General features: G+C 41.8%; 1 protein-coding gene across 1 annotated transcript; it reads right to left on the reverse strand.

Moving 5' to 3' along the window:
• Positions 1 to 5,113: 5,113 nt before the first annotated feature.
• AMHR2 (anti-Mullerian hormone receptor type 2) lies at positions 5,114 to 43,062 on the reverse strand. Its single transcript, XM_060762850.2, has 10 exons — positions 42,816 to 43,062; positions 38,305 to 38,442; positions 32,962 to 33,045; positions 31,240 to 31,391; positions 29,349 to 29,576; positions 28,033 to 28,147; positions 23,812 to 23,972; positions 22,748 to 22,895; positions 10,048 to 10,184; positions 5,114 to 5,524 (listed from the first exon to the last, which is right to left on the reverse strand). Exons 1-10 carry the CDS (start codon positions 43,060 to 43,062, stop codon positions 5,399 to 5,401), a joined length of 1,536 nt encoding a protein of 511 aa, XP_060618833.2. The 3' UTR covers positions 5,114 to 5,398.
• Between the last annotated feature and the right edge of the window lie 8,437 nt (positions 43,063 to 51,499).

Here is a 51,499-nt window from a genome sequence, read left to right on the forward strand (position 1 = left end):
TTGCTATGTCCTCAGCGTGAAAGACAAAGATGAGTCAAAAATAAAGAAAAAATGTGCTTCTTTCATAGGATAAATGGGAAAATTATTAAAACTGATTGAGAATGTATGCTGTAAGAAGAGGTTTTAGAGGAAAAATAAACAGTTCCACTTTTGCAGTGTTAAATTTTAAATGGCTATGAAGTATCCATGCTGGAATAACAGAGCATCATACTGTAATACGATGCTCAATGTCAAAAGAAAATACTAGAGTCAGGAAATACAGCTTCGTATCATCAGCATAAAAATGACATTGAAACCCATATGAATGGATAAGATTACCTAAAGATAGTGCAGCAAGAGAATACAAACAAGGGTCCAGAACAGAGAGCTTTGTGGAACCCCGACCAAAAAGGGAAAAGAAGATACTTGCTCTCCAGTTACTACACTAAATGACCAGGCAGAGAGATAAGATGTGCATCATCCGAAAACTGAATCAGTAAAGTCGAGGCCATGAAGCAGGACCCACAAAAGAGCATGATAAACTGTGTGAAAGATTGCAGAGACATTAAAGAAAACAGGGACTGAACCTTTTCACTTGCCTGAAAGGAAACCATCTGGGGTTTTTGTAAGAGCTGCCTCTGTAAAGTATAAAATTCGGATTGAAAGGGATCCATTACAGAAATATAGAAAATGGGGGCTGTTGGAAATACAACAACTTAGCCCTGAAGAGTGAAGAATGCTTCGCAATGGACAAAAGTAATAGGGTTGGAGAGTTTGAGTGACCTGAAGCATCCTCCCTCTATGTCCTTCTATCTTGACCCCTCTGTCATCATCATAGGCGATCGTTCATGGCCAAGTATGATTGCATCCAAGTACAGGGTCTTGATGCTGGATCCGTAGGTGACTGTAGAGACCTATTCTTGATTTGCATGTTCTTTCGCGGTGAGGACGTTGATTTCCAAAGGGAAGGCAGTCCCAACAAGAGTCGGCTTGATGCACCTTCCTCTTGACATGTTTATCCCTTTCGCCCTCCATTCATGCCTCTTCAAATTTCACACCACTATTGGTCACAGCTGAACTCCAGTTAGAATGCTCGAGGGCCAGGACTCCCCAGCTCCCCAGTTCTCGGTGTCTATGCCACAGTTTTAAAGTTAGCTCTAAGTCCATCTTAAAATCTCTCTTCCAGTCCACCAACCTTCCATTTTCTGTTCTTGGGAGATGGTGATCGGGCATTGAAATAACGTGGCCAGTCCAGCGGTTGATGGCAGAGGATCATCGTGTCAGTGCTGGTGGTCTTTGCCAAGAAGCTACTTAACAATAAGAAGAAGAGGAGGAGGAGGAGGAGGAGGAGGAGGAAGAGGAAGAAGAAGAAAGAAGAAGAGTTGTATTCTGCCCTATCTCCCCTAGGGGTCTTATGCCATCTTCTTGCGATCTTCCAGATTACCCAGGACTGGTGTCTTCCATACCTTCCGTCTTAATTATTTTAGCACAACGCTGCTGATCACTTTTCCCAGTTGGCCATTCTTCTCAATTTTTGTTTGTTTTTTTAAAACTCCCCAACTCTTCTTTTTTTTTGGGGGGGGGGGGGGCTAGAACTGCTACTCCTGTAAGCAGCAACATGCATTAAGTTACTTTTAAAACAGGTTGCAAAGCTTACCTCTACTTTTTAACCTTAAAAAAATCAACATTTGGCCACTTTAGGGGCTACTTTATTTCTGACAAGTCCATGTGGCTTCCAGAGGGCTCTCAGGGCACAGAAGTAGCTTCTAGACCTGTCACACATGCTCATTCAATGCCACTGTAAATCATTGGAGTTAACTATCAGAAGACAAAAATACAGGGCAATCGTTCTGGGAATGTGTGGTTAAAGCAAAATCTACTTATAAAGAAAGGGGAGGAAATACTCTCTCCATAGCATGAGGAAGATCAATTAATCTCAGTGGAAAGGAACAGAGAATACAGGACATAGCTGGGAACCTTCTAATATTGGCTTGCACCTGACTCTTAGAGCTGCTGCAAGATACTAGTGTTAGAAACTGTCAGAATTGAACAGGTGGCTTAACTCTTCCTCTGCATCATCCCTCCAAATGGCACTCAAATCAGCATCAAACCTCATAATCTCATGTAAAGCTCTCCATCAAGTCAGAGTGACAGCACAAAGATACATATCTCTGTTAAGAAATATGTGTACCTCTGGGTTCAACGAGTACAGGATTACAAGCCAGAGGCTACAGTTTAAAAGGAAACTTCTGTCTCTCACTTTAGTGTATGAGTGTTCAACCTCATGGTCACAACTACAATCACAAAAGGCCCTATTCCTTCAGAGATAACTTGAAAGAATCGGCTTGTAGTGGTCGGACACAGAGTGACCCCACTTTCTCTTTTAAGGTCAGTAACCAAATCCTGGTGATATACATCACACAAAATGGCACAGAAAAATAAAACATGACCCTCACTATACACTGCTGCTAGGCAACCATATTTTTAGGTTGTTGTAAGTTTTTCAGGCTGTATGGCCATGTTCCAGAAGCATTCTCTCCTGATGTTTCACCTGCATCTATGGCAGGCATTCTCAGAGGTTGTGACCTCAGCCCAGAAAACTTACAACAATCCAGTGATTCTAGCCATGATAGCTGTCGAGAATAAATTGAACCATAATTTTGAAAAGTTCTCTGCTTGAGCACATTTGTTGATGCAGAGAGCTTCTAGACCTGGCAAAAAGGGTCCCTTCTGACATCTGTGGGCATTCTGCACATCTGTATGCACAGAGAGTGCATTCTGTCAAATGTTAGAGAGACCATTGTCAGGGGATCATTCATGACAATACTGACAACGGTTGTGGCAGGCCACTGTGAAAGCTACAAGTATTATCTAGATCAGGGGTCCTCAAACTTTTTAAACAGAGGGCCAGGTCACAGTCCTTCAAACTGTTGGAGGGTCAGATTTTAATTTGAAAAAAAAATTATGAATTCCTATGAACACTGCACATTTCTAATTTGTAGTGCATAAAACAGTTAAAAACAATACAATAATTAAAATGAAGAACAATTTTAACAAATATAAACTTATTAGTATTTCAATGGGAAGTGTGGGTCTGCTTTTGGCCGATGAGATAAGGTTGTTGTTGTTGTTGTTGTGTGCTTTCAAGTCATTTCAGACTTAGGTTGACCTTGAGGGAGGGCTGGGTAAATGATCTTGGAGGGCCATAACCAGCCCTTGGGCCTTAGTTTGAGGACCCCTGATCTAGATATATGGGGGAAAGTATTCTGCAGATTATTTTAGGTTTAAGATCCTCACTGCACCCCATACGCTCTACCTTACATACCCATCATCAACCCTTTCAAACAAATGGCAATGCAAGCCAAGACCTCACAACCTCTGAGGAAGCTTGCCATAGATGCAGGCGAAACGTCAGGAGAAATGCCTCTAGAACATGGCTCTATAGCCCGAAAAAACCCACAAGAACCTAGTGATTCCAGCCATGAAAGCCTTCGACAATACATCAAGCCAAGATATTTTGTAGCCACATACCCAGGTGCACAGTACACAAACACACACACATTTCTACAGCCTTCAAGGAATAGAAACTGCAAATTATTTTGACAAATAAGACAGTGATTTTAGTGGGCAGAATAATAGGGTCTATCATCATAAAGACATTGACACAATCCCTTCATCTCAATCCTCTCCTCTCTGTGCTTTCATTCTTTTCTCCCTCTTCCTTTCATTTTTCCTCTCTCATGCCACGTCTCCTTCTCCCTGCACACAACAAGACCACATGCTAAGGATTAGCTATCTTGGCTGGGCCTCCAGCCCTTCCTTTGATACGCATTACCCATGGACTTTCAAATCTATTTCTATAGCATTATTTACATAACTTTAAAGCGGTTTGTGAATACATTGAGATAGTTCAAGAGTTTCCATACTTTGGCTCAGACATTAACCAGAATGGAGACCGCAGTCAAATCAGAAGAAGTCTAGGACTTGGAAGGGCAGCTTTGAAGGAACTAGATAAGATACTGAAGTGTGAAGATTTATCATTTAATACTAAAGTTAGGATTATCCATGTCACCACGTTTCTCATGACTATACATGGTTGTGAAACCTGGGTAGTGAAGAAAGCTGATAAGAAGAAAACAAACTCATTTGAGATATGATGCTAAATAAGAATTCTATGGATACTGCAAGTAGCTTAAAAAGACAAACAAATGGACCCAAGAGCAAATCAATCCTACAAACCAAGATGACTACACTGAGGAGTTCTGACTTTGGCTATATTATGAGAAGACATAACTCACTAGAAAAGGCATAAATGTCTAGTAAGATAGAAGGCAGGAGGAAAAGATACCACACTGCAGATATACAGGCTCAATCAAGGAAGCTACAGCCCTTTAGATTCTGCAACCTGAGTAGAACTATTAAAGATAGAGAGGTCTCTCATTCATAGGGTTATCATAAGTCACAGTCAATTTGACAGAAATTAACAACAACAATTAATGTGAGAAATGTAAAGGAACATATCCACTTCACTGTGGTGACTCTAGATACAAGGGTTGAATGAAAAGTAATGCCTCCACCTACGTTACTTGGGTTTGGATGGGAATATTTTAATAAATCAAACACAGAAACAATCCTTAGAATGTGCTCTTTGACTACCACTATTCATTTTTCCACATAATCACCAGACAATTGGATACATTTCTGCCAATGATGAACAAGTTATTTGAAGCTGTCACGGAAGAAGTCAACACTCTGTTTCCGCAACCCATCGTGCACAGATCTTCCGATAGCCAAGCAAAGCAATAATGTGACCCACAAGTTCTTGTGAAATGCCGATTATGTTTGAAATTTCTCTCTGAGTGATACGACGATCGTTCTGAATCAATCTGTCAACCTTTTGCTTGTGAAACTCGGTGGTTGCTGTCAAAGGACATCCAACTCTTTGTTTGTTACACACGTCAGATGTTCCCACTTCAACATCTTTAAACTTACTTGCCCAACGACACACGGTACTTACATCAACACAATCACCATAAACAGCTTGCATTCTCCAATTAATCTCCTTTGGGGTGACATATTCTGCTGTCAAGAATTCAATGACTGCACAGTGCTTAAGTCGCATTGACTGACTGTCTGCACAGGGTTCCATAATTCACACTTTAACAACACAACCATTCAATGCTAAGGCTTCCCGCCAAAATGGAACTGTAGAGGAGAGTCTACTAAACAAGCCAGTACCTGCTGCATACCAGTACTGCCATCTGTTGAGGAGTTACGAAGGTAGAGGCATTACTTTTCATTCAACCCTCGTAGGATCCTATTGAGAAGCCATCCCTGGTAGGACTTTCCTTAAGGGCCTCTTGTTCTTGGCAAAAGGGCCCTCCTAACAGTATAGTGCAAAGCATAATGTGCTCCGATCTCAATCTTGTGCCAGATCCTCAGTGCCCAACCTCTGCAGTCTCTGCTGGGCACACTCAGCTTGCAGTCGAGCTTCTGGTTCAGGGTCCCAGCAGTCCTCTAGGAGCTCCTGTAGGCAAACAGCAACCTGGGGGGAAACAAGAGAAGGGGGACAGCTGGACCAGACAACTACAGGACTTCAGAGTATGGGACAACGGGCAACTGGATGCAGAAGAAGACAAGATTCCTGCTGCCCTGTATAGCAAAGTGGATTCCAAGTGGTGTTAGTTATCACGCCAGCGACTCCTGCTGAAATAACCCTCTTCTACTCAAGTATAAAAAGGGAAGCAAGATCCCTGCCCTTCTTTGCATCTGGAAAGTCCTGCAAGTGCAGTTAGAAAACGGACATGAGCTGTGAAATATATCAGCTTCCCTCTTTCCTTATATCCAGTATAGATAATGGCCTTCAGGAGCCCTCTTCAGCAATGCCCCACCTTATGCCTTCCGTCTTATCTTTGTCATCTATCCCTGCTTTCCTGATTTTCACTCTTACAGTTTTACTATCTTCAGTCACCCAGATCTCATATATAGCTCTTCCTATATTTGATGAACCAGGCTGGATCCAAAGATTTCTTCTACCCCTTTGCTAGATAAAACATACCAGCAGGTGCCCTCACCAACCTGTCTCCTCCCCTGTGAATACTTCTAGCAACACAGATGACTATAGATGCCTAAATTCCTGTTATCTTCACTTGGCAGCTTTGGCTTCTGGCTCCACCCTGAGCCTCCAGCTTCTCTACTATTGTTCGTTCCTGATACTATGAACTGGGCTTCTGTGGTGGCCAGGCAGGCTTGTGACTGTGGCAGAAGCAGTAGTGACTAAGGTTTGCCATGTAAATCCACTCTGGGGTTTAGTCTGCACTTTAAAAGAGCTATCCAATATGTCAGTCCTGCTCCCCAGTAAGCTCAGCATCTTGGATGCTAATGGTGATGATTTTATTTGCATCCCATTTTTTCCAGGTTGGGATACAAAGAGGTTAAAAACTTCGAAAGTGGCATAGTTAAAAACATACAAAAGGTAATAATTAAAAGATAATTTAACTAAATCAACTCTTAAAATGATTCAATAAAAAGAAAATTCTAAAATAAATTTAAAAGTTGTTAAAAATGGCTCTGCACCCCCTCGTGCAGGCATGGGCAAACTTTCTAACTTGGGGGCCACATGGCTGGGCCAGAGCAGGGTGGGCGGGCCAGGAGGGAAAGGGTTCTCCCCAAGCCCCCTCCCTGCCCCTTCCTCCCATTCCTCTTCTCTTTGGGAGGAAGAAAGTGAAGGATAGACAGGAAACGTTTGGATCCCAAAAGGGTTGGCTTTGGTCAGGATGAGATGGTGGATGGGAGAGAAGAGGTGTATCCATTAGGCCCTGTATTGCCTACTCCTGATATATAATCCTAGAGCTGGAAGAGACCGCCAAGGGCCATCCAGTCCAACCCCTTTCCATGCAAGAAGGCACAATCAAAGCACTCCTGATAGACAGCCTCTGCAGAAAAGCCCCGAGAAGGAGACTCCACCACATTCCCAGGCAGCCTATGCCACTCTCTAACAGCTCTTACTCTCAGGAAGTTCTTCCAAATCTTTTCAGTCAGATATCTTTCCCTGCCATTTGAACCCATTGCTCCCTTGTGCCCTGGTCTCTAGAGCAGCAGAAAGTCAGTTTTCCCTTTCCTCCTCAATGGGACACCCTTTGAAATTTTGAAACATGGTTCTCATGTTCCTTCTCAACTGTCTCTTCTCCCAGCTAAATATCCCCCAGGAGGAAAGGAGGAAGGAAAAGGAGAAGGGAAGGATGGAAGGGAAAGAGAGAAGGAAGGAAATACAAAAGGGAAGAAAGGAGAAAGAGGGAGAGAGCGAAGGAGGAAGGAAAGAAGGAAGGAAGGACAAAAAGGTGGAAGGGAAGGGAAGAGGGAAGCAGGAAAAGGGAGGCAAGGAAGGGAAGGATGGATGGATGGGAGGGAGGGAAAGGAAGGAGATAGGAAAGAGAGAAGGAAGGAAAGACAAAAGGGAAGGAAGGAGAAAGAGGGGGAGAGGGAAGGAAGGAGAAAGAGAATAAAGGAAGGACAAAAGGGTGGAAGGGAAGGGAAGGCGGAGGAAGAAAAAGGGAGGTAAGGAAGGAAGGGAAGAAGGGAAGGGAAGGGAAGGAAGGAAGGAAAAGGAAAGGATGGAGGGAAAGGAGGGAGGTAGAAAAGAGAGAAGGAGAAAGAGGGAGAGGGAGGAAGGAAAGAGGAAAGGAAGGAAGGACAAAAGGGTGGAAGGGAAGGAATGTGGGAGGTAAGAAAGGAAGGGATGAATGGAAGGAGGAAGGAAAGTGAAGGAAGGAAGTATAGGATGGTGTGAGAGAAGAGGGCCTGAGAAAAGAGCCCAAGTGGCCGCAGTTTTTTAATTCTGTTGAATAAAAAGGCTTTGGTCTGTCTGGGAAGGGAATTTCAGAGAAAAGGAACAACCACCTTCTCTTGCGTCATTACCAACTCTAGTGGGAATTCAAAGATAATAGGACTTTTAAAATTTGGATTACATCCCAAAGCAAATTCAATACAACCACCACCACTAGGAAGCACTGGGTCAGGCAGTAAGGAAATATTGATAGCTACAGAGCTGGGATGTTGGGCCTGAGAACTGTGGTGTGAGCCAAACACTAAGCAAACGATTATTTGCAATATTAAACTCAGTTTCCAATTTCTGGTAACCGCATTTCAAATCTGATACATTTTCTCACTACACCACCTGAAAGAAGTTGAAAACACACTGAAAATCCCGCTGTCCTATAAGCTGACTACTAGTTCATTTTCCAGAAACACTTAGTCAATAGGTTCCATCCTTTATTCACTGTGGTGACGATTTCAGTATGCGGCGGATGTAGCTTTCATGTTGGAAAAGAAAATGTAGGATATGCATAAATAATCTAATTAGAAGAAACTTTCATTTTCCATTAGGATCTACATAACAGTATTTTAACCAGCCCTTGGAAATATTTAAGTGGATTTGAGGGTCAAATTTTATTTTAGAAGCACATGACAGGAACAATCTCCTTACTTGAAAAACATGAAAAAATCGCCCCTAGAATTATTCTCTTCAAAGTTACAGACTTACATAACTTTTAAGTAAGTTTCTTTGATTTCCCCTTAGAGAGGCTGTTATATACATCTGGCTTTGGTTTTTAGCAAAATCTGACTTGTAATGTCTAGCTTGGTCCTGGATTTATTATGCTTCTTATCCCTGGACTTGTCTACACAAATTTAAAAAAACTCTCACTCACATTGAACTACAATCAGATGACACGACTTGTGGCCACTTCCACTTCTTTAGCTTGAAATCCATCTTCTAGAAATCTGGAAGACTACTCCAGAATATCCTGGAAGTGTGGACAGCCATATCGCATGGTGGCGGCAAGCGCTGATAGCTGGCAGCACTTACCATCCACTACCGAGGGTGCATCTGCACTGTAGAATGAATGGAGTTTGACACCCTTTTCACTGCCATGGCTCAATGCTATGGAATCATGCTAGTTGTAGTTTCGTGATGCACTAACACCCTTCAGCATAATAGGCTAAAGACCATGTGAAACTACAGCTACCATGATTCTATAGTAGTTAATGTATTGTCAAACTCCATTCATTCTACAGTGTAGATGCACCACTAGCCAAGCAGTCACTCATTCCAAAGGTTTACATCTCCTTGGGTTCTCTGCTGCTGCTGTGTTCAAAGCCAGCATCCTCGGCCTCAGCACAGTCCCACTTTGAAATTGTAAGAAGCCACCCAGCCCTGTGACCAATAATGATGGGGTAACTGGGCTATCCCCTATCACTGATTGCATGACTGGGTCCCTCCTTATGGCCTCAATGCAAACAAAGCCATTGCCAGCAGGGCTTGATGGTGTCATATTGATGGTGTTTGGACCATCAATATGACATTGAGTCACTTTCATAATTTATGTATGGCACTAATCTGGAGACTCCAGGGCAGATTACTATGGATTGTACCAAATTATGTTGGTGTAGACAAATCCCTAATATGATATAAAGGTAAAGGTTTCCCTTGACATTAAGTCTAGCTGTGTTTGACTCTGGGCGGTGGTGCTCATCTTCATTTCTAAGCTGAAGAGCTGGCATTGTCCATAGACACCTCCTAAGTCATGTGGCCAGCATGACTGCATGGAGCGCCATTATCTTCTCACCAAAGCAGTACCTATTGATCTATTCACATTTGCATTTTTCGAACTGCTAGGTTGGCAGAAGCTGGGGTTAACAATGGGAGCTCACCCTGTCTGTGGATTCGAACTGCTGGCCTTCCGATCAGCAAGTTCTGCAACAGTGGTTTAACCCGCTGCACCACCACAGCCCCTCCCAATATGATATTTCACTGTATTTTTATTACACTCACTTTTAAGAATATCATGCTATTCTCTTTTAATAACTGAAAAAGTAAAAAACAAAAAAACCTCATCGATCAATTAATTAGTTGTATAAAATATTTCTTTTTAAAAGTGAAGGGGGTGTAAGAAGATTCTTTTAGATAGCAAAATGCCCAATCAATCCAGCACATATTTACTCAGAGGTACAATCTGCTATTGGGGCTCATACACCAATAACTGAATGTAAGATTGCAGTCTCACTTACCAGACCAGTTCTTTTCCAAGTCAGAGGAATGGCTGGCCTTCCTCTTTCTTTGACAGCCAGGTTCCACAACTCACTGTATGTGGGATTACGGCCAAGTTCTGCTTCATAGGCAAGCTGGAAGTCAGGGACAATGTTCTCTGAGGAGGAAAAGAATAGCAGAAGATAGGGCAAGATGGGCAAAGGGTGGCCCTCAACTTACATGCCTTGGGACGTCTGATCTGGCCACAGTGGTCCACACTCTTGTTACATCTTGAATAGATTTTGCAGTGCACTCTACATGGGGTTGTCTTTGAAGACTGTTCGGAAATTCCAACTAGTTCAACGGTTGGCAGCCAGATTACTCACCGGAGTGACTTATAGGGAACATACCACCCCCCTGCTTCATCAGCTCCACTGGCTGCCGGTCCATTTCCGAGCACAATTCAAAGTACTGGTCTTGACTTATAAAGCCCTGTATGGTTCCAGCCCAGTTTACTTGTCTGAACGTATCTCCCTCTATGACCCACCTCGGAGTTTACAATAATTGGGGAGGTCCTACTCTCCATCCCGCTACCCTCGCAAGCACGATTGATGGGGACACGAGACAGGGCCTTCTCAGTGGTGGCCCCCATCTATGGAATGCACTCCCAGTGAAATTAGCCTGACTCTTTCTCTCAATCAATCAGGATAGTAGAGGCAAAGATGAAGTATTTTGGCCACATCATGAGAAGACAGGAAAGCTTAGAGAAGACAATGATGCTGGGGAAAATGGAAGGAAAAAGGAAGAGCAAGACGGATGGATGGGTTCCTTGAAGTGACTGGATTGACCTTGAAGGTGTAGGGGGTGGTGACGGCCAACAGGCAGCTCTGGTGTGGGCTGGTCCATGAGGTCACGAAGAGTCAGAAACAACTGAACGAATGAACAACAACAAATTCTATGTGTATGTTGATTACCAGTTTGGCCTACCTCCTTGGTGTGGGAGGTGTTACAGACATGTGATTGTGCTGAGCATGTTCAGACTAGGACTCCATTTTGCATTCAGTTTGCATCAGACCTCAGTGGAGGTGGATTCATGTTGCCAGGGGCGGCTTGTCCATTACGCGAAGTAAGCGGTCGCAGAACACTTTTTTTTTGCCAGGGGCGCAGTCCGGGGGGAGCCTCTGCTTTCTTGTCTCGCTGCCAGACGATCCTCTTCCCAAAGAGGCCGGGCCCTTGAGCCTCGCCTAGCCCCTTTTGTTCCTGCTCCACCCGGCAAACAGTTGGCAAAGGGGAACGTAAATGAGAGAGAATAGACAGAAAAGACTTAAAGAACTTAAATGTCGGCCCCTGTTTATCAACGTTGTTAATTTGGGGAAAATGGCACAATAAATTACAAATAAACAAAAGCAACCCTTTCCCATGGGAAACCTTGGAAAATAAGGACAAGACATTCAGGGATATAATTAGGGCACTTAAGGACACTGGAATCAAAAGGATAGGGGACCTCATGGAACCCAATGGAGAAATAATAAAGTGGGGTAAGATAAAAGACAAATGTGGTCATGGAAACTGAATAGCGTGGCTAGACCTGTCCAGCAAAGCTCAGGCCATGAAAAGAAGAGAAGTAGCAGAAACCCCACTTGACAGAATAATTAAAAAAGGAAAGTAGAAATAGACAAAGGGATTATTGGGCTACTCTATGAGGAATCAATCACCTTAACTTACAAAACAAAAACAACCCTTGTAGAAAATTGGAAACAAGAGGAAAGCTTCAATGAGAAATTAATTGGGTCTTGGATTGACAATATTACTAAAATTAAACATTTGAGGATCCAAGAAGCCCAAATCATCTCCCACCCAATTTGCACACATTATGGGAAATGTCTCAAACAAATGTTGGCACAACTGTGGATGGGGGGGGGGGGGGGGTCGGCTCATTCTCCCACATCTGGTGGGATTGTATCAAAATTCAGAACTATTATGGTAAAATAAGGACGGAAATGGAAGACATAATAGGGAAAGAATTAATCTGGGATAAAGTATTATTATTATTATTATTATTATTATTATTATTATTATTATTATTATTATTATCTTTATTTGTACCCCACTAGCATCTCCCAAAGGACTCGATGCAGCTTACAAAGGCCAAGGCCTCAACAACAGTAGCATAGCAAATACAGCCAAAAGCAAAATCAAGAACATTAAAGCAAAACAATAAAACAACAAAACAATACACCATAGCACAATGAAACTAGGGCCGGGCCAAGTAATGGATACAGATTAAAAAGTGCTGGGTGTGACAGGTGGGATGTCGGATTTCAGGGTAAGTGCAATGTGCAGAGAATCTTAAAACTCTAATAAAGTGCTTCTGGGACATAATGCTGGAGTTTCCTATTCTGGAAAGGCACATGTTCAGAAATCTGTAACCCATCATCCTCCTTGTCCTGAGGAAACTCAGGCTCAGAAAGCTCAGGCTCAAACCAAGATAAAAACCAAAGTCCCAAAGTGCCAAAAGCTTTTCCCAAAAGCTGGGGCAATTCCCAAGAGTCATAGAATCATAGAATCAAAGAGTTGGAAGAGACCTCATGGGCCATCCAGTCCAACCCCCTGCCAAGAAGTGGGAATATTGCATTCAAATCACCCCTGACAGATGGCCATCCAGCCTCTGTTTAAAAGCTTCCAAAGATATACCCTTTTAATTTCTGGATAAATTTTCCTTTGCCCCCATTGGGCGCATATATATTGCAGATTAAAATTTTAAGACCGTTTGTATTAACCAAAACTCCTAGTATTCTCCCATCGTCATTTTTAAAGGCTAGACTGGATATTAAACTTTCTATAATGTATGTAGCTACACTCAAAGAATACCCCAAAAGAGTAACACGACTAAAACAACAAACTGGAGTAACTTCCTCCAATACTTAGAGGAGGTTAAAAAGGAATATCTAGTAATAACAATAACAATTAATTAATTAATTAATAATATTAATAATAAAATAAGAAATAAATAAAAACGTAAAATACTAATAATAATAATAATAATAATAATAATAATATCAACGATAATATTATTAGACAAACTTCCCGGAAAATAAAATAAAATTGTTGGCTTAATAAAAGAAGGCAAAACTTAAATAATAATCGGACTTCATTCTCTCCACAAGAAGAAAAGACAATAGTCTCAAGAAGGTGAAGAATATGAACCACCCCTGGACAACTTGGAAGTGCCTTACAAAACGGACAGAATCCCCTTCGGGTGAATGTGTCAAGCGAATGAGTGTGTGTGAGGATGAGAGAGTGAGGTATATTCCCCCCCTTCCTTTCCCCATTTTTGTTTGTTTGTAGGGAAGCCCTACTCTACGGGCCTCCCTATCTTTTCTTTCTTCTGCACTTTCCTATCCCAACCCAATTGTTCCACCACTTTTTATATACTTAAAAATTCACAATAAAAACATATATAAAAAAAACTTCCAAAGAAGGAGCCTTCACCACACTCCGGGGCCGAGAGTTCCACTGCTGAACGGCTCTCACAGTCAGGAAGTTCTTCCTCATGTTCAGATGGAATCTCCTTTCTTGTAGTTTGAAGCCATTATTCCGCGTCCTAGTCTCCAGGGAAGCAGAACACAAGCTTGCTCCCTCCTCCCTGTGGCTTCCTCTCACATATTTATACATGCAGGGGCAGCTCGTCCATTATGTGAAGTAAGCGGTCGCAGAACACTTTTTTTGCCAGGGGCGCAGAAGCGCCTCTGTAAATGCCCCTCAATTGCCATTTGAGGAACGCCCCCTCAGCTCACAACAGCCCTAGCAGTCCGGGGGGAGCCTCTGCTTTCTTGTCTCGCTGCCGGGCGATCCTCTTCCCAAAGGGGCCGGGCCCTTGAGCCTCACCTAGCCCCTCTCGTTCCTGCTCCACCCGGCCACCGGGTGCGCAAGCAGAGCCGGCGTTCAATCGTTCTCCGCGTTCGATCCCTTCCCCATGACCGGCTCCCTTTCCCGATCCCCTGGTGCTCCACCTGTCTCCTCTCCTCTCCCCAATCCACGGGTGGGCCAAGGGGCGGAGCTGCCGTGCCTGGCCTGCTTCGGGTCCGGAGGCGTGTCTGAAGACCCCAGTGTGCGCACCAAAAGTCGCCTCTTCTCCTGACTTTCTCTTCAGCCATTGGGACCAAGCGAGAGAGAGAGAGAGAGAGAGAGAGAGAGAGAGCCCCTCCGGCTGGAGGTATCTCCCACCTCCGCTCCCTCCTTTGTTTTTGCGCCTACCTTCAGGAAAGGTGGGCATCTCCACCTCTCTCTCTCTCTCTCTCTCTCTCGGTCCCAATGGCTGAGGAGAAAGTCAGGAGAAGAGGTGACTTTTGGTGCACACGGTCTTCAGGCACGCCTCCGGACCCAAAGCGGGCCAGGCAAGGGAGCAAATGTGGCAAGGTGAACTATTACTGGGATGTATAGTTCACCTACAATTAAAGAGCATTCTGAACTCCACCAATGATGGCATTGAACCAAATATGGCACACAGAACTCCCACGATAATCAGAAAATATATATCAATGATTGGTTGGGGGGGGGGGGGGGCAAAATACTGTTTGCTTACCGTTGAAAATTACCTAGGGCCGCCTCTGCATGTTGGTGTTTAGACTTTAGTAGAGAAATATGATTTATGGACTTCAGTGAGTACATCTATACCTAAAGATTATGGACTATTGATTTAAAGAATGGTATCCTGTGTTCCTAACACAGGGAACTACATCCTATCCATAACTGAACTTCAATAAGAAATGTGCCTGTATGGTGAGTTAATACAAGATGTTTGTGAGTAAACAAGATATGTTATTTTTCAAAGAAGACTGTTTTTTAAAATCTCTGATTGCATATTTTAACTAAGAGGTTTCAAGAAAGTGTATATCTTTTGAGAAATTACAACTGCAAAGAAGCAAACATCCTCTGCTAACCCAATACATTTTTGTAGTGGCATGTCTGTATCCTTGCCAGTTTAAAGACATGGTTCTTCAGTTTAACAGTTGAGTTACCTGTGTGCCATTACATGAATGGTTATATCACTTGTTCAAAGAGCTGACTTTTAACAAGGTCATGCTTTTCTTAACTAGTGGTTTTCAAAAGATGGTCTCCACATGTTCATGGAGATTCACATTTGCCAAACGGATGTGACATCATTTTTACCTTTTCAATAAGGTTGTGGTACAGTTATTTCCAATAGGTTATGGAATTTCCAATAAGTAGACACACAGTTAACTGCACCTCAAGCAAACAGCATAACATTTTAACTAAAATTGCATAGTGCATTCACAAAGCTGTTTTATAATACAATAAAACTGTGATACATTACGTTTGTCTTAATCTGTATTATGACCTCATCATATGGGGTACTTTTCGGTGGCATGCACTAGTTGGCCTATTCTTCTGCAATGGAGCCCGCTGGCTCCCATCCCATGACATAAAGCAACTTCCGGTGGGGCTCCATCACTAAAGTATAGATGAACTGGCACATCCGGCTGCAACGGCAACACAATGTGTAACATTCCAGTGGCCCATCTGATGAAGTTGTTAATTTGCTTTTAATTACTGCATTCCAATATGAATATAAAATCAATCCAGAGTGGATGGTATGGTATAGTATGAGGTATAGTACTAGCTAGGCTCATTTTTTAACAGTAACTCCCAAGCAACCAGAAATTAGACTTATCCAGCATGAGCGAATCCCCATGGAGAGTCTACTACAATCTCACCATGTGTTACGATCCATGTGCCACCCATATCCTTATTATCCTATTATTCTCATTTCTGAAGAATCTGCTCAAAGTAACCTTCTCAGGGCCATATTGGGATTGCCTACGATGATGATGATGATTTTTTAAAAAAAATTCAGGAACGACTTGAGAAACTGCAAGTCGCTTCTGGTGTGAGAGAATTGGCCATCTACAAGGACGTTGCCCAGGGGACGCCTGTATGTTTTTGATATTTTACCATCCTTTTAGGAGGCTTCTCTCATGTTCCCGCATGGGGAGCTGGAGCTGACAGAGGGAGCTCATCCATACTCTCACCAGATTCGAACCTGCGACCTGTCGGTCTTCAGTCCTGCCAGCACAAAGGTTTAACCCACTGCGCCACGGGGAGCTCCATGATGATGATGATGATGAATCACTATATGTTGCCACAGCCACACTCAATAAGAAAGGCTGATAGGGAAATGGGACTTTTGTTTGCCTGGCGTGACATGTTTGCTGCCCACGCAGCACTGTGTTGCATCTTCAGGCCTGTTCCCCAGCATCATTTCCATGCAGCGGCTTAAATGTTTGGCTGTTTCTTTCCATGCGCTCAGAATTTTTGCAAGGGTCCTCCACACCAGCACCACCTGGAGGTGAAGGAGGACAGTGCCACTTTATTTAGGTCAAGGGAGGGGGGAAACCTATCAAAATTAACTCTTGCTGTGATGAGTGCCACCAAATTGACATTTTTTGGCCCCTGTGCAGGAAGGGACACATGGAAAATGTGTCAGCTCCTGTGCAGAGCTGTCAATTATAATTGTCGGAAGTAATCAGTTACCCATCTTACTTGAAAGCCTCTCCCTCCACAGGAACACATTACCATTACAGTTCCAAAAGGTAGCTTGTGATGTGATTCATTATATTGCTCATTGCTTTTGTTCATTTTTGAAGTCTCACCTAAAATCCGAAAATTGGGGAGCTGGCCTTAAAGTCGCAGACACCTACAGATAAAGCAGGCTTGCCCTAGAGAAGACTTATTATTTACGGATTTAGCGTGGGAGCTTGGGAAGGCTCCAGATCAGACTGTAATAAACTCTGGAAATTATTGTTAAGTATGTATGCCAGAACCCGACTGGTGACTGTCATCGGTTGCCCTGTGAAGTGTATGGAACGACCTGCTAGAAGAACTCTGACAGCTAGATCAGCGGTTGCAATTTAAGACACAAGTGAAGAACGATGACTTCCGGCAAGCTTACCCTTGCATCTTATGCTTAATCTCTTTTTTGCATCTTATGCTTAATCTCTTTTTTTGAGTATTTTAATATGTATTTTGTAGGAAATAAGTTTTAATATATGTATATTAAATAGTGTTTTTATGTGAATAAGATCTTGGGATCCTTGTGGACAACAAGTTAAACATGAGCCAACAATGTGATGTGGCAGAAAAAAAGCCAATGGGATTTTGGCCTCATCAATAGGAGTCTAGTGTCTAGGTCCAGGGAAGTCATGCTACCCCTCTATTCTGCTTTGGTTAGACCACACCTGGAATATTGTGTCCAATTCTGGGCACCACAATTCAAGAGAGATATTGACAAGCTGGAATGTGTCCACAGGCGGGTGACTAAAATGATCAAGGGTCTGGAGAACAAGCCCTATGAGGAGCAGCTTAAGGAGCTGGGCATGTTTAGCCTGAAGAAGAGAAGGCTGAGAGGAAACATGATAGCCATGTATAAATATGTGAGAGGAAGTCACAGGGAGGAGAGAGCAAGCTTGTTTTCTGCTTCCCTGGAGACTAGGACATGGAATAATGGCTTCAAACTACAAGAAAGGAGATTCCATCCGGGCATTAGGAAGAACTTCCTGACTGTGAGAGCCGTTCAGCAGTGGAACTCTCTGCCCCGGAGTGTGGTGGAGGCTCCTTCTTTGGATGCTTTTAAAGAGAGGCTGGATGGCCATCTGTCAGGGGTGCTTTGAATGCAATATTCCTGCTTCTTGGCAGGGGGTTGGACTGGATGGCCCATAAGGTCTCTTTCAACTCTATGATTCTATGAATATATGTTTTAGCAATGTTGTAACCTGCCTCGAGCCGTGAGGAGAAGCGGGCAAGAAATAAAAATTATTATTGTTGTTATTATTATTTTACTGACACAGAAAAACAGTATGTCACAGCAAACAAGATATATGTGCTGGATTTTATATCACAAAATCACAAAAATCCCAAGTCAAACTCAAGTCGAATTATTATTATTATTATTATTATTATTATTATTATTATTATTATTATAAAACAAATAATGCCCTCTTTGTCATGCAAAATCATTCAAGGTGTTCTGGCCTTACCAGTATATGAGGACCACCTACGTATACACTTTCTGACTGTAAGATAGGAAATATGATTTTCACTATGACTAAGGTTATGGGCAGGAGATATTAAGTCACTGTTTCCCAAATATGACTCCAATGAAAGTCATTGGTCATTTTCCCGTCATTCCCTCAACTTCCTCCCACCATTTTAGCTCTTCCATAAGTAACTGGGAAATGAAACCAGCAAATATTATAAACCACTGAGGGTAAGGATTCTACCAGTTATATTATTTACAAAAGGAACCATTGTTATACTCTTAATATGTGCTAAGTCTCTCGGTGTCACAGGAATAATGAATCCACACGTTTTCAACTGCTTTTTAAAAAATCCAGGTTTTTTTTCTCCCTTTTTCCTATTTTGTCCTCAGCTTGCACTTGTTGTTGTGTGTCAACTTATGGTGACCCTGAGGCAACCCTATCATGGCAACTTTGGAGGCTGAGAGTATGTGACTCACAAAATGTTCCATGCTCAAACCTCTGCACCAGGGGTCCTCAACCTTTTTAAACAGAGGGCCAGGTCACAGTCCCTCAAACTGTTGGAGGGCCAGATTATAATTTGAAAAAAAGTGAATGAATTCCTATGTATACTGCACATATCTTATTTGTAGTGCAAAAACACTTAAAAACAATACAGTAATTAAAATGAAGAACAATTTTAACAAATATAAACTTATTCGTATTTCAATGGGAAGTGTGGGCCTGCTTTTGGCTGATGAGAAAGGATTGTTATTGTTGTTGTTGTTGTTGTTGTTGTTGTTGTTGTGTGATTTCAAGTCGTTTCAGACTTAGGTTGACCCTGAGTGAGGGCCAGGTAAATGACCTTGGAGGGCCATATTTGGCCCCTGGGCCTTAGTTTGAGGACCCCTGCTCTACACCATGCTGACTCTCTCTCAATATGCATTTCTGCAAACTGAGTTCAAAGCACAAAACTGGTTTTTGGACTTTGGTTCCCAGAATTCCTGTCAGTTGGCCATGAGGGCTTGGGCTTTATAAAGCTAAGGTTCCAAACACCTTGAGGAACAAAGGTTGAGAACCACTATATAATCCAGATTATCTGCTTTGAACTGGATTATATGGTAGTATAGCCTCAAATAATCCAGTTCAAAGCAGATAATGGGCATTTCCACTTTGACAATCAGGATTATATGGCAGTGTAGAAGGGGCCTCAGACAGACCAATAGTTTTATAGCTGGTGTACAAGCAGCATTGTGTATTTGTTTTGCACATTGGACAACTTTCCCATAATGTCCTTTAATGGAGCACCATGAAAATGGATCTCCAAGGCATAAGGACATCGCCAGTTTCTCAGGAATCCCAGTATTGATAAAGGTGCGATTCAGATCCCAATTTTCATTCTCCAAAGCAGGGCCCTCCACAGCTATTGAAAATGACACTTCTCAAGGCAATGTGTGAAGCATCTTCTCGGGAGCAATATGAACACTTTCACACTACAGAGTTATAGCGCCATGATTCTACTTTAATGGCCACGGCTTCGTTCTGTGGAACATGGGACTTGCACTTTGGAGAAACACTGAAAAATCCCAAATGCCACTCCTTAAACCACAGATCTCAGAAATTCTATATAGTCATGATCAGTTAAAGTGGAATGATACTACTATGAGTATGTTAGTGTGAAAGGGTCCTTAGAGTTAAGAAAAAGCACAGGAAAGTGGGAATTTAAAAAAGCTTATGTAAATCTCAGCGACACAGATAATATTCTCCCACTCCAGGAATCTACAATGAGCTCATCTCCATTTTAAGAAGCTAAACAGAAAACCAAACATCAAAGATATTTTTACTATGCTTGTGATATGCCACTAGGTGGTAGCATTACCAATCATTTCATGAATAATCATGTTTGCATGTATGGGATGTCCTAAAGAGAGAGAAAAAACCATGGTGCCAGATTTTGGACATTGAGCCCTGTGACACAAAATGGGACCATTCCTAAATCTACCACAGATGCCGTGCTATCCAAGTCAGAGCCAAGTAACAAGCAGAACAGGGATCTCTTATTTGTTTATGCTTTACTGTATTGTTGAAGGTTTTCATGGCCAGAATCACTGGGTTGTTGTAGGTTTGTCGGGCTGTATGGCCATGTTCTAGAATCATTCTCTTCAGATGTTTCACCTGCATCAATGGCAGGCATTTAAACCATATTTAATGGATGTGGATGCCTACCATAGATGCAGGCAAAACGTCAGGAGAGAATGCTTCTAGAACATGGCCATACAGCCCGAAAAACCTACAACAACCCAAGGTTTATCATCATCATCATATTTAATTACTTATTAATCGTCCTCCATCCAAGAATGTAGGCAATTTACAGGTAAATTGTAAAAGATAAAATACATACAATTAAAAATTAACAGAGATCGAATGCTCTAGTAAAAAGCCAGGTCTTAAGTGCTAAAGTAAAAGGTCCTAAGTCATGCATGGCTCTCATATAGGATGGCAAGGAATTCCATTAGGCAGGGGCAGAAATAGAAAAAGCCCTGCATCTGGTCCTTTCCAAGTGCACTTCTCTAGGACCCGGTATATAGAGTAAGTCACGTTGGGCTGGTTGTTGTGACCTCCGATGATGGGAGAAGGAGAGGCGGTCCCTAAGGTACAATGGACCCTGGCCATAAAGAATTTTAAAGGTCAAAACTAACATCTTATACAGGCCACGGTACTCAATTGGAAGCCAATGTAAATGCTGCAGCACTGGTGTTATATGGCATTTCATGGGCATCCTTGTGAGTAACCTGGCTGCCGCATTCTGAACAATACGGAGCTTTCGGGTCATAGACATAGAAAGGCCCACATACAGGGCGTTGCAATAGTCCAGCCTAGACGTGACCATGGCATGGATGACAGTTGCCAGAGCCTCGTCAGATAGGTAGGGTGCCAGTTGCCTCGCTTGTCGTAGATGGAAAAAGGTCTGTTTGCTGGCAGCAGCAATCTGAGCTTCCATTGTCAGCTGTGAATCCAGGATGACACCTAAGCTCTTAACAGTGGTCGATGGAGATAGGGCGGCACCATCGAAGGTGGGTAACGGATGAGTCAGACCTGCCGGGCGGCCATGCCAGAGAATCTCAGTCTTTGCCGGGTTCACCTTCAGTCTGCTAGCACGTAGCCAGTTCGACAGAGCTTCCAGGCATCGGGTGAAATTGTCTGGAATTGACGTTCCTCCAGGCTCCAGGCGCAGAAGGAGTTGGGTATCATCCGCATATTGGTAGCAGTCCAGGCTGAAACTCCGAGCCAAACTAGCAAGGAGTCTAACATAGATGTTGAAGAGAAGAGGGGAGAGAACTGCACCTTGGGGGAACCCCACATAGGAGGGGGGATCTATTGGAGACTTGATCCATGTACTCCATGCGTTGACTCTGGTTCCGGAGAAATGAGCTGAACCAATTAAGGGCCTGACCGCAAACTCCGGACATGGCAAGACGGTGAATCATTAGATCGTAGTCGACGGTGTCAAACGCTGCAGTAAGGTCGAGAAGTACCAATAACGCGGATCCACCGTTGTCAGACTGGCGACGGAGTTCATTCGTAATGGCAACCAGGACTGTCTCCGTCCCATGGCCCCGGCGAATGCTTTGCTATGATCAGTTGTATCCCTTTACCACCTTGGTACTGAATCCAGCAAACAGCACAACATATCTTAAGAGTAACTTGTATAAGAGGGAATGACTAAGACTGTGTAGTGAATTAATCAAAGCCTTATTGTTAGAGCAGATAAGGCAGTTCGCTTTGCCTTCCCTCCTTTAGAAGCTATCACCAAGAAGGGTGAGTGGGTGGCAAATATACAAGTATGCAGTAGATTCTCCGTTAATTGGCATCCATGAAGATTGGTAAATGCCAGATAAATGCAGTTTCTGGTTGCTTGAGAGTTGCTATTAAATATAGGTCTGACACTATACCCTATGCTATACCTTAAACCAGTAGTTCCCAACCTTTGGGCCGCGAGACCTAAAATAAGGTCCATGGCTCTAGATTATTAAATATGGTTTTCTGTGGGCGAGCAGATGGCGACTAATGAATTCTGTATGTTCTGTATCAGAAACTAGAGCTAATGTGGTCTATCCAATGCAATTTTCTGAATCAGGATCCCAAATAACCAAACTAAATCTAAAGTTGAATAAAAAGTGATTTGTAACCCTTTTGGTACCAATGTGGTCAATGGTCAAAGTGGTCCTTGATCAAAAAAAGGTTGGGAACCACTGCCTTAAACTCAGAATTGACTTGATATTAATATTGAAATTAATTAATTAAGGGAAAATTAAGACAAAGACAAACTTAATGTAACACAGTTTTACTGTATTATAAAAGTAGCTTTGTGAATACAATAGGCTTTAGTTCTTTGATTTTTTTTCCTTTTTGCTGGTTGCTGGATTTCCTCTTAATGGAGAGTCTGCTGTATTGGTTTCCAAAGGGCAGGGGTGAAGAAGAGGTGAAGTATGTGAAATCACAGTATTTATTGATTAACACTGCCAAGAGGAAGGGTAAAGTGGGAATGAGCTGATCTCACAGTCTACCAACAAAAGGGATTGCTAAAAGGTCAGCTTGAAGATATCATGCGAAATGAAGATAGATAGGTAATAAGCTAAAACAACTACAGTTATGAATGAACTGTGGTGGTCCTGGCTCTCTCCTTCCTTCCTTCCTCACTCACCTGGGAAGAGTGCTGAGCATCTCATGAGGATTTCCCATAACACCAGGGCCAGGGAGTAGACGTCCGCCTGCCTCAGTGCTGACCCCAAGTCTTGCAGGTTCAGGCTTTCATCCAGAATTTCAGGCGCAATGTAGCGTGGGGCCCCTACCTGAAAAGAAGGTGGGTAAACAGATCACGATGCTTTTGGAGCATCTCTGCCTAGAACAAGAAATAATTATGCTATATTTCAATGTGAAGCCTGGGCCTGCTTTTCGCTGATGAGATAGGATTGTTGTTGTTGTGTGCTTAGGTTGACCATGAGCGAGGGCCAGGTAAGTCACCTTGGAGGGCTGTATCTGGCCCACGGGCCTTAGTTTAAGGACCCCTGATGTAAAACTACAACTTCTATGATTCCTTAGCTATGGCAGTTAAAGTAGTATCAAATAGATTCTACAGTCTAGATCAGGGGTCCTCAAACTAAGGCCCAGGGGCCAGATACGGCCATCCAAGATCATTTACCCGGCCCTCGCTCAGGGTCAACCTAAGTCTGAAATGACTTGAAAGCACATAACAAGAGCAACAATCCTATCTCATCAGCCAAAGGCAGGACCACACTTCCCATTGAAATATTAATAAGTTTATATTTGTTAAAATTGTTCTTCATTTTAATTATTGTATTGTATTAAGTGTTTTTTGCACTACAAATCAAATATGTGCAGTGTGCATAGGAATTCATTCATGTTTTTTTCAAATTATAATCCGGCCCTCCAACAGTTTGAGGGACTGTGACCTGGCCCTCTGCTTAAAAAGTTTGAGGACCCCTGGTCTAGATGCATTCTTAGGCCCCCTCTTCACTGCCAACAAATCCAGTTTCTGAATCCACTACGTGGCAGTATAGATCCAGTCTTAGTGCACATGTCTGGCTCCTTCTACTGATTCCCTAGCATCTGAGAATGGAGGAGCAGGAAACAGCAGTTCCCCATTCACCCCCTCCCCAGTCGACTATTGTTGAACGTGATACTACTTCTCTCCAAGATGGCTTTCCCATTCTGATCCCATCTTTGGTGGAGCAGTGCAGGAGATACCTTGTGTACAATGCCTTCTGTGGGGCCTGCTGTGAACCGCTCGTTGGACACGGGCAAAGTCATGGCATGGCCAAAATCAGTGATGACGCAAGTCCTGTCTTCTCTCACCAGCACATTCTGGCTGCTTAAGTCTCGATGTGCCACTCCAGGTTTATGTAATCCTAAAACCATTCAGAAAGGCTTTAGTGGCACAAGTGTCCAAGGGAATCATCAGATTAGCCCAGTAAAATAATAAAAAATATGAGCAGCATGAAGACCACAGGGAGATGAAAATGATGCATTGTTCAGTCTCAGGACATCTGCTTTGCATGAATAAATTTCAAGACAGAGATTTCAAGATGACAGAACGCAGGTATGAGGAAATGAGAAAGGCCTCTTTCTGCTAGGGACACCTGAAAGCTGTTGGTACGCAGAAGAACTGGAGGAAGAGAACCTGTAAGTATTTCGACACCACTGTAACTGCCATGGCTCAGTGCTAATGAACCCTGGGAGTTGTCATTTGTTGAGGCACCAACACTATTTGGCAGAAAAGGCTAAAGACCTTGTAAAATTGCAACTCCCATTATTCTATACCATTAAGCTATGGCAGTTAAAGTGGTGTCAGTCTGCATGAATTCCACAGCGTAGATGCATCCTTAGAGGCTTCAGGCCCATTTGAGAGTAAATCCCACTGAAATCAAAACTTAATAAGAAACAGTGGAATTCCAAACAAGAATAATTCAGGGCCAGCTAACACCTCCCAACAAAGGATCTCCCCAAGCAGCAATCAGCCAGGCTTTGAAGCTACAAGACCATTAAATGCTACATTCACACTTTCCTCAAGCAGACAAGCATTCTTTCTCCCACCCTGGACATTCCACAGATATATAAACACCACTTGCCTAGTTTCCAACAGACCTCGCAACCTCTGAGGATGCCTGCAATAGAAGTGGGCGAAACACCAGGAGATAATGCTTCTGGAACATGTCCACACAGCTCGGAAAACTCACAGCAACCTAGTGATTCCAGCCATGCAAGCATTCGGCAAGACAAAACGTAAGTATTTGCCCAAGTGTGTCAATTGCTCAATGTGGGAGTGATGAGGATTAACCCGAGTGAAACGGAAGACAAAATGAAAATGCATTTTGGAGCCCCCCTCCACACACACACAGACTTATCAGGAGGATGGAGATAGAGAATAACCAAAGGGCACAAAAGATGACAAAAATCCATAGCATTGAGCCACAGCAGTTAAAGTGGTCTCAAATTGCATTAATTCTACAATGTGGATACATCCCTTGTGAGATTCTCTACTCTATACAGCTACTAAAGGTATAGTAGCCCTGTCTTATTATTTGCATGGCAACCCTACCTCTTCCAGAATCGATACTAATGGTAGGTCAAATGTGGCCCACAGGACACATATGGCCCATCAAAAGTAGTTCTATGACCCTTTGCCCTCCTAAGGGTTCCTTTTTTTAGTTGGCCCTACAGAAGGTATGAATGGCCTTTCCTCAAAACCTCCAGAATTGACTATCTACCTTATATATGTATATGGTATTAAGGGTGGGAATGGGCAGCACAGTTACCATATATACTCGAGTATAAGTCAACCCAAATATAAGCTGAGGCACCCAATTTTACCACAGAAAAAACTGGGGAAACATACTGAATTGAGTATGGGAAATGCAGCAGGTAATGATATATTTCAAAATAAAAATAGATACCAATAAAATTACATTAATTGAGGCATCAATAGGTTAAATGATTTTTGAATATTTACATAAAACTGTAATTTAAGATAAGACTGTCCAACTCTGATTAAATCATTATTCTAACCTTCTTCAATGTGAATATATCCTTCCAATAATAATAAAGAAAGTAAAACAGTAAATGTAATAATAATAATAATAATAATAATAGAGTAAAATAATGGAAATGTATTACTAACAGTAATGGAATAAAATAATAAATGTAATAATAACAGTAATGAATAGAGTAAAATAATAAATGTAATAATTATAAAGGGAAAATAATAAATGTAATAATAATAATAATAAATAGAGTAAAAATAATAAATGTAATTAAAATAATAATAATAACAGGGTAAAATAATAAATAACTTTGAGTTGAGTATAAGCCGAGGGGGACTTTTTCACCCCAAAAAAGGACTGAATAATATTAAAATAATAAAAACTTGGCTTATACTCAAGTATATATAGTACTTTTAAAACTTTTTCAAACTCAGGACTTTAGACACTTCGATTTGCTTTCCCCATTTGAGGGAGGTATAAAAAATCATACACAGCCAGACCCACTTTTGACTCCATATTTTGCACCTTAAAATCAATAACATCGCATATCAGCATTGCAGTAAGGGGGAGTTGTAGTTTTACAAGGCCCTTTGGATGGATGGCTATGGTCGTTCATCTTTAAGTGGTTTTCTGAAGCTAATACCTGATTCAGGAAAAGGCCATAATATAGACTTTGCAGGAATTGACACCACTACACTTAACGCATGCAGAATTGCATAGCTGCGGCACATTTCAAACACACACATATACCTCTTTGCAACAACAACAAAAAACCCGTCTATGGCATGTTAAAGACTTAACAATCCATCACAGCATGAAATCCTCGCTTAGCTCTCACCTATAAATATATCGTAAGAAAAGAAGAAAAATATGTTTTGTACGGCAAAAAAGAGGCAAAAGGCTTGTTGATGTAAGAACTGACAGCAGTAGCTGTGTGATTGTACTGTTCAGGAAATAAAAGGACACACAATTCAGCGGAAGAAACCCAAGATCCAATTAGTGTGGGTGAAAACCTACATAGAGAAAACTATTTCATTGGACAAGCGGGTTAGGAGGAAAAACTCTTCTGCCCCCAAGGCACGCTAACCATTTCTAAATGATCACTGGCAGATTTTGACAGCAGAGAATGTTCAGAAATGAGTTTTGAACAAGCTGTACTTTATATTTCTTTTCTGGGTCCAAAGTCATTCAACGTGTCCTATTTTGTAACAAAAAGAATAAGGATGCAGACAGATTCACATGTTCCCCTTGGGATGTGTGGCACTTTAAAGAACTGGAAAAAATTTGCAAAGACTGTCGTTCAATTTATCACCAGTATATATTATCTCAGTTCCAAATTATTTCTCATGCTTGAATTGTTGGAAATAGCAACTTTGATTATAAGAAAGATGCCCTGTGTTATCTGCTCAGAAAAACTACTTCATGTGGCTACCAGTATTTTAAAAAACCCTCTAAAATCAGGACAGTAAATAAAAAGCAACGCTCAAAAAGCAGGGGAATTCTAATCAATCAGGGCCAGCTGACACCTCCCAACAAAGGATTCCTCCAGCCCTCATCCAGCTAGGCTTCGAAGCTGCCAGGCAATTAAATGCTAATCAAGCTGGCCATTTGCAACATTCACACTTGCCTCAAACAGACAAGAATACTTTCTCCCACCTGGGCATTCCACAAATATATAAATCTCACCCATCAACCTCTGAGGATGCCTGCCATAGATGTGGGTGAAATGTCAGGAGATAATGCTTTTGGAACATGGTCATACAGCCCGGAAAACTCACAGCAACCCACTACTTCAAATCCTATCTGTAACCAGATTGATAAGCAATATACCTGTAAGCTGAATACATTAAGTTTGTAAGTAAACTAACTGTGTTACTTTTACCAAAGACTACTTTATTTTTGTCTCTTGAGAACATGATTTAAAACCAAATATATTTTATGGGAGAGTAGGTGTTTTTGAGCACTGAAAGAAACACTTCTGAAACTCTGCTTGTTTCGTACATTGGCATATCTTTGTTACTAACAGTTCAAAGAGATATCCACGTATATCAGTCTAACAGCTGAGAAACCTAATTGCATAAATACTAGTGGATATATACCACTAAAGAGAAAATTCACTCGAATGATTTTTTTGCTCTTCTCTGGAAGTCATACCTTTCCAAAAGCTTATGTGTCCATAATGAATGAGAGTTGGGGGATTGTGTCAGTGGCATTTTAAGGAATTTAAATCCAAATTTACAGACAGGAATTATTACTGGGTGACAACCAAGCTGGGTCTTCGTTCGTATTCATCAAGAGGTTCAAGTCTGTCTCCTGTGAACAAAGACCTTTTCACACATCACTTTGCAGTGATATTAATCAGCTAATCAATGCAAAAAATCTTGGCATATAAATACAATCTGTCATCCAATGACTTGTTGGATCTTACCTGCTTTCCACTGCTGCCCATGCAAGAAAGCAAGGCCACTGGCAAGGGAAGATCCTAGCCGGATAGTAATTTCCCAAGAACAAATATGCTGGCTGAGGAAATTTCGCAGGGATCCCTGCAAAGATAATGTCACAATAACAATAACAACATCACCATCCACAACAACAACTTTTCATGTATACCTTGCCTATTTCCCAATCATGGGACTCAGCTTGGTGTAGGCTATGAGGAAAATGAGCCAGGGATGGTTGTCAAACTCATTCATCATTTTATGGCTGCAATATTAATTGGATTTCCATGTGTGAATCAGATTTCACAGCACAAAGAAGACTGGACCAGATCTTGTTGCCACTTGTTCTTCCTTTCATTTCTGAAATTGCATCAGAAACTGCTGGTATATTTTTAGGGCCTCAAAGCTTGTCCATTTTTAAAGAGCAAATGAGCATGTCGGACAGTGAAATCTGTTAAGAGAGTTTCAAATTCCAAGTGTACCTGACAAAAATCAGCCTTGACTGTGGAAATAGTGCAACATGGGCATTACAGGTTGAGAAACCTGTATCTGAAATGCTTGGGACCTGTATTTCTTCAAATTTTGAATTTTTGAGGGAGGAATACCAGTATTTGCAAGTAGCCGGGAAGGAAGGAAACTCTCACCCCTTGTCTTTTTCATTCTCTTTCAGCTGAGTACAGGTGACTACCAATTGGGTCATTTTATGCTCGACATTGTGGCCTATTTCCAGACCACTCACATCCCGACATGCCACAATTGGTTGGTGGCAGGCAAGTGTAGAAATGGCTTTTTACAGGAGTCTTGTGTGAGTGAAACTACAAGATCCAGAGTCCTCCCTTCTCTTTCCCCATCAGGGCTCTTTGAGTGAAAACTCAGTGGGCACTGAATGTGTAACTGGCCCCCTTTCCCCAAAGACAGACATGGGCAACTGATGGCAAAATATTTCAGTTTCTGGAATATTTTGGATTCCCAGATAAGGGAGAGACATCCTTCAGCCCACCCCCCACCCCACCCCCGAAATTCTCAGGGTGGTCCATGAGAAGCCCTTACTGGTACATTATTTAAACTGTTATGTTTATTCATATCATGATCTGATCACCATGCTTAATATATCCCATATACATGGGGCTATTGGGGTAACGACACAAAAGGTTTGCTAGGGTAGATCCTCAGCCCCCCCCCCCCCAACAAATCAAACTCAGCACCCCCCGAATCAAAATCCTGGCTACGAGCCTGCCCACATGTTAAAAAATTGCTAACTGTGCACAAACTGAACAATTTTGCCACCCTTGAGTGTGGCACTCACCAATGGGTACAGCGACAGCACCAGGAGACCACCATGTTCCTTGTTTGGTTCCCCATACCCAGCAGCCACTAGTCGTACCACGTTGTCATGGTTCATCAGTGGAAGGCTGTGCATGGCCCACTCAGACATAAACTGCCGACGGCACAGAGGGGAAAAGGCTTTGATGGCTATGGGCTGCTGGTGGAACGATCCTTGCCACAGTCTGGAGAACTGTCCCTCATGCAGAACCTGAAAGGAAAGAGTTATGAGAAAGATTATAAGCCCCTTCTTATTTAGAGTTCAACTATACTGTGGAATTAATGCACTTTGATATCACTTTAACTGCAATAGCTCAGTGCCATGGAATTCTTGTTATTGTCATTTCTAAGTCTTTTTTTTCTGCCAAAGAGTTCTGGTGCCTCACCAAACTACAGATCCCTGGATTGCATAGCATTAAGCCATGGCAGTTAAAGTTGTGCCAAACTGCATTAATTCTATATCATAGAAGCATCTTTAGAGCAAAGTATGAGTGCTAGATTCTACTATTCCTTTACACTGTAAAAGCATAGATAGCTGTTAATGTGGGGGGATTTTTAAAATTCTGTACCCATGTGGCATGCCATCTACAAACTGCATGTGTCTCTTCCCTGTGGAATGTGAAAAGAGGGTTGAATTTCAAGCTAGATTTTCTGCTCATTTTCTAGTAAAATCATAGAAGACAGTGGGGAACTGGGTTCCTAAAAAAGAACTGGATGATAAAATATTATGGGAGTAGTAAGACAGAATGTCTGCAAGACCAAATGTTTCCTAGATTTGCCTGTAGAGCAGTGTTTCTCAACCTGGGAGTTGGGACCCTTGGGGGACTGCGAAGGAGTGTCAGAGGGGTCACCAAAGACCATCACAAAACACAGTATTTTCTGTTGGTCATGGGGGTTCTGTGTTGGAAGTTTGCCCCAATTCTATCATTGGTGGAGTTCAGAATGCACTTTAATTTTAGGTCAACTATAAATCCCAGTAACTACAACTCCCAAATGTCAAGTTCTATTTCCACCAAATTCCACCAGTGTTCACATTTGGGAACATTGAGTATTCGTGCCAAGTTTGGTCCAGATCCATCATTGTTTGAGTCCACAGTGCTCTCTGGATATAGTTGAACTACAAATTCAAAACTCAAGGTCAATGCCCACCAAACCCTTCCAGTATTTTCTGTTGGTCATGAGAGTTCTGTGTGCCAAGTTTGGTTCTATTCCATATTTGGTGAAGTTCAGAAGGCTCTTTGATTGTAGGTGAACTAAAATCCCAGCAACTACAACTCCAAATGACAAAATCAATCTTCTCCCACCCCACCTGTATTCAAATTTGGGCATATTGGGTATTTGTGCCAAATTTGGTCCAGTGAATGAAAATACATCCTGTGCATCAGATATTTACATGACTATTCATAACAGTAGCAAAATTACAGTAATGAAGTAGCAATGAAAATAATTTTATGGTTGAGGGTCACCACAACATGATTAAATGTATTAAGGGTTTACGGCATTAGGAAGGTTGAGAACTACTGACATGGTGGATCCAGATCTTGGAAATTTTCATTTTTGGGACCCTGCCAGTGGCCGTCTTGGTAGAAGAGATTCAGAGAGTTACAATCCAAAAAGACCTGTGTTTTCCAAGCTCTGAAGTCCATATCAATGGACCACTTGCTACTAAGGATGAAGAGGGGAATTCTTTGCTACTGTACAAGCATCCTGGTTCAAATGACCTACAGTTCCTTGATAGTGCTCTACCAACACTAGAGGAGATACCTGACACATACAGCTTCTAGTTGGAGTTTTGACACTGCTGAGATAGAGAATAAAGCAAGCTATGGTGTCTCTCAATGAAGCCACAATCCTTCCCATGACCAGAATGGTACCCGAATGAACTGTAGGTCTGTAAGCTCTTGTTTGGGCAGTTTCCTCTTCTCCTTGTGATCCAGGCCTGTCTCAGTGACGTTGGCAAGCTCCACAGTTGCTTCTGTGCAAAATAACTCTGCAGGGACTTTCCAGTACCTGAGAACGCCAACACCTTAGGAGAGAACAAAGGAGATTCTCTCTTGCAACAACACAACTGTTCCAATGTATGTGCCAGATCTTGCATTCTTTACCTATTAGGCAAATGTACATTTATTTTCAAAATGCATTCTGCTATTGTTGAAAAGCATCAAGGTATAAGGCAGTGGTTCTTAACCTGTGGGCCACAGACCACCAGTGGGCTGCGAGGGCGAAAATTTGGTCCATGAGCCTCCTTTCTCTTTATTTATTTTATTTTATTTCCGCTCCTTTTGTGCTGCTTGCCACTCATTTCCTGTCGCTGACTATGGCATATGTTCTGTATCAGAAACTAGAGCCAACGTGGTCTATCCAATGCATCTTTCTGAATCAGCACCCCAAATTAAATCTAAAGATGAATAAAAACCGATTCGTAACCCTTTTGGTACTAATGTTGGAGAGTGGTCGAAATGTTCCCTGGTCAAAGCACTTCCTGACCAAGTGGTCCCTGATCAAAGTACTCCTTGGTCAAACTGGCCCCTGGTCATGTGGTTCCTAGTCAAAGTGGTCCCTGGTCAAGTGGTCCTTAGTCAAATGGTCCCTGGTCAAAGTGGTCCCTGGTCAAAGTGGTCCCTGATCAAAGTGGTCCCTGATCAAAAAAAGTTTGGTTACTACTGGTATAAAAGAAGATCTAAAAACCTTACTTTCCCCCCACTACCACACAGATCACAGTTTGCTCAACCTCCGTTTTAAAGCTCTATGATCTAATAACTTACGCCTTTTTATTTTAAAAGAAGGTAGAAACCTGATTTCTGTGATTATTACATAGTTTCCAACCTATCATCCTTCAGAAATGTTGGACCTACAAACCCCGAGGATGGTAGAAAATGATAGATAGGCTTGTTGGGTGGAATTTCACATAAACTCTAGGTTGTGTCACCAGAACAGCATATATTTGTCCCTTTTATTCTAGAGGCAGAGTCATGACTTGTGGGTGCTGAATCAGATATTTGCTTTCTGGAAACAGAAGTATGCACACACATCATGCAGTCTCTGGTACAACAGCAGCACAGCATGGGAGAACCATTTCTGGAAGCATCTGAGCCTCACAATTTGACAACCAGTTATATGCATGTTAATGTGTTTGTGTATTTTAAACTCCAGAGTTCAGAGGCTGAGGCTATGCCAGACTTCCCCAGCAGATGCTTCTCCCCAGGCGTGTTCCCTTTCATGCCATTATCATTCTTGTCCACTTCCTGCAAACCTGTTCTACCCACAAGGCATCACCAGAAGACAAGTCCAGTAAAGATCAATGCTCGTAGTTTTGTTGTAGGGGCAAGGAGAGGGAAGCCAATAAGCTCTGAACATTACCAGTAGGAACTTAGTTGAGATGTGATTTTGGTGGGTCGTCAGCAATGCTGACTCTTGGGCATATGGGCTTGCCATGTGAGGCAAACATAGAATTGCCAATATGTAAGAAACACAGAATTGCCATTATCAGTCTTTCATCACCGGAAATCCCACGGAGGCAAAAAAAAGAGCAAGTTATTGTCCACCCAAAGCTTACTCTAAATACTTCACCCAAATTTCCCCCAAAGTCACAGTACCTACAAACACCAGACATCCCAGGAAGGACAGAGAAAGAACAGCTGCGATGATCCAGAGGGTCTTGGAACCAAGCCGAGACGCAGCTGCAGAGATAAGATGAGGAGGTCACCATGTGAAGGAAGATTTGCTACAGCCCATTCTATATTTCAGAGGGGGGAATAATCTCTTGTAACCCATTTCTCATGAAGGAGCTGTGCGCACTCTCAACCTCCTTGGCTCAAAGCCTTGGGCAACCTTCCCGCGGCCACTCCTCTGTAGCTCCAGGTGCTCTGACGTGGTCCTTCTCCGAGACCTCTCTGCCCATCCCTAGCATCTGCTCCCTTCGGACTTCTTTCTGATGTTTTAATTAAAATTAAAGGAGGGGAAAGGATCTGCCTACTCCTTCTCATCTCCGTAGCCAACATTCCTGTCTCCTCCCATTGCTTTCCAACATTTGAAGGCCACACTGTGGCATTACAATGATGTAGTGAATCTGTGTGTGTTCACGCACACATTGGGAGCATTTGAGAGCTGGCAGGCAGTGCTCCCCTGGACTGACAGAGAGGGCTCCTATAGAAAATGTCTGCCTCTGAAGATGCCACCACAGTGCAGGTGAAACATCAGGAGAACATGCTGCTAGAACATGGCCATACAGACCAGAAACAACACAACACCCCAGTGATTCTTGCCATGAAAGACTTCGACAATACAGATCTCCTATAATTTAAGGCAGTGGTTCTCAGCGTGTGAGTCCCCAGGTATTTTGGCCTATAACTCCCAGAAATCTCAGTCAGTTTACCAGCTGTTAGGATATCTGAGAGTTGAAGGGCAAGACATCTGGGGACCCACAGGTTGAGAACCACTGATTTAAGGGCTGTGTAGAAGAAGGAATTTCAGCTGTTGGTGGTCACACAACAAGGAACCAATTCAATTATTATAATGCTATTATTCCCCTTTAACTGCCATAATTCCAGCATATAACATATTGGGGATTTAGTGAGGCATGGAAACCTTCTGGCTGAGAACTCAAAATGTTGCTCCCTAAACTGGCAATCCTATAATTCCATAGTACAGATCTATGTCCATTCGAATAGAATAATAGAGGGTTGCTGTGACTTTTCCGGGCTATGTTGCCATGTTCCAGAAGCATTCTCTCCTGACATTTCACCCACAACTATGGCAGGCACCCTCAGAGGTTGTGAGGTCTGTTGGAAACTGGGCAAGTGAGATTTATCTATCTGTGGAATGCCCAGTGTGGGAGAAAGGACTCTTGTCTGAGACAGGTGTGAATGTATTGTCGAAGGCTTTCATGACCGGAATCACTGGGTTGTTGTAGGTTTTTCGGGCTATATGGCCATGGTCTAGAGGCATTCTCTCCTGATGCTTCGCCTGCATCTATGGCAAGCATCCTCAGAGGTAGTGAGGTCTGTTGGAACTAGGAAAAAGGGTTTATATATCTGTGGAATGACCAGGGTGAGACAAAGGACTCTTGTCTGCTGGAGCTAGGTGTGACTGTTTCAACTGACCACCTTGATTAGCATATAATGACCTGACAGTACCTCGAGCAAACTTTTGTTAAAAGGTGATTAGATAAACCCTTTTTCCTAGTTCCAACAGACCTCACTACCTCTGAGGATGCTTGCCATAGATGCAGGTGAAACGTCAGGAGAGAATGCCTCTAGACCATGGCCATATAGCCCAAAAAGCCTACAACAACCCACAGGTGTGAATGTTGCAACTGGCCACCTTGATTAGCATTGAATGGCCTCGCAGCTTCAAAGTCTAGTTGCTTACTGCCTGGGGATCTTTTGTTGGGAGCTGTTAGCAGGCCTTGATTTTTTCTTGCCTGGAATTCCCTTGTTTTTGAGTGTTGTTCTTTATTTACTGTCCTGATTTTAGAGTTTTTAAATCCTGGTAGCCAGATTTTGTTCATTTTCATGGTTTCCTTCTTGCTGTTGAAATTGTCCACATGCTTATTGATTTCAATGGCTTCTCTGTGTAGTCTGACATAGTGGTTGTTTGAATGGTCCTGCCTTTCTGTGTTCTCAAATAATATGCTGGCTACCAGTATTTAAAAAAACGAATCCCAGGATTCTATGGCAGTGAGCAGTTAAAGGGGAAATCAAACTGCATTATTTCTACAGTGTAGATGCATTGTGTGAGTGGGTTTTTAAATTTTATTTTGCCTCTCTATGTCTAAATATAGGTGGTAAACTCAGGATAAGCACTGCATTTAGCTCATGCTATACTTTCTCTCTCTCTCTCTCTCTCTCTCTCTCTCTCTCTATATATATATAATCATATAGTCCAACAAAAATATTATTTGTGTCTTGATTTTTAGGCTTGTTCCTGGGATTATTTGGGGCACTGATTCAGAACATTTCAATGGATAGACTACATCCTCTCTAGTTTCTTAGATATGGATTGAATGACTGGAAAGTTTGTATCGTAAATCTGTGCTTTTGGTCAGAAATAAGTAGATTTTCACGTAGTACACTTTTTTCTTTTAATTTTTAATATGTTTCTTTCAGGCTTAAAATGTCAATTTATTCTCTACTTTAAAATATCCTGTTTTTTCCATGCAGATTGAAATGTGGCATATGCCATATGTTCTGTATCTCAAAAACTTAAGCTCATAGGGGAAAACTGGTGCCATTTTTTGAATCAGCAGGTCAAATATACTCAGAAACAGGCTTAATATTTGAGGCACCAAAATGTGTCTTGCCAGTGTAACAAATTAATACAGCCTGGACTGTAATCTTTGCATGTTCCAAAAATCAAATGTTAGTTTGACCTTCAGCTCAGCAATTTAAAAGCCCAGTTTATCAGTGCCTTCTCTACTTCACACGGGAAAAAGATATTCCTTGAGAAAGGGAAAGAATACCTCACTCTCTAGTTTCTTCAAAGGGAAAACAGCACTAGATTTCTGCATACTATTTGTTCTTAAAGAAGCCTTTGAAATTGGACAACTGATTCCAATCCACATTTAGCCATGCAACTCTTGGTCCAGATACTATTTCTCAGTTTAAATTACCTCCCTCAATAAGTAAATATAATCCCAATTTCCTTTTCGAAAGTGGAATAAGAAAAGAAGAAGAAAAAACATGGGGATGAGCACAGTCCTTATCTTAAACATTCTGCTCTTTTGTGTACATTGCTTTAGAAAAAGCTCAGGATACAACATAACTGTGTCTATACAGCGTTTTTAGTTTTTGAAGGTCTAACCCAGGCATGGGCTAACTTTGGCCCTCCAGGTGTTTGGGACTTCAACTTCCACAATTCCTAAACACCTGGAGGGCTGAAGTTTGCCCATGCCTGGGCTAGCCTAAAAAAGTGCAGTGTTTCAGTGACACACACCTCCCAGATGACTGCATGGTACTAATATTTGCAAAAAAAACTTTTATCATGTTATTTTGTCATTTTATAGGTGTAAATCTAAAAATGGTGTGTGTGTGTGTGTGAAAAGTGATAATAGGGTACTGCTTTTGCTCAATTATGGTTACCAAAGTATAGCATGGGGATCCCAGATCTTGGAACCAGATATGTAGATCCACAAAGGTACTCTATTGTCCTGTTGATTTTATGCTAGTTATATGTTGTTGATTGGGTTTTGGTTAGGGTTAGTAACACATTGTATTTTGCTGTTATTTTTGTGTAAACCACTTTGAGTCCTCCTAGAGGTGAGAAAAGCGGTATATAAATACTGTAAATAAATAAATAAATGAAGCCCCCTGATTTCAACATAGAATGGCAGAGTTGGAAGAGACCCCAAGAGTCATCCCGTCCAACCTAATCTGCAATACAGTTCAACGCAATCAAACAACTCCCAACAAATGGTCATCTGGCCTCTGTTTAAAAGCCTTTAGAGAAGGAGGCTCCAAGCTTTGAATTTGCACATTAGTCCCTGTTGGGAGGCTGGATTTGTAGGACAAATGGAAAATTGGTTGCTGTGAGTTTTCCGGGCTGTATGGCCATGTTCCAGAAGCATTCTCTCCTGATGTTTTGCCCACATCTATGGCAGGCCTCCTCAGAGGTTGTGAGGTCTGTTGGAAAGTAAGCAAGTGGAGTTTATATATCTGTGAAATGTCCAGGTTAGGAGAAAGAACTCTTGTTTATTTGAGGGAAGTGTGAATGTTGCACTTGGCTGCCTTGATTAGCATTTAATGGCCTTGCAGCTTCAAAGCCTGGCTTTGATGTTCTGGTCCCGAGATCTGCTAGTTTTGGTGAGAGGAGGCAACTACTCCTTCTCTATGTGTGGTTATCAGGCTGACTCAGAGATATTTAGTGTGTTTCATCGCATCTCTGCTCTCTCAAGGTCACTGCAGAAGGACTAGATGGCCTTCATGTGCTTTGCCTCCCTCTTGCAAAGGCAACACACCTGTGGATGGCATGTAGGAAGAAAGACCCAAAGGCTCTCCCATGAGTTCTGGAGAGGCTGGACAGAGAAATCAACTAGTTAAAGAGAAAGAAATGATGTGTGAAAAAAGCTTTCTTTTATCTCCTTAGCTCCCTCTACCCAACCACCTTCCCTACTCCCTTCAGCTCCAACAAATATGAGTAACAGCTACAGTTTGCAGGAATCAAAGTGTGCACCTATGTTATAGAATTAATGCTGTTTGAAATACTTTAACCACCATGACTCAAGGATATGGAATCAAGAGAGTTGTAGTTTTACAAGACTTTGGTCTTCTCTTCCAAAGAAAGCTTGGTGCCTCCTCAAACGATGATTCCAAAGTATTGAGCCATGATGGTTGAAACGATCACTCACAAATGGAAATACCTAGGGAGCACTTAGTTCCCTGCCCTTGGTTGTTTGAGTAGACAGGGAATATGGAGACTTCCAGCTGTTTAACTCCAGCTCTCACTGGCCCTGGTGGCGTAATGGGTTAAACCCTTATGCCGGCAGGACTAAAGACCAACAGGCCAGAGGTTCAAATCTGGGGAGAGTGCAGATGAGCTCTTTCTGTCAGCCCCAGCTTCCCATGCAGGGACATGAGGGAAGCCTCCCACAAGGATGGTAAAACATTAAAACATCCAGCCAATTATCTCACACCAGAAGCGACTTGCAGTTTCTCAAGTCGCTCCTGACATGAACAACAACAAAAAAGTGGCGCCAGCCAATTAAGCCAATGGTTAATTAAGAGTGCTGGGCCCTGCAGTCAAAAAAGATCCAAGAGGACTGGATCCCCATCGCTGGGTCCCTTCGTTGCTGCCTTGCCATTCTACCCTGTGTATATCTCCAGTTCTTTAACTCCAGCTTCCACTTGCCTCAAACAGCAAAGCCAGTGGTTAGGAGTGATGGATCCTGCAGTCAAACAAGATCTAAGACCTTCCACTGACCCCAGACCATGCAGGCCTCTTACCCTGCCTCTCTCCAGGCTCAACATAGCTGATATTAGCATTACACAGATCCGAACGGCACCTACAGGACAGCAAGCCAGCAGCGGACCGGAACTCGCAATTTGGAGAATCACAGCTGTCCTCTTCGCTCATCCAGCAACCTAGAAGGAGGAAAGTGGGGGACAGAGAGAGTAGGGAAAAACAGAGAAATAAGGGGTCTCCATCATCTCAAAAAGGAGACTTTCTCTTGTAAGGGAAAAAAGTAATCTAGGCTTCAAAGAAGGACCACTTTATGTGTCAGTGTTATTTCTAACATTATCAATATTGCTGGCTTCAGCACTATCATCATCATCATCATCATTATCATCATTATCATTCATTCATTCAGGCCATAGGTTTTTGTTTGTTTTTTTTAGCCTAGGGTTACCTGAGTCTCAGAGCCTGGCCCCAATTCTCCAATCATTAGGACAAAAGGAAGGAAACACAGTGTGAGGGTGCTGCCTTAAAAACAGCGTCTCTTTGCATTTCCTTCTGGGTGTATTTTCCAACTAGTGTATTCTGCACTGCTGTACCATGCTTGGTAATATTATTAGGGGTTGCCCTTTCCAACAGGCTCATTCCGAGCATTGCTATGGTCCACCTTCTGTGACACTGTCCTGCATGGCAAAAATCACAAGGGGTTTTATCTAGGTCTCAGATTTTAGACCTGAAATCTCAGAACACAAGAATGCATCTGCATTGTAGAAATAATGCAGTTTGGCACCACTTTAACTGCCATGGTTCAGTGGAATAATTGGAGTTATAGTTTGGTGATGGACTGATACTCTTTAGCAGAGAATTCTAAAGACCTTGTAAAACTACAACTCTCATAATTCTATAGCAGTGGTTGTCAACCTGTGGCTCCCCAGGTGTTTTGGCCTACAACTCCCAGACATCCCAGCCAGTTTACAAGCTGTAAACTGGGCGTTGAAGACCAAAACATCTGGGGACCAACAGGTTGAAAGCCACTGTTCTATAGCAATGAACTATGGCAGTTCAAGTGGTGTCAAACAGCATTATTTATATAGTGTAGCTGCACTCCAGGACAGTCCTGGCATGATGATATGATAGATTTTTAAATGTTTGTGTTACTGTTATTGTTTATTTGTGATTTATATTGTTTTGTATTGATTGTTTTTGTTATTGCTTTTGTATACTGATGTACTGTGGGCTTGGCCTCATGTAAGCCGCACCAAGTCCCTTGGGGAGATGGTGGCGGGGTATAAATACATTATTATTATTATTATTATTATTATTATTATTATTATTATTATTAAACACACACCAGAAGCAACTTGCAGTTTCTCAAGTTGCTCCTGACATGACAAAATAATGATGATGATGATGATATGAAAGGTCAGGCACATGATCCATCTAGGTCACTATTGTCAAACTCTGGCATTATCTCTTTAAGTTTTTAAGTGGAAACTTTCAAGTCCTACTGGAAGATCTCTGGCATCGTCCGTTAGCCTTCCACTAGGTACTAACCAATCTCAGCACTGCATCATGGGATCTATAAAAAAAATCCCTATAGAAGTACAATGTGCATTGGCATTTATAATAATACCTCCTGTCTCTGGACTCTTCTTTATCTACTTCTTTGTTCCCTTTTCTTCACTGTGATTGCATCCGACACATAATTTGCGGACAAACTAAGTAAACCACCACTTACTAGGAAAAGGAGGCGAAGAAATTCCCCTAAAATGTTTTAGTAATATTATTAATTTTTAAAAAAATGATGACTTTTAAGACTCAGTCAGATTTAAGCACAAACTAAATAAGGCTGATTTAGAGCTTCAGATTATGAAGGGGCCCTTGAAATTCAGTATAATGCAATAAAATAAAAATTGCTATGCTTTGATTGCTGTGAGTTTTTGGACTGTATGGCGATGTTCCAGAAGCATTCTCTCCTGACATTTTGCCCACATCTATGGCAGGCATCCTCAGAGGTTGTGAGGTCTGTTGGAAACTAGGCAATGGTAAGAACACTTTTCCTTACCATACAAAGTGTACTTACCATACATCAAGGGAACCATTGACAGCATAGGGAAGCTGATGAAATAACACAACCTACAAACTATATACAGATTCACTAAAAATCCAACAAATGCTACATTCAGCAAAGGACAAGTGGGATTCTCTCACCTCTGCAGGAGTCTACCGTATACCATGCACCTGTGGACAAGTCTATATAGGGACCACCAAATGCAGCATTACCTAAACACGAAGCAAGGAACATGAAAGGCACTGCAGACTACTTCAACCAGAGAAGTCAGCCATAGCAGAGCACCTGATGAACCAACCTGGACACAGCATATTATCTGAGAACACAGAAATGCTGGACCACTCTAATAACCACCATGTCAGACTACATAGAGAAGCCACTGAAATCCATAAGCATGTGGACAATTTCAACAGAAAGGAGGAAACCATGAAAATGCACAAAATCTGGCTACCAGTATTTTAAAAACCCTCTAAAATCAGAACAGTAAATAAAGAACAACACTCAAAAACAGGGGAATTCCAGACAAGAAACAACCAAGGCCAGATAATAACCTCCCAACAAAGGATTCCCCCAGGCAGCAACCAGCCAGGCTTTGAAGCTGCGAGGCCGTTAAATGCTAATCAAGGTGGCCAATTGCAACATTCACACCTGCCTCAAACATTCCACAGATATATAAACCTCACTTGCCTAGTTTCCAACAGACCTCCTCATCCTCTGAGGATGCCTTCCACAGACATGGGTGAAACATCAGGGGAGAATACTTCTGGGACATGGTCATACAGCTCAGAAAACTCATAGCAACCCAGTGATTCCTGCCTTGAAAGCCCTCGACAATACATTGCTATTCCTATTCTCACTTCTTCTGTTGTAATAGTTATAATCACACTTTTTGGGTACTGCTATGGTGTTTCTTAAATTGGAGAATTGCAGGCTTCGGTATGTGTTAATTTGCCTGTGGTTATAACCAATCTGCATTTGGAAATTGTGACTGCAATATGTGTAATTGCAAATGAAGTTTAAATCTGGGTATTAAAAAAATTGTTAAAGCCATTTCCCCACTTTTACTGTCCCCTTATACCCTCCCACCTTCAATTAGTTAGGGATTTGTTTTCTTATTTTACATACGTCTGCAATCGAACACATTTTAGTATTTGAAACTGGGTCAGCTACTAACCTTCACAGAAAACACAATTAAAAATGCACCTCTTTTTGATACAGCAAGGGACACATTGTTCTGCCTCATTCACTGATTTTATTTACTTGGCCTCTGAACACAAGTATCCATTTATTGTCTTTTTCTTGTTTTCATTTCTTACCTCTCAAAAAGAATATGTTAAGAGGGATAAAGTATGGAATAGTTGCACACGGCAAGGGGTAGGAACCATGAATGCTTCCAAGTGTTGAACTACAAATCCCAGAACTTCTCACTGTTGGCTATGCTGGCTGGGGCTGCTGGGACCTGCAGTTCTACAACATCTGGAGGGCTGTGTGATTCCCAAAATGACCAAGGGAAGGTGGGAAGTGCTACTTTTGATACTCATTAATAGTATCTGCTCTTTCACTACCTTCCTTCTCTTTCTTCCCCCATAATAGCCACAACTTACCAACACGCTTTGGTCTGAAGGTTATAAACGACATTTCTCTTTCTCTCTGTGTGTTTGTTATTGCCAGTTGGAGTGTTTTCTAACTGCTTCTTTTCATTACAGATTGAGTATCCCTTATCCAAAATGTTTGGAACCAGAAGTGTTTGGGACTTTGAAATTTTGTTCCTGGTTTGAAAGTGTTATTTCCTGTTTAACAGTGCGGTATCTACTTGAAAGTAGTTGTTATACTTCAGAAATGTTGTTTTTGTGGCTGCCACAAACTGTGTTGAAACTTGGTTGAGACTCGATGAGCTATTCATTGAAAAACTATAGCAAAATATGCTACAGGATGTCATAAACCTTTTCCATGTTTTTATGATAGAACCAAAAATTGCATTACATACTGTCGATACAGAAACCATTAGTATTTCAGGGCTGGTTGGAATCCCTAGTTAGGGAAACCAGGTATATTTAATGACCTAGAATCATAGAGTTGTAAGAGACCTCATGGGCCATCCAATCCAACCCCCTGCCAAGAAGCAGGAAAATTGCATTCAAAGTACCCCTGACAGATGGCCATCCAGCCTCTGTTTAAAAGCCTCCAAAGAAGGAGGCTCCACCACACTCCGGGCAGAGAGTTCCACTGCTGAACAGCTCTCACAGTCAGGAAGTTCTTCCTCGTGTTCAGATGGAATCTCCTTTCTTGTAGTTTAAAGAAGTTTATTTTCTTTGAAGAAAATATACATTTACATAATCCACACAGCAGAAGGAAATACAAGGCCATGCTATGTAACAGAGACTGAAACTGGATGTCCTTACTCAACAGAATCCCACCAGTCTTTGCTATTTCCATCCAAGTCTTCCACAATCACCCATATCCCCTAGGAAGCATTTGTCTGGTCCTTACCTTGCACCTTGACTTGGAGACGCCCTTGCGTGAGGTTCCAGATGCCAAAACAGCATTGATTATGAGGGCACTGAATGGTGCCATTACGGCCGCCATCTAAGATTAAGCCATGGAGGTGTTCCAACCCATTGGTCAGAGCATCGGATCCGTAGGAGAGACAGCTACGTTTTTCAGCCATGCTTGTGTGCCATCCCTGGGAAGCCAGGACCAGCAGCCAGCCAGGCCAAAGCGAGCACCCAGACCCCATGTATTTGAACTGGGACCTGAACTGGGTAGGCTGACCGATGCCCGCTCTGGAGCCCCTCCTTCCCAGGTGGGAAGGACTTGGACCAGCTACAGCAAGTAGGATGAGGCTAGCTGTTGTCAGCTAGGGATGGAGGGAGGGAGGTAGCACATACAGCCAAGGAGGAACAAGATGAATCTTTGATGGATTTAACCATTATTGCCAGCATGTTTGGGCTCACAAGAAGAAAGCAGCTGCGTTCATTCCGGAAAAATAACTCCCTTGCAAAAACTCAATCGTAGGTAGGCCAAGGACACCATTTCAGGTTTAAGTATTTGTGGGAGTGGAAACTGTGGGAGGCAAAGAACTGTCTGGGGGTAGAACATGATTATCAACAAAGTTTAAAGACTCACTCGGAGGATTCAGTTCAAGATTAAACTGCAAACACACACACCATATTAGCATTTCACTTGTTATTCAGTGCCCAAAGTTAAATCAAGACTGTGAAGTCAACTGTTCCTCTCCCTCACTGTTCAGTTTAAGAAAATTACTTGTATTATTTGCATCTGCTATATATATAATCATGTATTTCTATTCCTCTCCTTTACCAGGGGGTCTGGGAAGAGAGTTTGTTTTTCTTTCAGGAAAGATGATGGCTCTGTGATAAGTTTGTATATAGAAAGTCCCAGTTTCAGCCTTCATTATACTCATAAAATCCCTATTAGCTCAGGGCTTGTTAAGAATGCCTGTTGTATGCTGGGAAGTGAACCCACTGTTCAAAGTATAGCACAGGACTATGGCCCCCAAAAAGCCTTGAAGTTTGTTATGTCCTTGCTGCCTAGTTCTTCCTTTGCCCACAGTGTTGGTTCCTCTTCTTTGAAATGGCTCTTACTGCCTGATCTAAAAGAACAACACACATAAACACAAAAGGACATAAAATCAAAATAGAGATAATAAAAAACACTTTGATAAATGCAGACATGGCACATGTGACTACAGTCAGTCAGTCAATCTGCCTGTATCTCTATATCCGCATGGGATACATTTCAAGACTACTTATGGATACCTGAAATCTTGGACAATATATAAACCCTATATTTTGACTACTAGCCGTCCCCTGCCATGCGTTGCTGTGGCCCAGTCTGGTGACCTGGAAAATAAAGTAATGGGAAAGTGTTGGTTTCTAATATATGCAATTTCTTTATGCCTGTGGGCAAACAGCACTTCTTGTTTGTCAGTATTGATGTGGAGAGTGTCTGGTTTGCCTACTCTGGAACATGCAACATATAATTGTCCTTCTTTAGGAGTCCCTTTCAAATATATCATACTATATCTCTCTGTGTGTGAATCATATATAACTATCTATATCTATGGCAGGATGGCTGTTAGGAGGGCGTTGATTATGCTTTCTTGTCCTGCTGAAGGGAGTTGGACTGGATGGCCTTAAGTATTTTCTGTGGTCATGGGGGTTGTGTGGAAAGTTTGCCCCAATTCTGTCGTCGGTAGGGTTCAGAATGCTCTTTGATTGTAAGTGAACTATAAATCCCAGTAACTATAACTCCCAAATGTCAGGGTCTCTTTCCCCCAAACTCCATCTGTGTTCATATTTGGGCATAAGGAATATTCGTGCCAAGTTTGGTCCAGATCCATCATTGTTTGAGTCCATAGTGTGCTCTCTGGATGTAGGTGAACTACAACTCCCAAACTCAAGGTCAATGCCAACCAAACCATTCTGGTGTTTTCTGTTGGCCATGGGAGTCCTTTGTGCTAAGTTTGGCCCAATTTCATCCTTGGTGTTCAGAATGATCTTTGATTGTAGGTGAACTATAAATCCCAGCAACTACAACTCTCAAATGACAAAATCCATTTTTGAGTGATGGTCACTCCTTGGGTTAGTAGGCGTCTTGTGTCCAAATTTGTCCAGTGGTTTTTGAGTTCTGTTAATCCCACAAACGAACATTACATTTTTATTTATATAGATGTTTGGGCTAGAAGTATACCATAAAATCACATTGGAAGTTCAAGAGAGACCCACAAACATGTTTGGGGAAGGAGCATAATTTTTTGAAGAGAGCAAATAAGTGAAACCATGGATATTGAATCTGTAGATAAGGGGTAATACTCTTATTACCATGGTTCATTTAAATTTGTTGCCTTATAGATTAGTTTTTAATCTGCATGTCATAAAAATGGAGCTGAGGTAGAGATGATATGATAGAGAAAAACCATAAATAATTCCCACCATATATTGCTCACTTCAAGATGAAGACATTCTGGAGTGAACAGGGGAAATTATAACTTTTGTGTCCGCATATTTTTTTAACTGCATGCCATGTGTTGTTGTTTCAGCTCTACTACACCGTGAGTTCAAGTTCCTGGTGTGCCTGTACTCCATTCAGAAATGGGACATGGTAGAGTGAAGGCAAAGGCCAGATATTTTATTCACTTCCGCGAAAAGTGGATGTTGGAAAAAAACCCTCTCAAATCAGACATAAAGCAATGGATACATAGACATTTATAGAGACTTGATAGCAATTCAAAGAATTGATTTTTGCTCCTCTAATTGGCGCAAAGTACAATTTGCATGCTGATTGGTGGAGCACCACCAATCCGCACCACCATCCGCTGCCACAGCTGTTTGGTTCCCTGATCTGGCAGGAAATTTAATAAACTCTCATTGCTCACTTTGACTCTTGTGGCCATTTTCTGTGTCCACCTTCTTTGGGTGTATGAGGAAAGGAATGTGGGGAAGGTCCAGGGCTGATGGGTTTTAATGGATTTAATCCTGTCAGCCGGGATCTCACAACAGGTCCGGACTAGAAGAATAAGGGATGCTAACACATCTTGATGATGACCTTTTGGACTGGCTAGGGATCAATAGTTGGCTAAGGAAGATGGTCATGGGGGTGGGGTGGTCAACTGCCCAGAGGAATGGGATTAGCCCCATGTTTCCACTTGTACAACTGTGTATGTGGGGGGAAAGGACATCAGTCAGCAGGTCCTTCCGTGGCCATCTGATCGGACCTTTCTGGGTTGTGGATTTTAGGGTCCCAGGTCTCGATAATACTTGGACTACATATGGGGAGAAAGGTTTTATTTATGTCAAAAGCATTGCATAAGTAAGTATAAAACTGGTAAAATAGAGGAAGCACAAGTGGCTAAATAATTTTAGACAAAAAACAGGTAACAGCAACATTGTCTGTAGCTCTGAACAATTCTTCCTCTGTGCATGAAGCAGGGCATTGTGGGCAAGCATACAGAGTTGGAATTGTTTGTTCTGCTCTACAGTCATATAAGGTGGAGAATTCTAGGTAGCGCCATGGGGAGAAAAGTGGGACATATATTAAATGAATGAATAGCCACTGATGCAGCTGTTGGGCTATAGCAGAATGAAATTGAGACAGAGAGATTATAGTAAAGGGTGTTTCTATATTTATAAATAGTGGATGTATTTGTTTTTGAATTTTAAAAAATACAAACAAAAAGGATACAGTAGGAAGAGACAGCCAAAATTTGTGCCCTCAATGTGTTTGTTTAGTGCTGTTATTAGATTATGAACCGCTCCGAGTCTGGGCTGAGAGGGACGGTATATAAATATAGTAAATAAATAAATATCCTTCCTTTAGAACTATTTCACAATATTCTTGTGGAAGAAGAATATGCATAAAGTCTAGATTGAAAAGATGTCACCCTTACAAACCCTCTTCATCTCTGGTATTTGCATCTCACCTTGGAGCTGGGTTCAGAGCAGTGTTGTGTTCTGAGGCTTATCTTAATACATGCATGCTTAGCGAACAGGAATCCTACGATGATTAAATAGTAACATTTCAGCTATGACATAAATTACAACTCTTGTTACCAGCTTTCTCACCCAGTAGCAACGGCATTCAAGTAGCTGTTTCTACAAAGTTCACCAGGTTTCCCCTCACAGGCACTTCTGCACCGCTAGTGTCAGTGAGTAGACTTTGTCTGTGTAAACACTTCTGCAGCTGGCATAACGTGAGATTACCAGCTCCACTTTCCTTACTGCGGTTGGCAACATTGCCGTGTTATAACTTCCGAACGATAAAGCAGCCTCAGTGTAGACATAGCAGTTTGCCACTTCTGGTTCTCATTGGTGCCCTGCCCATGACTTCTATCTATATATACTTAGGAATGGTAAACATCACTTGAACAGCATTGATAGATCTCAAGTGGAGGTATCTATCTATCTCTTTCCATTCATCCATCTCTACGGTCGACTGAGATGCTAGTGGAAGTATATAGAAAAGTTCTACCAGTTCAAATTTTACTGGACTTGCTCAGGAAAAGGGAATCTGTAAGTCAAGATAATCATAACATCCACCAGTCTTGTTCACAGTAATGCAAAGACTGATGAGTTCAGAATCCACAAATTCACCATCTCTGCTTTAGCTGTTTGTTCAGTGTCGTGATTTCACGCTTTTTGCTCAAGAACATCAGTATGACACTGATAATCGAATCAAATGCCCACCTAGTTTCATCAGATGTTGGCTGATGGTCCAATGCAGTCTACTGATCCCTGTCATAGAATATAATACACAGAGCATAATTTCCTTCTATAATCCAGACCTTGTGATATTCTATATTCAAAAGCCAAGTAGATAATGTGGTCTGAAATAAAAATAAGCACCATGGACTAATCTATTGTACTACTTTCAAATTCTTAAATTACTTTTTTCTGTATAGACCAGTGGCAAGACAGTCACCACTTCCTACAGTGTGTATTTTTTCCTATTTTGTTTTATAGTTCTATATCAATCTAGTGATTTAGCACTAGAAACTAGTGCTAAATGTCCTTATAATTTAAGGCTTCATCCCATCTCAACAGAGTGAATCACAGCCAGCCTGAAAAGCCCTTTACTTAGTCTGTCCATTGTTTGACACACACATGTACATATACACTTTACAGGACAGCAGCAAAGGGACATCTTAGAAGGTGGTAACGTGGTCTTTCTGGGGTTTGAACTAGAAGCAAAAAGAAGAGGGGTGGACACAGTAAATTAAAAGTATAGGATTGATGGTGCTGGCTTTATGTACAATGGCCTTGTATGTATCAGCACAGGGACTTCAATCTCTTTAGACTGCTAATCCCACAACCATTCACCACTGGTGATGTTGGCTATATCTGATGGCAGTTAACAAGACCAGGAAACATACACTTTCCCGCTGCTGCTAATACTGGCTGTTAACTATGTCTCAAGTGGTACTGTTTATGTTCCCCTCCTTAGATCGAATAACATCCTTTCCATAGGAAACTAGCACATTATGCGTTTTGTCATACAAAGTGACAGAATTGTGCACAATGGTAAGCAATTCTGCAGGTCCACCTAGTTAGTGAGTGGCAGAAATTCAGCATGGCTAGTGCAGAGTTTGGATGGTTTTAATCAAAGAGCAATGTTCATATCAAACTACACACTAAGAACAAGCAGTAACATGAACTAAAATGATCTGTTAAAATTTTAAAATGTGTTAGGTGTGTTTGAAAAGATATGTGCAGTACATATTTATGTGAAAAACTGCTAGAAAACTATAGAGGCAGAGGGCAATGTGAAGAAACTTCTGGCAATTACCAAATGTGACTTTGACATTAGAATGCCTGATACCAATACAAACCTTACAACACAGTATTTCAGACTTCATTTGCTAAACGTTTTGGAGATATAAAAGAACAGTCAAAGTCAGCATTGTACAAAATATGAGATGATCAACATAAAGTAACCAAAGCGACGTGTGAAAATTGAAGGGAGAAGTTTGAAGCTCAAAACACATTTCACAAAACAATTGTGCTAAATGGAAAAATGCAGACAATCCATTCGGCCAGCCAGATTAAATACAAGATCTGTAGATACTTGTTTATTCCTTTCATTTAAAAAAACTGTAATCAGTATACAAAGGAGCCAAACTATTTTAAATCTTTGTACAAAAATAGCACTTTTAAAAAGTGTTTCAGACATCATTACATCGGTAATTGTTTTTTTTTTTTTTAAAAAAAGGACATACATTATTACAAGATAAAACAGTCTTTTACACAGACAGACAAGAATTACTTTATTGCCATTGTTAACAGGTTGGCTTAAGTGTCTGCAGAATTGTGCCATGAGCACCAAGAGGATAAAGAAGCAGCCATGTTACCACGCAAGAGAATTATAAGCCATCAGAGATCATGTAAAATGCTCATTAAACATTAGCAGACAGGTTTGAATAGCAACTGGGCAGTGATCCCCCCACAACACCCACTTCCTTTACAAAACATGCAAATAGCAAGCACACATCCTCACACCAGTGGATAAAGGGGGGGGGGGGGGATAAGAAGATAATTACTGAATTCCTATTGCCCATTTATATTGGACTCTGACAAGATTAAAGCTAGAAAAGGCTGTTTCAAGGCACAGAATAATAGAGAGAAATCTCCTAAGGCAATTGGCACTGGCTTTGCTATGTACAATCCGTGTATACACTGTATATAAAAGTAAAGGCACGTTTGATTCCAAAAATCATTTTTCATTCTGAAAAAAAGCATTACAAGTAATTTAAAGAAGATATAAAGACTGTATAGATCCTATAATAGTTCTCTGCTTTGTTTTTCTTTGTAGATTTCAATTTCGGGTACACACCGAAAAGGCTGAAGTGGTAAAGCTTTTTTCTAAACTGAATGAACTTCCAGTTGCAAGCTTAACGGATTTTCTATGAATACTGTCCCTTCCACTCTTACACTTACACACCCACAGTATGCCAAATTTGGATCCCTTTCCTGGACAGGCTAGTCTTCTCAATGCATGACAATTGATCCCCTTCTCCTGCCTTCCAGTGGTTCTCAATCCGTGGGTCCCCAGATGTTTTGGCCTTCAACTCCCATAAATCCAAAAAGTGGTTAAACTGGCTGGGATTTCTGGGAGTTGTAGGCCAAAACATCTGGGGAGCCACAGGTTGAGAACCATTGACATAAAAGTAGACAAGGGGAGTTTGCCATTCCTGTAGCAAAATCCTCACCTTGAAGAGGATTTTTGGACGGGTTTCAAAAAATGATTAAAGCTTCCCAACTGCTCTGTTAACTACAAAAAAATTAGCCGAGCCAAGTTCTTTTTGTGGAATAAGAGAGCAAAAAGATGCATTTATCTCAATTGGGCAGTGCAGAAATTACAGGGAGGCATTCAAAGACCCTCCCAACCAGTAGATAACCAAGGATCACTCTGTTCTTATTCTGGCACAGGCTGACAAACTGCATGACTGCAGAACACAATGTGAAAGAAAATTGATAAAGCAGGGCAGATGAGAGAAAGCGGGGTCTGCCAGTTAGCAGTGTAGATGAGTTCCTTTTTAAAACCTCACAAGCTTTCACAAGTATTGTAAGTTACTACACAACATTCCCCACCAAAGGTTTCTTGCAGTGCTTTCCTGGAAATTCCTGACCTGAGGTCGGGTGGAGGACAAGAGACAGGGTTATTGTACATTGTGGAAAACACTGCAGAGCTTATTTCCTCCAGTCTGCGGGTGGGACAGTGAGCCTACGATCTTCCATTCAGATCAAAGCACTTGAGGATCTTCCATTAAGGAAATGTGGCTGCAGATTAAGACTTCAGGGATCAAGAGACCCTGCCTGAGTAGTGGGGCAATACCAAAGTGGAAAAAGTAATACCAAATCCATTTTCACAACAGGGAAAAAAACATGAGATGCTATAGACACAAGTCATTAGTCCATATCCCACACAAACACACAAATTCAAATCAGAGCTTAAATTATAAGTACCAAAACACAGTACTATTTAACAATGGCAGAGGCAACTTGAATTTGATAAGTTCCACAGCTAAATTAACACATAACCTAGACATTTATTTTAGAAGTCTCCAAAAATGGCACTCATAAGGGTGTTTTATTCCCACTCCGGGCGTTTCTATTGCGATTTTTTTGCACAATGATGGTAAAAGAGAGCCCAGGCAAAAAAAAATCTATAAGAATGGAAAAGTATGACCAGCGTTGTATACATGGACCTCCTTTTCTATAGCTCAAACCTGTGAAAGAGCATTAGAGGGGCAGATCTGTTTCTCAGGGGTAAAGGTGTATAAGACACTACTCTTTGTAGAGAGACCACTTGCCCAAACTCTGGTAAACATTTGGCATAAAGTTACTCATGGCCTATTTTGGATTTCAGTTATTACAAAAAAGTACACAGGGGAAAATAAACCAGTAGCATACACCAAGCAAGGAATGACACTTGCCACTGGCATATTTCAATGCCACTGCCACTGCCTACAAAAGACTGAGAGATTGCTATAACCAATAAAAATTGCTTTTGTTCTTACTATATATATATATATATATATATATATATATATATATATACACACACACACCACGACCACCTAAAAAGTTGGAAAGAAAGCAAGTGGAGAGGTTTACATCAGCAATCTTGTCCCTTCTTTACTGTTCATAGTTTAATTT

This window comes from Anolis sagrei, chromosome 2 (genome assembly GCF_037176765.1).
Source record: "Anolis sagrei isolate rAnoSag1 chromosome 2, rAnoSag1.mat, whole genome shotgun sequence".
In the NCBI taxonomy this organism is placed as follows: Eukaryota; Metazoa; Chordata; class Lepidosauria; order Squamata; family Dactyloidae; genus Anolis; species Anolis sagrei.

Bases quoted from the DNA above. Each gene is read 5' to 3' on its own strand.
- AMHR2 (XM_060762850.2), bottom strand. From the start codon at position 43,062: ATGGGGTCTGGGTGCTCGCTTTGGCCTGGCTGGCTGCTGGTCCTGGCT. The intron at 38,443-42,815 runs GTAAGGACCAGA...TCCTCCTTCTAG, and splicing joins TCTCCAAGTCAAGGTGCAAG to GTTGCTGGATGAGCGAAGAG. The intron at 28,148-29,348 runs GTGAGTGCCACA...TTATCTTTGCAG, and splicing joins TGCTGTCGCTGTACCCATTG to GGATCCCTGCGAAATTTCCT.